Below are 71,329 nucleotides of genomic sequence, written 5' to 3'. Positions count from 1 at the left end.
TCTTTGGGCCAATCTTGGCCCTCTGTACAAAATGTATATAAGCCTATTGGAGTCAGATAATAAAGAGCTTTCCATGTTTCACCAAGCTGCTGCCTGCTGTCCTCTGTCAAGGTCCGCTCCCACGTCACAACGTATTGCCCCTCTAAAGGCGTGGGGTAACACTTGCACATTCTTGTTTTCCAATTAAACAAGTGCGAAATGGATTGGAAGGCGTGGCAAGTGATAAACAAAAATTATCCTGACCAGACTGATTAACCCAAGTGACCCACATGCTTTGCCTTTCATCTATTTTTGGTAGCTCTGTGAGCCCAGCGGCGACAACACATATCCCAATCTGCAGGATCCACCTGATGCATATGAGGTATCCCCACCCCATATTTGCAGGTTGTCTGCAATATGCGAGTAGCCTTTTGTGCCAACAGGCGACACACCTCTCTTTCTATTAAAAATACCAATTCCAGCCTATCTCTTTGACCTAAATATTGAACAAGGTTTACTGCTTCTGGCACAGTACTGCACCCTGTATAATTTTTTATGGCTGTCTGCCAATTATAACAATGCCAATAAAAGGAGCAGCGTGGGCACCATGGCTGTGCAAGCTGCTGTTGAAAGACTCACCATTGTCTGCAACAAGCCCCACAATATATTTTTACCCAAGCACTACAGTTAGGCTTGTCGCAGTGCAGACAGTTAGAACTCTTAATTAATCGTAGTGGGGTGCTTTGTAGTTCATGCAACAACGTTAGTACATCAGTTCTATTTTCTACTACTAGAGGATTAGGCCACACTGGCTGGAGCCGAACTATCACAGGTTGAAGGATCAGGAGCAGGCAATGCTGCTCTCGTTCTGCTGGACTGCTGGGTGCTGTCATTCCCTGCTCGCATCCAGCGGCTGGGAATCCACACAGGACCTGTGGGTGTAAGCACACACATGTGACCTCAACCAATATATTGTACTTCAGCAGGTCCAGTGTTAAGAATGCTGATCCTCCTGTAGAGTCAAAACCATAGTCCCCTCTTTGTGTTTCCAAGCGATGTTCCGGAGCCAAGGTCGAAAATGGTAACAATTGAGCTATCTGGGTGCCAGCTGGAATGAGCACCGGAGGATACAGTGTCTGTGATAAAATACAAATCTCGCCTGTAAAATCAGCATCAATAAGTCCCACAGTAGTATGTCCAATCCTTTTTTTTTTAAAGTAGAAGATCCTCCCAAAAGTAAAGCAGGAACCGACTGTCCCTGATAGGTTACTAGTCTCTTTATTCCAGTGGGAATTGGCACAGTGCGATTGTCCTTAATAGATATATCCACTGTGGCTGCCAAGTCCAGGCCGAGGCTTCCGGAGGTGGCGGGGTGCAGGTCCCTGGCTGCTGCACAGCTGCTATTTGTGTCCCGGCGTGGCGGCTGGATGGCGCGCTGGTCTTGCCGTTTCCCGATTTCCTCTGACAGGCTCCTTCCTCGGTCTCCTCTGCCTCGCTTTGGCTGACTTGCTGTAACAGCAGCTTGGAGTGGAGCAAGAGCAGCAAAAACTTGAGCCTGACTACTCTCTGCCTGTTTCTGAAATGTTTCACCTAGCCTTTTAATAGCCTCAACAATAAATGCCAACCCTGGGCCAGAGCTCGGAGCTGGGGGTCCCTGAGCAGCTTCACGATGGGGAGAAGCCCCACAAGTGCTCAAAATGCAACAAGAGCTTCAGGTGGAGATGCAACCTGGTCTGCCACTGGAGAGTCCACACGGGAGAACGGCCCTATGAGTGTGGGGAGTGTGGGAAGAGCTTCAGACGGAGCTCCACCCTGATCAAACAGCAGATGATCCACACCGAGGAAAGGCCCTATGAGTGTGGGGAGTGTGGGAAGAGCTTTGGCCATAGCTCTTCCTTTATCAGACACCAGAGGATCCACACAGGGGAGAGGCCCTATGAGTGTGACCAATGCAGGAAGAGGTTTCAGACCAGCTCCGATCTCCTCAAGCACCAGCGGGTTCACACGGATGAGAGGCCCTTCCGCTGCCCTGACTGTGGGATGGGCTTCAGGGAGAACGGCGTGTTCCTCAGCACTGGAGCATCCACACCGGGGAGAGGCCCTACGAGTGTCCCCAGTGTGGGAAGAGCTTCAGCCACAGCTCCCACCTGAGCAGACACCAGAGGATCCACATAGGAGAGAGGCCCTATGAGTGTCCCCAGTGTGAGAAGAGCTTCAGTGACAGCTCCACCCTGATCCAACACCAGAAGATCCACACAGGGGAGAGGTCCTACGAGTGTGACCAATACAGGAAGAGGCTTCAGACCAGCTCCAGTCTCCTCAGGCACCATCAGATTCACACGGATGAGAGGCCCTTCTGCTGCCCTGACTGCAGGATGGGCTTCAAGCGAAACTCCCACCTCGTCACCCACCGGCGCATCCACACCAGGGAGAGGCCCTACGAGTGTCCCCAGTGTGGGAAGAGCTTCTCACCGAGCTCTCACTTGACCCAGGACCAATGGAGGCACCACTGAGGGAAGCCCTGCAAGTGCCCCGAGTGCGGGAAGAGCTTCGTGCACTGCTCCAGCTCCATCCCCCGTTGGAGGATCCATGCTGCATGATCCCCAGTGAGCCCCAGTGGGCTCAGCCCTGGGGATCCCTGGTGCCGGTGATCCCTGTTGGGAAGACACCTGGCTGGGGGCTCCATGTCCTCCTGGCTCCCCGTGGGCACCTGGGTTGTCTTTTAATTTCTCTTTGTGTATTCAAAACACCCAAAACTGGGGTAAAAATAAAGATGTTGAACTAAAACATGAGGAGATCTTACAGGGGACATGGGGGATGCTGGGTGCGAGGGAGTTGAGGGTTCCTGGCAGGAACTTGGGCCTTGCTCAGGGCTTTGGGCTCCCCAGGCCAAGCGGCTCCGGCTGCGCTGGGAGACCCTGGTGGAGGTTCTGGGGCAGCTGATCAAGGACCCCCTGGCCTGGAACTGTCCCCATGTCCCCCTCTTATGGTTCCTGGTGTCCCTTGTTTAGGATCCCACCCTACCCTCTGTCACTCCCCTTGCCCCCTGCCTGTTCCTCTGTCACCCCAGTCCCATCCTGATCCCATCCCAGTCCAGATCCCATTCCCCATCTCCTTCCCAGCCCCCAAATCCCAGTGCTGGTAACTGGTGGAGGGGTCTTCCGACTTCCAAGCCATTCCCGGTGCCATAGTTGCCCCGGAGGAGCTCGGCCACCGAGAGAGGTCCCTGGGCCAGCTGTGTCCCCAGGACCACCCCATCCATGGCCTCGATGGCCACAGGGTCGGGGACAGGGGACGGGGAACCCCTCAAGGTGTAATTTTGGGGGTTCTCCATGTCTCCCCACGAGCTGCCAGGTCCCAGCGCAGTGGCGTTGTTGTCACGCCCCTGCACCAACAGGAAGGATGTCCCCAAAGCCTCGGCGATAGTAGCAGCCAAGAAGGTGGGCAGGAGGGTTGAGAGGGGGAAGGGGTCACCCAAAGCTGCCGGATCTCAGTCCCGCCTCAATGCCAGACAGAAGGGGAGCGAGAGCCACTGTGGAGCCACGTCAGGGGCCATCACTGCACCCAGCTCCGGTGTCGACCAGTTGTGCAGGAGCTCAGTCAGGAGCAGGCCCGGGGTGAGAGCCAGGGGACGGTCAGGGGTCCCGGCAGGCTCGCCCAGCACCCTGGGGTACTGCATACCCCCAGGCCCCTCCCCAAGGCCGCAGTGGTGCCTTGAGTCCCCCCAGGGCGGGGACTCGAGGGCGTCCATGATGGTGAGCACTGAGTCCATGTGGTGAGGGGGGATACATAGGGACACAGCTGGGGACACAAATGGGGGCTTAAGGGCTGGGAGGGGGTTGGAGGAGGGGGAGGCCGGCAAAAATGTGCCAAAAGCAAGGGGAAGGCACCCAAAACTTGAGGAAGGGACCCAAAATAGGGGGAAAGGACCCAAAATAAGAGGAAATAATACAAAAGAAGAGAGAAAGCCCCAAAACAGAGGGAAAGGACTCAAAATCAGAGGACAAAGGGTGTTGTGGGGTGTCATAGGATGTCGTGGCACATTGCTGCCTGTATTGGAGTGGGGTGGACGCAGATGCTCAGTGTCAGGAGCAGCCACAGGAACATCCTGAGGGACATCGGGACACATTGAGGGACCCGGGGACACCCTGTGGTACACAGGGATGTACTGCAGGACATGGGCCCAGGACCTCAGGAACTTTGGTGCTTGCCAGGGACAGGGACACATAGGGGACAGGGACTCAGGGATACAGGGATACACAGAGGACAGGGCAGGACAAGTACACACAGAGGGGTGACAGGGAGCCACAGTGGGGGATGGGGACATATAGAGGGGAGGTTACACAATGCCATCCAGATAAACATCAGGGGACAATATTGCCATACCTGTCAGGACATGCTACCAGGACATGTCAGAGCATGAAGCCACCAGGACGTGTCAGGGGCTGCTGCCAGCAGACCATGTGACTCCCTGGGTGACACTGACCCTTGCCCAGTCCCCCAGGGGTGGTTGGGGTCCCCCTGAACATGGTGGCCCTGGGATACCCTGGTGGCTGGCACTTGCTTCTGGGCTGCTTGTCCCCAGCTGAACATGGGTTGTGATGTTCAGCTGGGACACCATGGTGGTGGCAGGAACTGCATTGGACAGCACTTTGTTGTGGTCAAGATGACAGTGCTGGTGGCACTATGATGGCACTGATGCTGTCCCTGTTCATGTCCCCATCCATGTTCCTCACATCCACATCCATTTCCAGAACCGCCATGTCTGTCTCCATGTCTGTGTTCCCATCCATGTCCATATCCCCCTATGCCCCTGCCTATGTCTGTGTCCTCCTATATCCCACCTATGGCCATGTCCCTATCTATTTCCATATTTCCTCATGCCACCATCCATGCCTTAGTTCAATGTCATTATTTTTACCCCAGTTTCAGGGGTTTCAAAGGGATGAACAGAAGAGAAAAGAAAATCAAGGCCAAAACAAAATGATTTACATGTCCCTGCCAGCTGAGTATCCAGGTGCTTGGATACGTGGGAAGAACCTTTTTTGGAGGGGTTTCCACCCCACTGTCTCCAAAATTGCGGGTTTTGTCCCAATCTGTCCCCATTTGGCTGTGGAAGATGCTCATGAGCCAGAAAGAATTTAAATGATTGATTTATGTTGGAGAAGACCTTCCAGGCCATCCAGTGTGGCTTGATGCCCCTAGAAGATGCAAAAAGTGAGATTGTTCTGGGGTCAGAAGTCAACAAATCTGCTCTCCGCAATGGATTTCTGATGTTGGTCTGTGGATGTGTTCAGGTGCTGACGGGGAGCCAGGAGGATGTGGAGCCCTCTGCCAGCTGTCTTCCCAACATGGATCACTGCTGCTCTGCCTACCGGGGGTCACTGGGGATCATCCAGCACGGATCCTTCCATGAGGGATGGAGCTGGAGCAGGACATTTGCAGGTCTTCCCTTAGTGGTGCCTCTGTAAGTGTTGGGTCAAGGCTGAGCTCTGTTTGAACCTCTTCTCACACTTAAAAGACTCATAGGGCCTCTCCCCAGTGTGGATGCCTCGGTGCTTGACAAGGTCAGAGTTTTGCCTGAAGCTCTTCCTGCAGTTGGGGCAGCAGAAAGGCCTCTCTTCCGTGTGAATCTGCTGGTGCACGAGGAGATGGAGCTGGTCTGAAACCTTTTCCTGCATTGGTCACACTCGTAGGGCCTCTCCCCTGTGTGGCTCCTCTGGTGGATGGGCAGTTCAGGGCTTGACCAGAAGCTCTTCCCACACTCCCCACACTTGTAGGGCTATTCTCCTGTGTGGATTCCCATGTGGTGGATGAGGTGGCAGCTCCGGCTGAGGCTCTTCCCACACATCCCACTTGTAGGGCTGTTCCCCTGTGTGGGTCCTCTGGTGGACAGTCAGTTCAGAGCTTGTCCTGAAGCTCTTCCCACACTCCCCACACTCGTAGGGCCATTCCCCTGTGTGGGTCCTCTGATGGGCAATCCGGCTGGAGTTTTGGCTGAAGGTCTTCCCACACTTCCCACACTGGGGACACTCGTAGGGCAGGGACACTCCTTGGTGTGGATCTGCCGGTGGGGGACAAGGGCAGAGTTGTGCTTGAAGCTCTTCCTGCACTCGAGGCAGTGCAGGCCTCTCCTCTGTGTAAGTCCACTGATGCCTGAGAAGAGTGTAGCTGGTCTGAAACCTCTTCCTGCATTCCTCACACTCCTGGGGCCTCTTCCCTGTGTGGCTCCTCTGGTGGCAGATCAGGCTGGAGCTCTGCCTGAAGCTCTTCCCACATTTCGAGCACTTATGGGGCTTCTCCCCATCATGAAGCTGCTCATGGACATCCTGCCCCAAGCTCTGGCTGCATTGCTGGCCCACGGTGGATCTTTCCTCCTCGGATCCCCGTGATCTGTGTTTGCAGCCACTCCCCATACAGGATCTCTGAGGCTTTTCCTCCCTGCTGGATTCCTGCACTGTGGAGCTGCTCAAAAAATGGAGCTGCTTAAAAACCTCTTCCATGAGGTTCTGCCGTGGGGATTTGTCCTCTCTGGTCTCTATCCTCAGCTTGTCATCTGGGGGGAAGGACAAGGAGAAAACGGGGTTTGCCTCCATGCCAGAGGGAAGGGGAAGGAAATCCCTGCAATGTGTCCCTGGCAAGACGGTGTCAGTAGTGGCATTGTCCTGCAGTCCGGGGCCATGCTGGGCTGGAAGATGGAGCAGGAGAGAGGTTAGAAAGGGGCAGTGACTTCCTTCTCAGCTGCCTGGAGCTCCACAGTCATCTTCTTCCTTGCAGCCCTCCTTCTCCTCAATCTAGCCAGCGTTTGGAATGGGAAATCCTGGTTTGAGTGGGAAAAGAAGGGATGAGCACCTTGGGTTTGATGGTCCTGCTGCCAAGTGCAACTGCAGAAGTCAGCGCCCCGAGGAGCACCCAGGACAGAGGACACCGAGAATGGGGGCAGAGGGACATGAGGATAGATCCAGGGCAGGGGATCCTTGATCAGCTGCCCCAGAACCTCTGCCAGAGTCTTCCAGGGCAGTTGGAGCCCCTTGACCTGGGGTGCCCAAAGCCCTGATCAGTCGGAAAGTCCCTACCAGAAACCCTCAACTCCCTCAAACCCAGCATCCTCCACAGCCCCTGGAAGATCTCACCATGTCCCCATCCTTGTCTTAGTTCAACATCTTTATTTTTACCCCAGTTTTGGGTGTTTTGAAAGGACAAAGAAATATGAAAAGAAAAAGGGCACAGGGAGCCAGGAGGATGTGGAGCTCCCCGCCAGATGTCTTCCCAACATGAATCACTGTCACCACAGATCACCGGGGCTCTGCCCACAGGGGGTCACTGGGGATAATCCAGCATGGATCCTCCCATGGGAGATGGAGCTGGAGCAGTGCATGAAGCTCTTCCCACACTCAGGGCACTCGCAGGGCTTCCGTTAGTGGTGCCTCCATTGGTGTCTGGTCAAGGCTGAGCTCTGGGTGAAGCTTTTCCCACACTCAGGACACTCGTAGGGCCTGTGACAGCACAAGGAGCAGGGCTGGCTGTGATGCTCTCTAGTGTGTGGGACATGACAAGGGGCAGGGCTGTCTGTGATTTGTTTGGTGTCTGTGAAATCCCAAGGGCAGTGTCACACTGGGGGCAGCTCTCAATGTCCCCAGCAGGTCTCACTGTCCAGTGCAGCCCGTGCCAGCGGCCACTGTGCACAGGGGGGAGGCTGGGCTGGACGGGGGTTGGGGCAGAAACGCCGCCCCCGGGACTGGGCTCTCCCCCTGCCTCTGGGGCCCAGCCCCTGCTGGGAGTGCCTTGGGCAGGGCACGGGGCTGCTGCTGGCCCAGGGGGACAGGCCTTGTCCCTTGCCAGCTGCCTGGGCCCCTCTGATGCCTGTCCCACATCCCTGTGCCTCCTGTCCCCGCTACTCCCCGCCACCTTCACTTCCCTCCATCAAAGCCCCACTCAACCTCTGCACTGTGATGTCTGGAAAGAATGAAGGAAAGGAAGTGTAGTCAGCATCTCCTGTCTGGATGTCAGACACCCACCAAAGTTGCTTTTTTCGCTCTCCTCCAGAGATGGACAGGAGAGAGAAAATAGAACGAAGGCTTCATGGCTTGAGATAAGGACTGGGACCAATCACTCAGCACATGCCATCATGGGTAAAACAGGTTCAAAATTAGATATATTGAATTTATTGCTATCAAAATCAGGATAGGATAGTGAGAAATAAAATAAAGCTTTAAAAGCACCTTCTGCCCATCCCTCCCTCCTTCCCAGCTCTACCTCCTTCTCCAGTGGGTGCAGGGAGACAAGGAATAGGGGTTCTGGTCAATTCATCATGTGTTGTTTCTCCTGCTGCTCAGGGAGAGGAGTTGTTTCTCTGCTGTGCCTGAAGTCCCTCCTGGAGTCACTTCTCCATGAACTTCTCCAATGTGAGCTCATATCACAGGCAGCTGTTCTTCACAAACTGCTGCAATGTGAGTCACTCTTCCATGGGCTCTGAGATAAATAAAAAGCTAGGCTTGACAATTCATCAAGTAATATAGCCAGTTTATTAATTTGTTTGATAAAGAGAGTGAGCAAATCGTAGTGCTGGGTGCGCGAGGGGTCTCTGCCCCAAGCAATGCATGAATTCAGTTCTCAAATGGTGGTCTCTTATACCATTCTAGGCGCTTCACTTCCCCAAATTTTCAGTTATTTTCTACTTGCCTTTTTTTTTTTTTTTTTCATTATCAGCAGTTGTGGTTTTTGAAGATCTGTTGGGGAGCTGGTCCAAAGTGGACTTCTGATGTCTCTCCAGTCTCCTTTTTAAAATATCTTTTTCCACTAGCATTATTTTTGGTAATGTAGTTTGCTTAAGCAAGCATATACATTTTGTTAGCATACATTTTGCAAGCCTCCTCTTAACTATTTCATAACTTTAAAGTGTAACGTGTTGCAGGCCCCTCTCAGTTATTACAAAACCCCGAAGTCACCTTGTTTCCAAATTATCTTTTTAAAGCCCCGTAGTCCCTTAGTTCCACTTCTCCCTTGTTAAGGGATTGAAAATTCTTCTATACTAAGAAAACAATTTATAACTTATACAAAAGGTAGTTTAAAACTTATACTACAAGGAGGTTTAAGATTTACGTTGCAAATAATTACATCTTTGTTGCTGAAACAAACTATTAGCTAAAAGCCTACTCTTGTGTAGTTGCCTTGTTAAACCCCACTTCCATGCCTGACTTAGCTGATTTTTTTCTTAAAACTCTTCTTTATAATAATCTCATGGTCTCTGTCCACGTTGCCCACAGACACACATACTATTTGATTGACATGAATCACAACCTGATTTCTCACAGCTCACAAATCCTACCAGGACCCTGCTCCAGTCTGGGCTCCTCTCTCCATGAGTTTGCAGGTCCCTGCCAGGTCCCATGCTCAGGTTTCTCATGGGGTCACAGCCTCCGCTCAGGCATCCCCCTGCTGCAGCACGGGCTCCTGCAGGCGCTGCAGGTGCATCTCTGCACTCTGTGCCCTTTATGGGCTGCAGAGGCCCAGCTGTCTCAGCACAGACTGCACCACAGAATGTCAGGGCAATCGGCTCCAGCACCTGGAGCAGCTCCTGCTCCTCCTCCTGCCCTGCCCTGAGTGTGTGCAGGGATGTTCCTCGCACATGTTCTCCCCCTGCTCTTCCATGGTCACAGTTATAACTACACAAGTGATTTTCTCAAATCTGTTATCCCAAAGGCATTTACCAGCATTTCTACCTGGCCCAGGTGCCAGGAGGGGCGTTTGGAGAAAGCACAGGAAGTGGGGAGGCGGCAGGAGTGGGGCCAGAGTCAGCTGCGACTTCTAAATCGCAGTTCCCCTCAGGGGACAGACAGCATCTTGTGTGGGGGCAGGACAAGGGAATAGGACCAGGAGATGGAGGAATGTGGCTTGGGGTAGCATCCAGAGCGGGATGGCCGGTCCCGTCTCAGACGGGGGAAGGAAAAGGGCAGGGGAGATGGCAGACGGATGGTGACTCACCTGTGCCCCAGGGCAGGTTTCATCTCCCATCCAGTTCTCCGGGGTTGTGGGATTTGGGGAGCAGGGGGCGGGTCTGTGTGTGTGTGTGTGTGTGTGTGTGTGTGTGTGTATGTGCAGAATTTAAAAACTGGGAAAGAGAACTTAAGATTCGTTATTGACGTGGTTTGAAAGCAAAATGGGTGAGAGGCTCCAAGTCAGAAATACGATTTAATAAAAAGAAAGGAAAACAGTAAAGCAAAATAAAATAAAATAAAATAAATGCAATAATACAAAGACCACTGACAGAGTCAGAATACAACCTGAGCAGGGTGGTGGAAGCAGTCCAGATGAGGTGGTCTGTGGAGAAGATAGCTGAGGAATGGGTAGAGGATAAGGGACGCAATAGCTCTCAGACTAATATTGTAACTAGAAGCTAGGACAAGGCCAGCATGAGGATGAGGGAGAGAAACTGAGATCATGAGAAAAGAGGAACTGAACATTACAAGGCGATACAACTGTTGCAATATGCTGATATAGCATGAAGTAAACTATTGTGTAGTCACTACCAATCAGGAGCTTGGCCTTTGCAATATGTATGAGCTGATTACTTAGAATATAAATGTAAGCGAGAAAACAAATAAAATTGAGCCTGATTGATCAACATCGGCTGAGTCAGTCTCCCTCTTTCCAACAAAGGGTGACCCTGACGTGATACCGCACCATGGTTGGAGGAGTAGGAGTTCAGGTCCTGCAAGCAGAGGGACGGCGAAAGAAGATCTTCCGCGCCCCGGTGCTCACATCAGTGAGGCCGGCAGAGAAAGGCGAAAGAAGAAATTCTGCTTCCACGCCCCGCGCTCACATCGGTGGGGCCGGCTGATACGTGCTGCCGAGACCTTGGGGAGCTGCACAGCGCTGACTAACATGGAGAGGCAAGCAGCATATGATTTGTTTACTTGTATACTAGAAAAATGGCAAGTCCAGGGTATAGATATTAAAAAAAGAGTTGCCAGGCTTGCTAGCATATGGGTATGCTAAGGGGTGCTTTGTGAACCCCCATACAGTACATGAGCTTTCTGAATGGCGAAAATTTGGGGATAAGATATAGGAGGCAAGTTTAGATGATGATAAAACAGCTAAGAAGGTAGAGAAACAGTGGCGAGCAGTACATAATGCTCTGCTGCAACACCAAGTAGAAAAACGAGCAGCTCAGCAGGCAGTAGCAGCCCAGGGAATGAATCTGACATATTCATCAGAGTCAGACTTTCCCTTGCCTCCTGGATGTACAACAGTACATGTGCCTCCAGAGCAAATGAGTGCCACCAGAGGGGACATGGTGACTGCAGACTCTGTACCATTGGCTCCCCCAATGCCTCCAGTCACTGCGGGTCAGATGACAGATTCATGTCCATTACCATGGACTGGGGAGAGCGATGAAACTATTCTGAAAGTTGAATGAGATTTGACAGAGGTAGTGGCCAGTAATCGGAGAGAGGCATGGAGTGCACTAGCTAGAGAAGGAGTAGAACGAGGGGATACACAAATGATAGAAGCAGGGAGCTTGATAGCATGCTGGTTAATATATAATCCTGCACCGGGAAGAGGTGTCACTGCCAAATTGACTGCACGTGATTGGAAATTACTTTCCCAATGGCCCTGCATTCTTAGCCAATATGCAGTAAACAGTGAGCCTGCTCGGAAATGCTGGATAATATCTGGAGTACATATTTGCTGTTGCCAGCACTTTCTTCTGGCAGGCAGTTTTGGAACATGGAGTGTGGAGAAGGCAGAGGTGACTGTCAGCTTTGTGCAGTCCTACCAAAGGATGCTGCCTGTGAAGCAGCCTGGGAGCAGGCTTGACGTGCCAGCAGCGGCCAATTGAGAGGCCTTTTCTTCCCTGTGGGCGGAGGCCCTGAGCCTTGCCCTTTGCCAGGGCCCGTGAGTGCCTGCCCAGAGGCCTTTTGCACAGGGATGAGAGAAGTGCTGCTGCAAGTCTGTCCTCAAGCTGCTTTTGCTGCAGATGGAGCTGAGGACTACTGATTGCTTGCAGTCTCAGGTGCTGTTTGTGTGCAGGTGGAAGTGCTGAGGGAGGGAGCAGCTCAGCTGGGGACCAAGTGGTCTTCTTCTTCTTGGCGGTTTTTGTTTCTTTCTTTGAATGACTCCTCCCTGGCAGCTCTGGGCGGAGCTGAGGAAGTGTATCTGACACAGGCCTGTGGCACTGTGGGGGTGGCCAAGGTGACCTTCCCTGAGCTGTGTGCAGAGAAATGCCCATCAGTCCCAGCCAGAGAAGTTCAGTGGCCAGTCAGTTCTGTTGACTGGACGCAGCTCAAGGATGCTTCCCTTCGGGTGTCTCCAGAGAGGGAACGCTGGTGCTGGCACGGCTGTGGTGTCACAAAGAGGGGGAACACTGGGGCTGCAATGGCTGTGGTGTCACAAAGAGGGGGAATGTTGTGCTGCCCCCATTGTGATGTCACAAAGAGGGGGAACACAGGAGATGCAATGGCTGTGGTGTCACAAAGAGGGGGAATGTTTTGCTGCCCCCATTGTGATGTCACAAAGAGGGGGAACACAGGGGCTGCAATGGCTGTGGTGTCACTGTGAAAAACGAGGTTCACTTTTTAGTAAATTTTAAGGAATATGTTTAATAAAATAATTAAGACAATTAGGAGATAAGAAAAAACCAAAAACGGCCGGCCGGGTGACTTGGCATTCAGCCAAGTTCACACCCCGCTCTCCCAGGGATACTCGTTAAATACTCTTTTCGTTATATCGATATATGAATATTCATAAAATTCCATAAACTAGTTTCCATATTCCAGGAACTGCTCTGCATGGCCCCTCCTTGGGTCCGCCTTTTTAGAGCATGCGTGTTTCGTGGCTGTGTCCTTTTTATCGCGTCTAGCTTGGGCCTTGGTACGTGCCTTCTGCGGGTGGTAGATGCTGATAGTTGGTGTTATCAGCAGCAGAGTCTTCTTTACATGTTCACTGGATGTTATCCCAACCAAACAGACAGTTTAAGCAGACTTACACCAACTACTCCCATTATATCTAATCTTCTTTTACCAATAGCAGAAATAAACTTATATCCTTATATCCTTACTATGTTATTAATCATATAGCACACATCTTGTGAAAAGCCAATTTTATAATACACACATATAACATCACAAAGAGGGGGAATGTTGTGCTGCCCCCATTGTGATGTCACAAAGAGGAGGAACAAGGGGGCTGCAATGGCTGTGGTGTCACAAACAGGGGGAATGTTGTGCTGCCCCCACTGTGATGTCACAAAGAGGGGGAACACAGGGGCTGCAATGGCTGTGGTGTCAGAGAGAGGAGAACACTGAGGTTGCCATGGCTGTGGTGTCACAGAGGAGGGAAACCGGGGCTGCAATGGCTGTGGTGTCCCAGAGTGGGAATGCAGGGGCTGCCCTGGTCTTTCTTTTAGTAAGTTTGCATCCTTGAAGTGTTTTGTAGGCCGTGTCAGTTTAATTGGGAGGGCTAAGGAAAAAGTGCGGAGGTGTGGAGGACTGAGGTGAAGTTGCAGGGATTTGGAAATGGGGAGGACAAAAAGAAAGAAAGAGAGAAAGAGAGAGAAAGAGAGAAAGAGAGATAGAAAGAAAGGAAGGAAAGAAAAGAAAAGGAAAGAAAAGAAAGAAAGTCCTGGTGTTGTCATTACTAGCACCTGGAGCGTGACTGAAATCTGATGTTTGCTGGCCCCGGCAGTGCCCAGACGTGGCAATTTCCAGGGCCTGGAGTCCTGATCCAGGCAATTGGCAGCACCTGCAATGCCCAGGTGCTACCTTTGCCGGTGCCAGCCAGCTGGGCCAATTTCTGCTGCTGGGGCCCTCGGGAGCCTGGCCGAGCAGGAAAGGTGAGGCTTAGGCAGGAGATCTCCTTGCGGCTGCAGCAAAGGCCGGGTGCTTTACAGCGCTTTCTGGCTGCTAGAGACATGCAGACAGAGCAAGTGTGGCAGAATGTGTTCCAAAGCAGCTGGAGCTACCACGGGCTCCTGACAGGCTTATTTTCACTTGGAGAACACAGAAAACACACCAAGGTGCTGCTGCAAGCAAAGTTACAGAAGTCCCCCAGAGTGTTGCTTTTCTCGGGCAAAAGAGAGCACAGCCCTTTGTTTTTTCTGCACCATACTTAGGAACAAAACACTACCTGGTGTGATACAGCGTGTTCCTAAGGAAGAGGAAGAGGGAAAGTGAAGCAAAGCAACATCATCACCATCTACACAGACCATCGCAGAGGAGAAAGAAGCCAGAAGTGAATCAACAGTGTCTGCATCCACACAGACGGTCACAGAGGAAAAGGGAACCAAAGACAAGGCAATAGTGTCCTCATCTACACAGACCACTACAGAGGAGAAAGAAGCCAAAAATGAATCAACAGTGTCCGTGTCTACACAGACTGTCACAGAGGAAAAGGGAACCAAAGGCAAGACAACAGTGTCCTCATCTACACAGACCACCACAGAGGAGAAAGAAGCCAAAGGTGAGGCAACAGTGTCCACATCTACGCAGACTGTCACAGAGGAGAAAGGAACCAAAGGTGCCGTCAGCGTCTCCACACAAACCGTCACTGAACTGGAACCACCTAAACCAGTAGCAGTTGCCACCACTCAGAAGAAGAAGTCAAGGAGCAAATCAGTCCGCGTAGTGACTGACGAGGATGCAGCAGGACCTTCGCAGCCAGCAGAGGAGACAGAGATAGAGATCATCACTCGCTCTCTATCCCTGGGTGAGTTGCGTGACCTGCGAAGGGAATTCACCCGCCAGACCAACGAGTCCATCCTGACCTGGCTGCTCCGCATCTGGGACGCTGCAGCCAATGACACCATTCTGGATGGAATTGAGGCCAGGCAACTGGGATCGCTGTCCCGGGATGTGGTCATTGACCAGGGGATCGGGAAAACCCAAGAACCTCTCAGCCTCTGGCAGCGACTGCTGACAAGTGTGAAAGACAGATACCTTTGTAAAGAAGACCTCCAAGTGCACCAAGGCAAATGGAGCACAATAGAACAAGGTATCCAACGCCTGAGGGAATTGGCTGTGCTGGAGATTATTTTTTCAAAAAACGAGAGATTTCCTAAAAGCCCCGATGATGTCCAGTGCACATCACAGATGTGGCTGAGACTTGCACGGCTTGGACCAGAGATGCACTCACGTTACCTGGCAACACTGCAATGGAGGGAAGGTGAGGACAAGGTGAGTGTCTTGGCTAATAAATTAAGAATTTACGAGGACACTGTCATCGCCCCAGTTCGCACCCATGTCTCGTCTGTGGAAACAAGACTGGCTGAGCAAGTCCAGTGCTTGATTGAAGAAGGCCATCAGAAATTGAAAGAACTTAAGGAAGAAATTTACCATATCTCACCAGAGCCGATGAGAGTCTCTGCCATTAGGAGCAGGCGTCCCCCAGCCTGGGAGAGAGGATACACACCACGGGGTAACCTCTGGTCTTTTCTTCAAGAGCATGGAGAAGATATGAAGAAGTGGGATGGAAAACCCATCTCCGCTTTAGCAGCCCGGGTACGTGAACTGAAAAGAAGAACACCTACCACAAGAAGCCCATCTAGAATCAAGGTTGCCCCAGTCTCTCAGAACTCCAGACGGTACAGGAATGATGATATGACTGATCCTCTGGAAGGGACCTCAGAAACATACGTACAGGAGGAGAACAATGCATGCCATGACCAGGAATAGGGGTGCCCTGCCTGTAGCCAGGAAGAGGAAAGGGACAATCGGATCTACTGGACTGTGTGGATCCAATGGCCTGGCACATCTGACCCACAAGAATATACGGCATTGGTTGACACTGAGGCCCAATGTACCATGATGCCATCAAGGTATGTAGGAACAGAATCCATCTCTATTTCTGGGGTGACAGGAGGGTCCCAGGAACTGACTGTATTAGAGGCTGAAGTGAGTTTAACTGGAAATGAGTGGCAAAAACACCCCATCGCAACTGGTCCTGAGGCCCCATGCATTCTCGGCATAGACTATCTCAGGAATGGATATTTCAAAGACCCGAAGGGATATCGTTGGGCTTTTGGAATAGCTGCAGTTGAGAAAGAAAACATCAGACAGTTGAATACTTTGCCTGGTCTCACAGATGACCCCTCTGCTGTGGGACTGCTGAGAATCAAAGAACAACAGGTACCAACTGCCACAACAACAGTACACCGCCGCCAATACCGCACTGACAGAGACTCTGTGATTCCCATACATGAGATGATTCGTAAACTGGAGAGCCAAGGGGTGGTCAGTAAGGCTCATTCACCTCTCAACAGCCCAATATGGCCTGTGCATAAGTCCAGTAAAGAATGGAGACTGACGGTGGATTACCGTGCTCTGAATGAAGTCACGCCACCACTGAGCGCTGCCGTGCCAGACATGTTAGAGCTTCAATATGAGCTGGAGTCCAAGGCAGCAAAGTGGTATGCGTCCATTGATATTGCCAATGCCTTCTTCTCCATCCCTTTGGCAGCACAGTGCAGGCCCCAGTTTGCTTTCACCTGGAGGGGCGTGCAGTACACCTGGAACCGACTGCCCCAGGGGTGGAAACACAACCCCACCATCTGCCATGGGCTGATCCAGGCTGCACTGGAGAAGGGTGAGGCTCCAGAACATCTGCAGTACATCAACGACATCATCGTATGGGGGAACGCCCCAGGGGAGGTCTTTGAGAAAGGAGAGAAGATTATCCAAATTCTGTTGAAAGCTGGTTTTGCCATTAAATGAAGTAAGGTTAAGGGACCGGCTCAAGAAATCCAGTTCCTGGGAGTCAAGTGGCAAGATGGACGTCACCAAATCCCCACAGAGATAATAAACAAGATCACTGCCATGTCCCCACCTACCAACAAGAAGGAAACACAAGCTTTCCTTGGTGCCATAGGCTTCTGGAGGATGCACATTCCTGAGTACAGTCAGATCGTGAGCCCTCTCTATCTGGTTACTCGCAAGAAGAACGATTTCCACTGGGGCCCTGAACAGCAACAAGCCTTTGTTCAGATCAAACAAGAGATTGCTCACGCAGTAGCCCTTGGCCCAGTCACGAGGGGACCAGATGTGAAGAATGTGCTTTACTCTGCAGCCGGGAACAACGGTCTGTCCTGGAACCTGTGGCAGAAGGTGCCTGGGGAGACTCGAGGCCGACCATTGGGATTCTGGAGCCGAAGTTACAGAGGCTCCGAAGCCAACTACACTCCCACAGAGAAGGAGATCTTGGCCGCCTATGAAGGAGTCCAAGCTGCCTCAGAAGTGATTGGTACTGAAACACAGCTGCTTCTGGCACCCCGATTACCAGCGCTGGGGTGGATGTTTAAGAGAAAGGTTCCCTCCACACATCACACCACTGACACCACATGGAGCAAATGGATCGCTCTCATCACACAGCGCGCCCGTATTGGAAACCCAAATCGCCCTGGGATTCTGGAAGTTATAACAAACTGGCCAGAAGGTGAGAATTTTGGATTATCGTCTGAAGAAGAAGAAAAGCAAGTAACACGTGCTGAGGAAGCCCCACCATACAATGAGCTACCGGAGACTGAAAGACGATACACTCTCTTCACTGATGGCTCCTGTCGAATTGTAGGCGCTAACCGGAAATGGAAAGCTGCAGTTTGGAGCCCCACACGACAAGTTGCACAGGCTACCGAGGGACAAGGTGGGTCGAGTCAGGTTGCAGAGCTTAAAGCTGTCCAGCTGGCTTTGGATATTGCTGAATGAGAGAAATGGCCAAGGCTCTATCTCTACACTGACTCGTGGATGGTAGCTAATGCTCTGTGGGGATGGCTGAATCGCTAGAAAAAGGCCAACTGGCAGCGCAGAGGAAAACCCATCTGGGCCGCTGACATTTGGCAGGACATCGCTGCCCGAGTAGAGAGACTGACCGTGAAGGTTCAACATGTGGACGCACACGTACCCAAGAGCCGGGCTAATGAGGAGCATCGCAACAATGAGCAGGTGGACAAAGCTGCCAAGGTGAAAGTATCACAGGTGGATCTGGACTGGCAGCACAAGGGAGAACTGTTCCTAGCTCGTTGGGTCCATGATGCCTCTGGTCATCAAGGAAGAGATGCGACATACCGATGGGCCCGTGACCGAGGGGTGGACCTTACTATGGACAGCATCTCCCAGGTCATCCACAACTGTGAGACCTGCGCTGCAATCAAACAGGCCAAGCGAGTGAAGCCTCTGTGGTATGGTGGACGATGGCTGAAGTACAGGTATGGGGAAGCCCGGCAAATTGACTACATCACCCTTCCCCAAACCCGCCAAGGAAAGCGCTACGTGCTGACCATGGTGGAAGCCACCACTGGATGGCTGGAAACTTACCCTGTGCCTCATGCCACTGCCCGGAACACCATCCTGGGCCTGGAAAAACAAGTCCTGTGGAGACACGGCACCCCTGAGAGAATTGAGTCGGACAATGGGACCCATTTCAAAAACAGCCTTATAAACACCTGGGCTAGAGAACATGGTATTGAATGGATATATCACATTCCTTATCACGCACCAGCTGCCGGAAAAGTTGAACGGTGCAATGGACTACTAAAGACTGCCCTGAAGGCACTTGGCAGGGGGACCTTCAAGAATTGGGAAATGAACTTAGCCAAAGCTACCTGGATGGTCAACACCTGAGGGTCTATTAATCAAGGTGGTCCTGCCCAGTCTGAACCCTTGCACACAGTGGATGGAGATAAAGTCCCTGCAGTACATATGAAAGGCATTTTAGGGAAGACTGTTTGGATTAATCCCGCCTCAGGAAAAGGCAGACCCATGCGTGGAATTGTCTTTGCTCAAGGACCTGGTCACACCTGGTGGGTAATGCAGAAAGATGGGCAAACCCATTGTGTACCACAGGGAGACCTAATTTTAAGTGAGAACAGTGTGTAACATTTTATTCTCTATGTGTATGCATATCTTTGTAAGAATGTATTGATTTGGATATGATGTAGATGGTAATAGAATAAGGGGTGGATTATGTCCTGGGTTGCAGTGTAGGATGTACACAAAGTATTTATTCTATCACCATCTTCATGAACTGTTGAAACCAGGTGGGCCAGTGTTTTCCCAAGCCCCCTGCCTTTTCTGCTAATGTCCTATTAACGCCTTTGGGGTGTTTTCTCCTAATGACTTTTGGGGTGTCTCCTGCTAATGGCCCATGAGTCACAGGTCACTCCCTCCAGGGGTTATCTCTGTTAATGGGCCATCAAGGACCCATTTCACACTTCTCATGCTATTGTGAGATGCTCTGGCCAAGGGGAGGAGCCAAGCATTCCCACCTGGATATAAGCTGGGATTTGGGACAGTGCAATGGGCACTTACCCACTGGATTCCCAGAGGAGCAGAGATCCCAGACCTTTCTACAGGATCACTGCTTCAGGAAGAGCACCTCACCTGGACTGCTTCCACCATCCTGCTCAGGTTGTATTCTGACTCTGTCAGTGATCCTTTGTGTTATTGTATTTATTTTATTTTACTTTTACCTTTTTACCTTTCTTCTTTTTAAAGTATATCTCTGACTTGGAGCCTCACATTCATTTTGCTTTCAAACCACAACAGTCCCCATGACCCCTCTGGTGTCCCCATGTCCCCTTTAGTGTCCCGTGTCCCTTATTGTGTCCCCATGTCCCCTGTGATGTCCCCTGCAGTGTCCCCATGTCCCCTGTGATGTCCCCATGTCCCCTGTGATGTCCCCATGACCCCTCTGGTGTCCCCATGTCCCTTGCAGTGTCCCCATGTCCCCTGTGATGTCCCCATGTCCCTTTTAGTGTCCCATGTCCCTTGTGATGTCCCCATGCCCCTTATCATGTCCCCATGATTCCTCTGGTGTCCCCATGATGCCTGTGATGTCACCATGTCACCTGCAGTGTCCCCATGACCCCTGTGATGTCACCATGACCCCTCTGGTGTCCCCATGTCCCCTCTGGTGTTCCATGTCCCTTATTGTGTCCCCATGTCCCCTGCAGTGTCCCCACGTCCCCTGCGATGTCCCATGTCCCCTCTGGTGTCCCCATGTCCCCTGCAGTGTCCCCACGTCCCCTGTGGTGTCCCCATGTCCCTTATCGTGTCCCCATGTCCCCTGCAGTGTCCTCACATCCCCTGTGATGTCCCCATGTCCCCTGCAGTGTCCCCACGTCCCCTGTGATGTCCCCATGTCCCTTTTGCTGTCCCATGTCCCCTGCGATGTCCCCCCAGCCCAGGACACTCCAAACCAGGTGCTCAGAAATGACTTTTTTAACCAAAAAAGAAAGAACAAAAAACAGAGGGAGGGGACAAAAAGTGACCGGAGAGTGGTGACACCCCAGGGTCGGGTGACACCTGGAGAGGGGTGGGTGACACTCAAGGGTTGGTGACACCCAGGGTGGGTTGGGTGACACCTGGGGTGGATTGGTGACCCCAAAGCAGGTCGGGTGACACCAAGGGGGCCTGGTGACACCCCGGTGACGAGGGGACTCAGCTGGGGCAGCCGAAGAGCGTCATGGCCTCGGCGAACTCGGCGAAGTCCTGGCAGCGCGGCTGCAGCGCGGCGTCCTGGCACGCGCCCGCCGAGGGCCACGGCTCCAGCCACGTGTCCTTCCCCAGCAGGTACGAGAACCTGGGGACAACACAGGGACAGCAGTGGGGACACTGGGGACAGGTGTGGGGACACGGGGACAGGAGTGGGGACAGCAGAGGGGACATGGGGACAGCAGTGGGGATATGGGGACAGACATGGGGACAGCAGTGGGGACATGGGGACAGCAGTGGGGATATGGGGACAGACATGGGGACAGCAGAGGGGACATGGGGACAGACATGGGGACAGCAGTGGGGACATGGGGATAGGTGTGGAGACAGACATGAGGGCATAGGGACAGGCATGGGGACACGGGGACAGGCATGGGGATAGCAGTAGGGACACGGGGACAGACATGGGGACAGCAGCGGGAACAGCCAAGGGATATGGGGACAGGCATGGGGACATAGAGACAGGCATGGGGACATGGGGACAGGCATGGGGACACCGGGACAGCAATGGGGACAGGTGTGGGGACAGCAGCAGGGACATGAGGACAGGCATAAGGACATGGGGACAGGCATGGGGACAGGCATGGGGACAGCAGTGGGGACATGGGGACAGCAGCGGGAACAGCCAGGGGATATGGAGACAGGCATGGGGACATAGAGACAGGCATGGGGACATGGGGACAGGCATGGGGACATGGGGACAGGAGTGGGGACAGGCATGGGGACAGCAGTGGGGACATGGGGACATGGGGACAGGCATGGGGACACAGGGACAGGCATTGGGACATGGGGACAGGTGTGGGGACAGTCATGGGGACAGTCATGGGGACAGCCATGGGGACATGGGGACAGCAGCAGGGACAGGGGGACAGCCATGGGGACAGGCATGAGGACAGAAGCAGGGACAGGGGGACAGCCATGGGAGGAATGAGGATAATGGGGGCAGTGGGGACAATGGGAATATAGGGGATGATGGGACATGGGGACAGATGTGGGGACATGGCAACAGGCATGAGGACATGGGGACAGCCACGGCAACACGGGGACAGGCAGGGGGACGTGGGGACAGGCATGGGGACATGGAGACAGGCGTGGGGACAGCAGCAGGGACATGGGGACAGGCGTGGGGACATACATGGGGACATGGGGACAGATGTAGGGACATGGGGATAGACATGGGGACAGGTGTGGGGACATGGGGACAGGCATGGGGACATACATGGGGACACGAGGACAGGCATGGGGATATGGGAACACCCATGGGGATAGGTGTGGGGACATGGGGACAGTGGTGGGGACATGGGGACAATGGGGATAATGGGGACAATGAGGGGAGTGGGGACAATGGGGACAATCAGGATTATGGGGACAATGGGGACAATGGGGACAATCAGGATTATGGGGACAATGGGGACAGTGGGGACAGTGGGGACAATGGAGATATGGGGACAGTGGAGACTGTGTCCCCCCCACGTCCCTCCCGTGCTCCCTCTGTGTCCCCCCAGTGTCCCTCCCATGGGCCCCTGTGTCCCCCCCGTGTCCCCATTGTCCCCCCATGTCCTCAATGTCCCCCTGTGTCCCCAGTGTCCCCCTGTGTCTCTCTGTGTCCCTCCCATGTCTCCCTTAATCATGTTCCCATGTCCCCTTTAGTGTCCCATGTCCCTGCTGTTGTCCCCATGTCCCCTGTGGTGTCCCCATGTCCCTTGTGATGTCTCCATGTCCCCCTGTGCCCCTCTCATGTCCCCCCATGTCCCCAATGTCCCTCTCATGTCACCTCCAATGTCCCCCCAGTGTCCCCCCATGTCCCCAGTGTCCCCAATGTCCCCCCAGTGTCCCCCTGTATCCCAAGCGTCCCAAGTGTCCCAAGTGTCCCCGGTGTCCCTGGTGTCCACAGTGTCCACCACAATGTCCCCAAGTGTCCCCCCATGTCCCCCCAGTGTCCCTGGTGTGTCTCCCCCTGTCCCTTTGTGTCCCTCCCATGTCCCCCCATGCCCCCCTGTGTACCCAGTGTCCCCCCTTGCCCCCCAGTGTCCTCAGTGTCCCCAGTGTCCCTGGTGTCCCCTCCATCCCCTGGTCTCCACCAATGTCCCCCCATGCCCCTCCCATGTCTCCCGTGTCCCTCCCCGCCATGTGCCCCCAATGTCCCCTGTGTCCTCCGATGTCTCCCAGTGTCCCCAGTCCTCCCAGTGTCCCCATTGTCCCCTGTCCCCACAATATCCCCAGTGTCCCCCAGTGTCCCCATTGTCCCCTGTCCCCACAATATCCCCAGTGTCCCCCAGTGACCCCATTGTCCCCTGTCCCCCCATGTCCCCAATGTCCCTGGTGTCCCCTGTCCCCATGGTGTCCCCGCGGTGTCCCCACGGTGTCACTGGTGTCCCCTGTCCCCGGTGTCCCCGCGGTGTCCGTACTGCCTGCCGGTGACCCAGAGGTCGCTGGCCTGTCCCCAGACCAGGTAGTCGTGTCCCTGTCTCAGCCTCAGGCTGTCCTTGCACTGCCGGTGGCTCACGAACGTCCTGTTGCTGCCCGCGGGGTCCTCGTCCGTGCCTGTGTCACCAACGTGTCACCAATGTGTCACCAACGTGTCACCAATGTGTCACTGAGTCACCGTGTCACCCAGCAGGTCACCGTGTCACCGTGCCACCTTGTCACCATTTCACCGTATCACCCATGTCACCCACCATGTCACCATGACACCACATCACCCACCGTGTCACCATGTCACCAACATGCCACCATGTCACCTGTGTCACTGTGTCACCATGTCACCATGTCACCATGTCACCGTGTCACTGTGTCACCGTGTTAGTGTCACTGTGTCACCACTGTCTCACTGTGACACCATGTCACCATGTCACCGCATCACTCACAGTGTCACTGTGTCACCGTGTCATTGTGTAACCCACCATGTCACTGTGTCACCCATGTCACCCACCATGTCACTGTGTCACCGGTGTCACTGTGTCACTCACCGTGTCACTGTGTCACCTCCACCCCCCAGACAGGGCAGCCGTGGTGGCACCGGGTGTGGGTGGCTTTGGGAGTCCCCAAGGCATTGGGGTGACACCAACCCCAAAAGGGTGACATTGACTGACCCAGGTGACATTGACCCCACCAGATGACACTGACCCCCCCCTTGGTGACACCAACGCCAAAAGGGTGACATTGACCGACCCAGGTGACACTGACCCCAAAAGGGTGACATTGACCGACCCAGGTGACACTGACCCGAAAAGGGTGACATTGACTGATGTGGGTGACATTGACCCCAATTGGGTGGCACCAATCCCAAAAAGATGACACTGACCCCAGCTGGGTGACAGTGATACCAGTTGGGTGACACTGACCAACCTGGGTGACACCAACCCCAACTGGGTGACATTGACCCCAGCTGGGTGACACTAATCCCAACTGGGTGACACTGACCCCAGCTGGGTGACACTGACCCCAAAAGGGTGACACTGACCCCAAAAGGGTGACACTGACCCAGGTGACACCGACCCCACCTGGCTGTTCCCAGCCAGCCCACCTGAGTGTCCCCAGATGCGGGTGACCCCCACCTTGTCCCTCCCCAAGGTGGCATTGTCTGTCCTGTGGTCACCATGTCCCCTCATGGTGACCTTGTCTGCCAATGGTGACCTTGTCCCCCCCAAGGTGGCCTTGTCCCCCCCCGGTGGCCCTGTCCCCACCATGGTGACCATATCCACCCATGATGACCACGTTCTTCTGTGGTGGCCTTGTCCCCACCCCAGTGGCCCTGTCCCCACCCGTGGTGACCTTGTCCCCAGCCCTTGGTGGCCCTGTCCCCACCCCGGTGGCCCTGTCCCCCCCCCGGTGGCCCTGTCCCCAGCCCTGGTGGCCCTGTCCCCCCCCGGTGGCCCTGTCCCCACCCCCAGTGGCCCTGTCCCCAACCGTGGTGACCTTGTCCCCACCCCTGGTGGCCCTGTCCCCAGTCCTGGTGGCCCTGTCCCCACCATAAGGAACCATGTCCCCACCATGGTGGCCCTGTCCCCAGCCCTGGTGGCCCTGTCCCCTCCCCAGTGGCCCTGTCCCCACCCCAGTGGCCCTGTCCCCACCCGTGGTGACCTTGTCCCCATCCTTGGTGGCCCTGTCCCCAGGCCATGGTGGCCCTGTCCCCAGCCCTGGTGGCCCTGTCCCCCCCCGGTGGCCCTGTCCCCAGCCCTGGTGGCCCTGTCCCCAGCCCTAGTGGCCCTGTCCCCACCCCTGGTGGCCCTGTCCCCAGCCTTGGTGGCCCTGTCCCCACCCCTGGTGGCCCTGTCTCCCCCCGGTGGCGCTGTCCTCACTCTGGTGGCCCTGTCCCCATCTCTGGTGGCCTTGTCCCCACCCCTGATAGCCCTGTCCCCAGGCCATGGTGGCCCTGTCCCCACCCCTGGTGGCCCTGTCCCCCCCCAGTGGCCCTGTCCCCACCCCCGGTGGCCCTGTCCCCAGGCCATGGTAGCCTTGTCCCCACCGCTGGTGGCCCTGTCCCCCCCTGGTGGCCCTGTCCCCAGCCCTAATGGCCCTGTCCCCACCATAAGGAACCATGTCCCCACCATGGTGGCCCTGTCCCCACCATAAGGAACCATGTCCCCACCATGGTGGCCCTGTCCCCAGCCCTGGTGGCCCTGTCCCCTCCCCAGTGGCCCTGTCCCCACCCCAGTGGCCCTGTCCTCACCCGTGGTGACCTTGTCCCCACCCCTGGTGTCCCTGTCCCTCCCCGGTGGCCCTGTCCCCCCCCGGCAGTGTCCCTGTCCCCAGCCCCTGGTGTCCCTGTCCCCAGCCCCAGTGGCCGTACCCATCTTGATGACGGACAGGACGTTCATGATGTAATTGTCGTGGGACGGCGTCTCCTTGTGGCCCACCAGCCTCACCTTGTACACTGCCGGGGACACGGGGACAGCGCTGTCACCACCCCTGCCACGGTGGCCCTGCCGTGTCCCCTCTGTGTCCCCTGTCCCCGCTGTGTCCCCTGTCCCTGCCCTGTTCATGTCCCCAATGTCCTTAACCCCACCCACCATGACACCGTATCACTCCATGTCCCCAACGTCCCCATTGTCCCCATTGTCCCCAATGCCCCTCCCAAAGTCCCCATTGATGTCCTCAATGTCCCCAATGTCCCCACTGTCCCCATTGTCCCCATTGTCCCCGCTGTCCCCAATGTCCCCACTGCCCCCATTGTCCCCATTGTCCCCAATGTCCCCACTGCCCCCATTGTCCCCGATGTCCCCATTGTCCCCACTGCCCCCATTGTCCCCAATGTCCCCACTGTACCCATTGTCCCCACTGTCCCTGCTGTCCCCAATGCCCCCATTGTCCCCACTGCCCCTATTGTTTCCACTGCCCCCAATGTCCCCACTGCCCCCATTGTCCCCACTGTCCCCACCACCCCCAATGTCCCTATTGTCCCCACTGTCCCTGCTGTCCCTATCCCCAATGCCTCTGATGTCCCCAATGTCCCGGTTGCCCGCAATGTCCCCACTGTCCCCAGTGACCCTATTGCCCCCATTTTCTCCATTGTCCCCGTTGTCCCCAATCCCCATTGTCCTCAACACCCTTGATGTCCCAATGCCCCCCTTGCCCCTATTGTCCCCAATGTCCCCACTGCCCCCATTGTCCCCATTTTCCCCACTGTCCCCAGTGCCCCCATTGTCCCCACTGCCCCCATTTGTCCCCATTGTCCCCACTGCCCCCAATGTCCCTATTGTCTCCATTGTCCCCACTGTCCCCAATGTCCCCACTGCCCCCATTGTCCCACTGTCCCTGCTGCCCCCATTGTCCCCATTGTCCCTGCTGCCCCCATTGTCCCCATTGTCCCCACTGTCCCCATTGTCCCCACTGCCCCCACTGCCCCCATTGTCTCCACTGTCCCTGCTGCCCCTATTGTCCCTGCTGTCCCCATTGTCCCCATTGCCCCCATTGTCCCCATTGCCCCCATTGTCCCCATTGTCCCCACTCTCCCCACTGTCCCCGTGTCCCACCGTAGTCCACGCCGGGCTCGCAGGCTTTGTCGATGCGCTGGTTGACGGTGATGGCGTCGGGCTTGTCCTGCTGCTTGGAGCAGCTCTCTGTGGGGACACGGGGACATTGTGGGGACATTGTGGGGGCATCACAAGGACATCACGGCGACACAGCCATGACAGGGTCATCTGTGTCAGGGACGTGTCCCCATCACAGCTGTGACATGTGACATATCATCAATGGCGTGTCCCCAACAGGGTCATGATGTGTCCCCACCACAGCAGGGACATGTCCCCATTGTGGTCATACAGCCTGTCAGGGACACGTCCCCACCATGACAGGGACATGTCCCCATTGTGGTCATACAGCCTGTCAGGGACACGTCCCCGCTGCAATGGGAACATGTTCCCTCCTGGCCATGACATGTCCCCGTCATGGCAGGGACGTGTCCCATCATGGCCATGATGTCCCCAACACATCAAGGTGTCCCATCATGACCGTGGCATGTCCCCATCATGGTGACACGTGACAGCTCATCACTGATATGTCCCACCATGGCAAGGACATGTCCCCAACATGTCCCCAACATGCCCCACCCAGCCAGGGCTGTGTGCCCAACCCATGTCCCCCGTCCCCATATGTGTCCCCACGTGCGTCCCCATGTGTGTCCCCATGTCCCCGTGTCTCTGTGTGTGTCCCCATGTGTGTCCCCATGTCCCCGTGTCTCTGTGTGTGTCCCCGTGTGTGTCCCCATGTGTGTCCCTCTGTCCCCATGTGTGTCCCCATGTGTGTCCCCTGTGTGTCCTCATTTCTGTCCTCATGTGTGTCCCCGTGTCCCCTGTGTGTGTCCCTGTGTCCCCATATGTGTCCCCATGTCCCTGTGTCCCCGTGCGTGTCCCTATGCCCCCATGCATGTCCCCATGTGTGTCCCCATGTCCCTATGTGTGTTCCCATGTGTGTCCCCGTGTTCCCATGTGTGTCCCTGTGTCCCCATGTGGGTCTCCGTGTGTGTCCCCCCATGTCCCCGTGTGTGTCCCCGTGTCCCTGGTGTCCCCATGTGTGTCCCCATGTCCCCGTGTGTGTCCCCTTTTGTGTCCCCGTGTGTGTTCCCATGTGTGTCCCCGTGTCTCTGTGTGCGTCCCCATATCCCCATGTGTCCCTGTGTCCCCATGTGTGTCCCTGTGTGTGTCCCCATGTGTGTCCCTGTGTCCCCATGTGTGTCCCTGTGTGTGTCCCCATGTGTGTCCCTGTGTCCCCATGTGTGTCCCTGTGTGTGTCCCCATGCGTGTCCCCATGTGTGTCCCTGTGTGTGTCCCCATGTGTGTCCCCATGTCCCCATGCGTGTCCCCATATGTGTCCCTGTTGTCACCTTCGGCGCAGCGACAAACTTCCCCCTGGCAGATCTTGCTCAGTTTCCCGCCCTCCTTGTCCGGGTGGTAGAACCGGGTACAGCGATCGTCTGCGGGGACACGGGGACAGCAGGGGACACGGGGACAGGTGATACAGGTGATACAGGTGACAGGTGACACAGGTGACAGGTAACTGATAACACAGGTGACACAGGTGACAGATAACACAGGTGACAGGTGACACAAAAGTGACAGCTGACAGGCGACACAGGTGACACACAGGTGACACAGGTGACGGTGACACAGAGGTGACACACAGGTGACACAAGTGACAGATAACACAGATAACACAGGTCATACAGGTGACACACAGCTGTCACACAGGTGTCACAGAGGTGACACAGGTACCACACAGGTGACACAGAGGTGACAGGTGACACAGGTGTCACACTGGTATCACACAGGTAACACAGGTGACAGGTAACAGATAACACAGGTGTCACACAGATGACACAGCTGACACACAGGTCACACAGGTGACACACAGGTGACCCAAGTGTCACACAGGTGACACTCAGGTGACACAGGTATCACACAGGTGACACACAGGTGACACACAGGTGACACACAGGTGACAGGTGTGACACACCGATGCTGTAGTAGCTGTAGACGCTGACGGCCGCGGGCTGGATCAGCCCCACCTGGAACCGCTGGTGAGCCTTGAAGGTGAAACACTCCTGGGCCTTGTGGGACACCTGGGGACACCAACAGGGACACGGCGACACGGGGACAGGGGACAGGGATATGGGACAGGGGACATGGGGGTGGCACTCAGACAGGCTGTGTGTCACCTCCCTAAGCCACCCACTCCTGTCCCCAGCCATGTCCCCGTGCTGTCCCCACCCATCACCTGGAGCCATCGCTGTCCCTGTCACCACCCCTGTCCCCAGCCATGTCCCCAAGGCCAGCTGTGTCCCTGTCACAGCCCTGTCCCCCTCCTGTCACTGCCCATGTCCCCAGCTCCGCCCTGATCCCTGTCCCTGTCCCCATCCCTGTCCTCACATCCCTGTCCCCCAAAACCTTGTCATTGTCCCATCTTGTCCCCATCCCCATCCTCTCACTGTCCCATTTTGTCCCTGTCCCTGTGTCCCTCCTGTCCCCAGTGTCCCCACCTTCATCACTGTGCCTGTCCCCCTCCTGTCCCTGCCCATGTCCCCAACTCCATCTTGGTCCCTGTGACATCATGTCCCCATCCTGTCCCTGTCCTGTCCCTGTCCCATCTGGTCCCTGTCCCTGTCCTGTCCTATCCCTGCCCCACCTTGTCACTGTCCCATCATGTCCCTGTCACTCTCCCTGTCCTGTCCCATCTTGTCCCCATCCTGTCCCTGTCCTGTCCTATGCCTGCCCCACCTTGTCATTGTCCCATCATGTCCCTGTCACTCTCCCTGTCCTATCCCTGTCCCCATTCTGTCCCTGTCCCATTCTGTCCCTGTCCCACCCCGTCACTGTCCCATCATGTCCCTGTCCCCCTCCCTGTCCCGTCCCACCCCATGCCCCCAGTGTCCCCAGTGTCCCCAGTGTCCCCACCTTGTCCAGGTAAATGACGACGTTGCTCCGCTCTTTGTCCTGGTCCAGCTCGAACTTGGAGATGTACCTGTCCACACCCTCGGACAGCTGGGGACACAGGGGACAGCGTGACACGGGGACAGGGGACAGCATGACATGGGGACAGGGGGACATTGAGACAGTGTGACACAGAGATAGTGTGACATGGGGAGAGGGGGACATGCCGGGACACGTGGGGACACTGAGAATGTGGGACACGCAGGGACACAGGAGGACACACGGTGACACAGGGAACGTGGGACACACGGGGACATGCAGGGACATGTGGGGACACAAGGACACAGTGACACTGGGCCCGTGGGGACACATGCGGACATGGAATGGCATTGGGACATGGGGTCATGTGGGGACATGGTGACACCAGGCCCATGGGGACATGTGGGGACATGCAGGGACATGGAATGGCATCAGGACATGGGGACACGTGGGGACAGGGTGACACAGGGACCACAGGACACTGGGACATGGGGACACGGGACACGTGGGGACAATGGGGATGTGGGGACACAAGGACACAATGTGGGGACGCAGTGACAGATGGTGACACAAAGACATGGAGTCCCCTGTCTCACCCTGGGTGTCCCCATGTCCCCCTCCCAGTGTCCAAATGTCCCCTCTGGGTGTCCCCATGTCCCTCCACCCTGGGTGTCCCCATGTCCCTGCGGTGTCCCCATGTCCCCGTGGTGTCCCCATGTCCCCTCACTGACCCTCCTGAGGTCCTGCACGTCCGGCGAGAACCCCGTGAGCATGGACACGTCCAGGATGGACATGGTGGCGTCCACGGTGTCCAGGTACCTGTGGGGACACTGATGAGGTCACCACCCCTGTCCCCAACCCCCCAGGTGTCCCCAGCCCCCCGGGTGTCCCCATCCTATCCCTGGTGCCCCTGTCCCCAATGTCCCCATTTTCCTCCCTGTCCCCAGTGTCCCTCCCTCCCATTCCCCACCCTGTCTCTGCTGTCCCCAATGTCCCCATCCTATCCCTGATGTCCCTGTCCCCAACATCCTCTCCCTGTCCCTGCTGTCCCCAGTGTCCCCAATGTCCCCATCCTATCCCTGATGTCCCCAATGTCCCCAACATCCCCTCCCTGTCCCTGCTGTCCCCAGTCTCTCCAATGTCCCCAGTGTCCCCATTGTCCCCAGTGTCCCCACCTGGTGCAGATGTTGATCTTGACAGACCTGAAGACGTCCTCCTCTTCCTTACCTGGGTGGGGACAATGAGGGGCCATCAAAGGTGACATGGGGACACACAGGGGACACGGGGAGGGGCTGGGGGGTGACACAGTGAGGACAGGGAGGGGACAGCTGGGGACTCACCCGTGTCCACCTCCTCCACGTCCACGCTCAGCTCGAAGTTGTCACACTTGTCGTCCTTGTCGGGGACCTTGGCGTGGTACACGGTCACCACTGTCATTGTCCCCTTGCCCACGCCCTCCGCCTTCACCGTGAAGTCCTCGTTCATCTTGGTCTGAGGGGACATTGGGGACAGTGGGGACATCGGGAGGGGACAGGAGACATCCCCAGGAGGGACAGGGAGAGGGGCAGGGGGACATGGAGGGGACACGGAAGGGACAGGGACAGGCAGGACACAGAGGGGGTGGCAGCTTGTAGGGATAGAGGGGACAGGGAGGTTGGGGACACGGAGGGGACATGGAGGCTGGGGACACAGAGGGGACACAGAGATCAGGAGGACAGGGAGGTGACAGGGACAGCGCAGGTTACAGCAAGGGAGGGGACAAGGTCAGCCTGGGACGTGCCAGGCCTTGAGGGGACACAGAGGGGACAGGACATGGAGGGGACAGGACACAGAGGGGACATGGAGGAGACAAGGTCAGGCTGGGACATGGAGGTGACAAGGACACCCCAGGGAGGGGACAAGGTCACCCTGGGACATTCCAGGCCTTGGGAGAACACGGAGGGGACATAGAAGGGACAAGGACAATGGTGATGGGATGAGATTATCCCAGGACACGAGTACACTCAGAGGTGACAGTGCCAGGTGGCAGGTGCCAGGGTGAAAAGGTGACAAGGGACAAGGTCAACCTGGGACATCCCAAGCCTTGAGAGGGGACAGGACATGGAAGGGACAAGGACAAGGGTGACCATGGCGTTGGGACAGGACACAAGGAGACCCAGAGGTGACAGTGACAGGTGACAGGAACTGTGCCAGGTGACAGTGCCAGGTAACAGGTGCCAGGGACAGGGACAGGTGACAGATGACAGTGCCAGGTGACAGGGACAGGGAGAGGTGCCAGGGATAGGGAACGGTGCCAGGGACAGGGACAGGTGACAATGCCAGGTGGCAGGGACAGATGCCAGGGACAGGGACAGGTGACAAGGACAGTGCCAGGCACAGGTGCCAGGGACAGGGACAGGGACAGGTGACAGTGCCAGGTGCCAGAGACAGGGACAGGTGCCAGGTGACAGGTGACAGATGACAGTGCCAGGTGACAGGGAAAGGGACAGATGCCAGGGACAGGGACAGGTGACAAGGAGAGTACCAGGGACAGGTGACAGATGACAGTGCCAGGTGCCAGGGACAGGGACAAGGACAGGTGACAAGGACAGTGCCAGGTGCCAGGTGCCAGGTGCCAGGGACAGGGACAGGTGCCAGGTGCCAGGTGCCAGGGACAGGGACAGGTGACAGTGCCAGGTGCCAGGGACAGGTGACAAGGACAGTGCCAGGTGTAGGTGCCAGGGAAAGGGACAGGTGACAAGGAGAGTGCCAGGTGACAGTGCCAGGGACAGGTGACAGTGCCAGGTAACAGGTGCCAGGGACAGGGACAGGGATGGGTGACAAGGACAGTGCCAGGAACAGGGACAGATGCCAGGGACAGGGAGAGGTGCCAGGTCACAGTGCCAGGTGCCAGGAAAGGGACAGGGACAGGGACAGATGACAGTGCCAGGTGCCAGGGACAGGGAGAGGTGCCAAGGACAGTGCCAGGTGCCAGGACAGGGACAGTGCCAGGTGCCAGGACAGGTGACAGGGACAGGTGCCAGGGACAGCGCCAGGTGGCAGTACCTCGGCGGAGCGCGCTACCAGCGCGTTGCCATTCTCGATGCGGTATTTGACGGGGTTGGCGCGGCCCGGGAGCAGCACAGACACGTCCAGCTCCAGCTGCTGCTGCCCCTGCGCCTCCACCTGGTACTGGGCCAGCGCTTGGAACACCAGGATGGTGGCCTGAGGGGACAGCAGTGTCACCAGGGCTTGGGGACACAGCTCTGGTACTGCACCAGGGCTTGGAACACCAGGATGGTGGCCTGAGGGGACAGCAGTGTCACCAGGGCTTGGGGACACAGCTCTGGTACTGCACCAGGGCTTGGAACACCAGGATGGTGGCCTGAGGGGACAGCAGTGTCACCAGGGCTTGGGGACACTGTGTGGAGAGCTCACAAGGTTTTCTGAATGTCCTGAGGGGACACTGGTGTCACCAGGGCTTGGGGACACTGGGTGTAGAGCCCACAAGTGCTCCTGGGTGGCCGGAGGTGACATCAGTGTCACCAGAGCTTGGGGACACAGCTCTGGTACTGGGCCAGCGCTTGGAACACTGGGATGGTGGCCTGAGGGGACAGCAGTGTCACCAGGGCTTGGGGACACTGGGTAGAGAGGCCACAAGTGCTCCTGGGTGTCCCCGGTGGCCTGAGGTGACACTGGTGTCACCAGGGCTTGGGGACACTGGGTGGAGACCCCACAAGTGCTCCTGTGTGGCCTGAGGTGACACCAGTGTCATCAGGGCTTGGGGACACTGTGTGGAGAACCCACAAGGTTTTCTGAATTCCCTGAGGTGACATTGGTGTCACCACAGCTTGGGGACACTGGGTAGAGAACCCACAAGTGCTCCTGGGTGGCCTGAGGTGACACTGGTGTCACCAGAGCTTGGGGACACTGGATGGAGAGGCCACAAAGGCTTCTGGATGGCCCTGGTGGCCCGAGGTGACACCGTTGTCACCACATCTTGGCGACATCACCTGCAGCACCCCCAAACCCTTCCAAGCACCCTTTGATCTCCTGTGCCACCAACGACCTCCCCAAAGCCACCATCCCCATCCCCGTCACCCCTGTGGCCACCGGGTGCCCCCGAGCTGTCCCTGAGCTGTCCCCAGGGTGTCCCCAGGGTGTCCCCTGGGTGTCCCACCTGGGTGGAGCCGTAGCCCCCTCCGTAGTAGTTCTGCTGGGCCAGCCACCGGACCACGGGCCCCGCCAGCTCCGACTTCTTCATCTGCACCAGCGCCAGCAGCGCGTACGACGTGCCCTCGATGTTGTAGGTGCGGGCGTTGTGCTCCTCCCAGCTGGCCCCGCCTGTGGGGACACCAGGGGACATCCTCAGACACCCGGGAGCCACCACAGCCACCTCGGCCTGGCCCTGAGTTATGGCCCCGGGGGAGGTGTGATCTCGGGAGGGTCCAAAAACGCTTCTGGAGAACCCAAAACTGCCCCCAATGACCCCAAATTCCAACCCTTTCCACCCCAAGGTGAAGTGTCACCTCTGAGAACCTCAGGAGAACCCAAAATTGCCTCCCTTGACCCCAAATTCCAAACCTGGGTGAGGATTCAGTTCTGCGGAACCTCAGGAGAGCCCAAAACCAGCTTTGGAGAACCTCACAAAGACCCAAAAACCACTTTTCCTGACCTCAATTCTGACTCCTCTTGAGGTGTCACCATTGGAGAACCTCACAAAGACCCAAAACCATCTCCTTTCACTCCAAATTTTAACCCTGTTAAGGTGTCACCTTTGGAGAACATAATGAAGACCCAAACCCACCTCCTTTCACCCCAACTTTGACCCCTGCTGAGGTGTCACCTTTGGAGAACCTCATGAAGACCCCAAACCACCTCCTTACAGTCCAAATTTTAACCCTGTTGAGGTGTCACCTTTGGAGAACCTCAAGATGACCCAAACCCACCTCCTTTCACTCCATTTTTGACCCCTGTTGAGATGTCACCTTTGGAAAACCTCACGGAGACCCCAAAACCACTTTTCCTGACCCCAACTTTGACCCCTGTTGAGTGTGTCAACAGGTATGTCACCTTTGGAGAATCTCAAGAAGACCCAAAACCACCTCCTTTCACCCCAACTTTGACCCCCGTTGAGGTGTCAGCATCAGAGAATCTCAGGAAGACACAAACCCACTTTTCCTGACCCAAATTTTGACTCCTCTTGAGGTGTCACCTTTGGAGAACCTCAAGAAGACCCAAACCCATCTCCTTTCACCCCAATTTCTACTCCAGATTTGGTGTCACCTTTGAAGACCCTCACAAAGACCCCAAAACCACTTTTCCTGACCCAAATTTTGACCCCTCTTGAGGCTATAGAGAACCTCATAAAGACCCAAAACTACCTCCTTTCACCCCAACTTTGACCCCTGTTGAGGCACCACCTTCGGAGAACCTCACAAAGACCCTAAACCACTTTTCCTGACCCCAAATTTAACTCCTCTTGAAGTATCACATTTGGAGAACCTCATGGTGACCCCCAAACCACTTTTCCTGATCCCAACTTTGACCCCTGCTGAGGTGTGTCACCTTTGGACTTCTTCATGAGGAACTTCTCGCTCTTGAGCTTCCCGGCCAGGGCCAGTGCGTAGGACGCCAGGGCCACCGTGTAGGGCCGGGCCAGCTGCTCGTAGCGCCGGGCCAGGAACCCGGCGGCTTTGTTGATGCTCTCCTGCAAGTTCTGGGAACCAAAGACGGGAAATTTGGGATCTTGGGTGGGTTCCGTAAGGGTCCGGCCGCCCCCGTCCCCACGCGGGGTCACTCACGTTGACGTGGTCCTTGCAGATGTCCCGCGCCTCCTCCAGGGCGATGAGGACGAAGGCGGTGAGGGACACCTCGGGCTCGGCGCCATGGTAACCGCCCTGCAGGGAAAAACGGGGGAAAAACGTCGGGATCGGGATTTTCCTGGCGGGGTCTGATTGGGGATCCCCTGGCAGATTGTTACAAACATCCGTCCTTGACTTGTCTGAGGGACACCCAAGGGACACCCAAAGGACACCCAAAGGACACCCAACGGACACCCAAAAAACACCCAAGGGACATCCAAGGAATATTTGACCTTCACCTGATTTTCACACAAGGAACACCCAAGAGACACTCAAGGGACGCTGAAGGGACACCCAAGGGCACCCAAAGAACACCTAAGAGACACCCAAGGGACACCCAAGGGACACTCAAACTTCACCCAAGAGACACCCAAAAAATACCCAAGGGACACCCAACAGACACCCAAAGGATACCCAAAGGACACCCAAAAAACACCCAAGGGACACCCAAAGGATATCAGACCTTCACTTGACCTTCACACAAGGAACACCCAAGGGACACCCAAGGGACACCCAAAAAACACCCAAGGGACATCCAAGGAATATTTGACCTTCATCTGATCTTCACGCAAGGAACACCCAATGGGCACTCAAGGCACACTCAAGGGACACCCAAAGAACACCCAAGGGACACCCAAGGAACACCCAAGGGATGTCCATAAAATATCCAAGGGACACCCAACAGACACCCAAAGGACACCCAATGGACAACCAAGGGACACCCAAAGGACACTCAAAAAACACCCAAGGGACATCCAAGGAATATTTGACCTTCACCCGACCTTTACGCAAAGAACACCCAAGGGACACCAAAGAGACTCTCAAAGAACACCCAAGGGACACTCAAGGGACACTCAAAGGACACTCAAACTTCACCCAAGGTACACCCAAAGGACACCCAAGGTATACCCAAAGGACACCCAAGGGACGCCCCAATGGACACGCAAGGGACACCCAATGGATACCCAAAAAACACCCAAGGGACACCCAAGAAACATCCAAGGGACACTCAAGGGACACCCAAAGAACACCCAATGGACACCCAACAGACATCCAAGGAATGTTTGACCTTCACCTGACCTTCACCCAAGCAATGCTCAAGGAAATTACTGAGGTTCACTCGACCTTCACCCCAGGAAAGTCCAAGGAACACCCAAAAACCACCCAAGGAACACCCAAAACCACCCAAGGAACACCTCAAACCCACCCAAATGTCAAACAAGGAACACTCAAAGAATTCCTGAGGTTCATCTGATCTTCACCCAAGGAATACCCAAGGAACACCTAAAAACCACCCAAGGAACACCCAAAGCCACCCGAGGAATACCCAAAACCCACCTAAACTTCAACCACGGGACACTCAAAAAATTTGTGAGGTTCACCTGAACTTCGCCCAAGGAACACCAAAGGAACACCCAAAAACCACCCAAGGAACATCTAAAACCACTCAAAGAACACCCAAAACCCACCCAAACTTCAACCAAAGAACATTTAAAGCATTCCTGAGGTTCACCTGACCTTCACCCAAAGAACATCCAAGGAACACCCAAAACCCACCCAAACTTCAACCAAGGAACACTCAAAGAATTCCTGAGGTTCATCTGATCTTCACCCAAGGAACGCCCAAGGAACACCCAAAACCGCTCAAAGAACACCCAAACCCCACCCACACTTCAACCGAGGAACATTTAAAGCATTCCTGAAGGTCACCTGACCTTCACCCAAAGAACATCCGAGGAAGGTCCAAGGAACACCCAAAGTTCACCAGACCTTCACCCCAAACCCCCACCCTCCACCCACCCTCCACCCAAGGTCCCCCAATGTTCATCCACCATCGGTGACCGTGCCGAGGTGTCCCCCTACCACCATCTCCTTATGGATGACGGCCGCGTCCTCCTGGAAGACGCCGTCCGGCTTCTGCTTGTTGAGGATGAGCCACTTGACGGGCCCGCAGATCTCGCCGTGCTCGATGTCCGTCAGCTTCCTGGCCATGGCGAACACCTTCACCACGTAGGCGGTCAGCCTGCGGACGGGGACACCTGAGTGTCGTGTCACCTGGCCCGGGGTGGTGGCCGTGGCCGTGGCCGTGGCCGTGGCCGGGGCGGTGGGACCCTCACCAGGTGCTGGAGGGGCGGTCCATGAAGGCGGCGTAGGAGCTGTCGCGCTTGCGGAAGGCCAACTGCTGGGTGTAACCTGTGAGATGGTCAGTGGTCAATGGGAGGGGCGGTCAGTGATGGCTTCGGGCCACCAATGTCTTCCAGGTGTGGCCGGGGATGACCTCAGGTCACCAATGGCCTCCAGGTGTGGCCGGGGATGACCTCAGGTCACCAGTGTCCTCCAACCATTGGTCAACATGAGGAGTGGCCAGCGGTGGCCTCAGGCCACCAATGTCCTCCAGCCGTTGGACAATGGGTAGGGTGGTTGGGGTTGGCTTCAGGTCACCAGTGTCCTCCAACTGCTGGACAACCCATGGTGTGGCTGGGGATGACCTCAGGCCACCAATGGCCTCCAACCATTGGCCAACACAAAGGGTGGTCAGTCGTGTCTTAAGGCCATCAATGCCCTCCAACCTTTGGGCAATACAAAGAGCCCCCACTCAAGCTGAGGAACCCTCAGGCCACCAACCCGCTGTGGAGCCCATCCCAGTGCAAACCAGTAACTCTGGAAACCCCAAACCAGCATCACCCAAACCAGGTCTCCTTTGGAGACCACCTCGGATGGCAGGGACGTTTTGTGACCTGAGAGAGGACACCAAGGAACATTCCCACCACTTTGGGGACATTCCCACTGCTTTTGGGGACATTCCCACCACTTTTGGGGCCATTCCTGCTCCTTTTGGGGACATTCCCACCTCTGTTGGGGCCATTCCCACCACTTTTTGGACCTTTTGGGGCCATTACCATTTTTGGGGTCATTCTCACCACTTTTGTGCCATTCCCACCACTTTTGGGTCCATCCCCACCATTTTTTTAACCCTTTGGGGCTGTTCTCACCTTTCTTGATGATCTCGATGGCCCCGGCCCGGCGGTCGATGCCGAAGTTCTCCCACTGCTGGGTGTGGTCCAGGTAGTGGACGGCGATGACCGTGGGGGTCAGGCCGATCATGTTCTGCTCCCCACAGCCCGACGGGGTCACGATCAGGTGCTTCAGCTTGTCCCCGTCGATGGCCTTCTCCACGATGATGGACACCGGGTTACCTGGGGCAGAAAGGGACGTGTCACATCCTGGGATGTCCCACCCTGATGTCCCACCCAGTTTGTCCCTCCTGGGTTGTCCCACTCAGATGTCACACCCTGATGTCCCACCCAATTGTCCCACCCAAGATGTCCCACCCAGGATTTCCCATCCAGGATGTCCCAACCAGGTTGTCCCACCCGGGACGTCCCACCCAGGATGTCTCACCCCGATGTCCCACCCAGGATGTCCCACTCAGGATGTCCCACCCCAATGTCACACCCTGATCTCACACTCAGGTTTGTCCCATCCAGGTTGTCCCACCCAGGTTTGTCCCACCTGGGTTGTCCCACCCAGGATTTCCCACCCAGGTTGTCCTATCCAGGTTTGTCCTATCCAAGTTTGTCCCACCCAGGTTTGTTCCACCCAGGATGTCCCACCCAGGATGTCCCACCTGTATGTCTCACCCCAATGTCCCACCTTGATCTCTCACCCAGGTTTGTCCCACCTGGGTTTATCCCACCCAGGTTTGTCCCACCCCGATGTCCCACCCAGGTTTGTCCCACACAGATTTGTCCCACCCTGATGTCTCACTCAGGTTTGTCCCACCCCGATGTCCCACCCCAATGTCCCACCCCAATGTCCCACCCAGGATGTCCCCAGGTGTCCCCAGGTGTCCCCTCCCACTCACCCTGGATGCTGACTTTGGTCTCGGACTCGGTGTCGGGGACGATGTCCGAGAGGTCCGCGGCCTTCACCCGCTCCTCCTGCACCCCATCTGTGGGGTGGGGTGGGTGTGGGTGACCCCAAGTCCTCCCCGTGTCCCCCCTGAAGGGCTCAGCCCCGGGGTGACCCAGCCCCACCCCACATCGGGGTGTCCCCTGTCCCTCCAGACCTTCCGGGACACACCGGGATGTCCCTTCACCCTTGGGGTGCCCCATTTCCATTGGTGGGGTGTCCCTTGTCCTCAAAGTTGTCCCAAACCTAACCTTGGGGGTATCTCCTTGATCCCTTAAGATGTCCCAGACCCACAGTGGCACTTCCCTGGCCCCAAAGATGTCACCAGACCCACAGTGGGACCTCCCTGGTCACCAGAGATGTCCCCAAACACACAGTGACACCTCTTCTGTCCCCAAGGATGTCACCAGACCCACAGAGGGACCTCCCTGGTCACCAGAGATGTCCCAGACCCACAGTGAGACCTCTGCTGTCCCCAAAGATGTCCCAAACCCACACTGGGACTTCCCTGGTCCCCAAAGATGTCCCAAAGCTGCCATGGGACCTCCCAGGTCCCCAGAGATGTCCCAAACCCAAAGTGAGACCTCTCTTGTCCCCAGAGATGTCCCAAACCCACCCTGGGACCTCTCCTGTCCCCAGAGATGTCCCAAACCCACCCTGGGACGTCTCCTGTCCCCAAAGATGTCCCAAACCCACAGTGGGACCTCTCCTGTCCCCAGAGATGTCCCAAACCTGCCATGGGACCTCTCCTGTCCCCAGAGATGTCACTCACTGACTCCCTTGTTCTGCGGGTCCAGCTCCACGATCTTCACCGTCTTCTCCAGCCTCATCCCCTCGGGCTGTGGGGCAGAGTCCCCCTGAGGGCGGGGCTGGGCTCCTCCCGCCCCAACCCCTCCCAGTATAAACCAGTCACACCCCAGTGACACACTGGGACACTCGGCCATCCTGACTTGTCCACCAGTGCCACCAGGTCCCTTTCTGCCTGGCCACTGTCCAGCCTGCTGTCCATCAGTGTCACCACCCATCCTGATGTCCATCAGTGCCACCAGGTCCCTTTCTGCCTGGCCATTGTCCAGCCTGATGTCCACCAGTGCCACCAGGTCCCTTTCTTTCCAGTCTGATGTCCATCAATGTCACCAAGTCCCTTTCTGCCTGGCTTGTGTCCAGCCTGCTGTCCATCAGTGTCACCAGGTCCCCTTCTGTCCAGCCTGCTGTCCATCAGTGCTACCAGGTTCCTTTCTGCCTGGGCACTGTCCATCCTGCTGTCCACCAGTGCCACCAGGTCCCTTTCTGCCTGACTCATGTCCAGCGCCTAATGTCAACCAGTGCCACCAGGCCTCTTTCTGCCTGGCCACTGTCCAGCCTGCTGTCCATCAATGCCACCAAGTTGCTTTCTGTCCAGCCTGATGTCCATCGGTGTCACCACCCATCCTGCTGTCCATCAGTGTCACCAGGCCCCCTTCTGTCCATCCTGATGTCCATCAGTGTCACCACTCAGCCTGCTGTCTATCAGTGCCACTAAGTCCCTGTCTGCCTGACTCATGTCCAGCCTAATGGCCATCAGTGCCACCAGGTCCCTTTCTGTCCATCCTGCTGTCCACCAGTGCCACCAGGTCCCACCCTGCTGTCCATCAGTGCCACCATGTCCCCTTCCATCACTCACCACCACGCGGAGCTTCTTCTTGACGCCGTCTCCCACATACTGGTTGCGGACGGCGGCCTTGACCTCGATGTCCAGCAGCCCGAGCTTGAGGGGGACGACGACGAAGGAGACGCTGCGCGAGGAGTCGGCCTTCATCTTCAGCACCTGCTGGTAGCGCTGCTTGGCCGTGGACGGGCTGCACAGGTCGGGGTTGTGCACCAGCTCCACGCGCACCTGGGCGGGGACAGGTGAGGTGGAATCACACCTGGGGTCCGGAACGTCCCCAAAAATCTGTCCCCAAAAATCTGTCCCCGACTGACCGTGATGTCGTGCAGCCAGTAGTTGTAGAGAATGGCACGGATCTCCACCTGCTCGTTCCTCACCACTGAGTAGGGCAGGCGCAGGTCGATGAAGAAATCCTTCCTCACCGTGATCTCGTAGGGGTCGGCCACGCACAGCCCTGGGGACACACCACAGGGGGGGTTTGGGGTTGGGGGGACGCCTCAAGTGTCCCCAAAGGTGGTCCCAAGGCCTTCGGATGTGCCCGGAAAATCCAGGGAGGCCTCAGGAGGTTTAGGGGATCTGTCAAGATCCAAGGAGTCTTCCCAAGGTTTAGGGGATCCATCAAGTCCCCCAAAGTCCTCCCAAGGTTTAGGGGATCCATCAAGACCTCCCAAGGTTTAGGGGATCCATCAAGTCCCCCAAAGTCCTCCCAAGGTTTAGGGGATCCATCAAGACCCAAAGAGTCTTCCCAAGCTTTAGGAGATCCACCAAGACCCAAAGAGTCTTCCCAAGGTTTAGGGGATCCATCAAGAACTGTGGCATCCTCACAAAATTTAGGGGATCCCTCAAGACCCCAGAGTCCTCCCAAGGTTCAGGGGATCTGTCAAGAACTGTTGGATCCTCCCAAAGTTTAGGGGATTCATCAGGATCCCAGAGTCCTCCCAAGGTTTAGGGGATCCCTCAAGACCCCAGAGTCCTCCCAAGGTTTGGGGGACCCATCAAGAACTGTGGGATCCTCCTAAGATTTAGAGGATCCATCAAGACCCAAAGAGTCCTCCCAAGGTTCAGGGGATTTGTCAAGAACTGTGGGATCCTCTCAAAATTTAGGGGATCCATCAAGATCCTGGAGTCCTCCCAAGGTTTAGAGGATCCATGAAGACCTGTGGGATCCTCCCAAAATTTAGAGGATCCATCAAGACCCCCAAGGTCCTCCTGAGGTTTGGGAGACCCTTGAATCCCAAAGTTTAGGAGATTCCCTCAAGTTCCATGGACTCCTCCCAAGGTTTAGGGGATCCAACAAGATCCATGGAACCCTCCCAAGGTTTGGAAGATCCCTTTGAATCGCAAGAAGTCCCACAAAGGTTTAGGGGATCCATCAAACCCCACAGAGTTCTCCCAAGTTTAGGAGATCCCTCAAATCCCAAAACGGCCACCCAGCTTTGGGGCATCTCCCCCTCAGATTTTTTGGGGACCTCTCAAATCCCAGCAAACCCCTCCAGGCTTTAGGGGACCCTTCAGGTCTCAGGGACCCCCCAGAAGGTTTGGGGACATTCTGCTGCCCCCAGGACCCCCCCAGTTCTCCCTGACCCCGTACCTTTGGAGGGGGACAGGCTGACGGCCAGAACCTCCCAGGTGGTGATGGAGTCCTTCAGGTACACGGGCAACGTCTTGGATGAGACCCTGGAGGGGACAGGAGTGACCAACGAGTGACCAATGAGTGACCAACGAGTGACCAGGGGGTCACGGCCCACCCCAGGCCAGGCTCAGGGGGTGTCACCACGAGACTTCTCTGGTTTCCAGAGAGGTCCCAACCTGCAGTGGGACTTTCCTGGTCCCCAAAGATGTCCCAGACCCACAGTGGGATTCTCCTGGTCCTCAAAGATGTCCCAGACCCAAAATGGGACCTCCCTGGTCCCCAGAGATGTCCCAGACCCACAGTGGGAGTTCCCTGGTCGCAAAAGATGTCTCAGACCCACAGCTGGACTTTCCTGGTGCCCAATGATGCCCCAGACCCACAACCCCCCCAAGCAGGACCAGGAGTTTGGAGATGACCCTGAGTGGACTGAGAAGTCCTGAGGGTGGACTGGGAGGTCAGTGGTGACCTTCGTCTGGATCTGGGGTGACCAGAGATGTCCAGGCTGGACGGGGACAGGGTGACCATGGCCATGGGGTGACAGGGGGGTGGGACAGAAGGTCCCCAGGCTCACCCCAGCCTGGCCTGGTCCCCAAAGATACCCCAGACCCACAGTGGGACCTCCCTGGTCCCCAGAGATGTCCAGGCTGGACGGGGACAGGGTGACCATGGCCAGGCCAGGCCGTGGGGTGACAGGGGTGGCACAGGAGGTCCCCAGGCTCACCCCAGCTCGTTGGGAGGCTCGTTCAGCTGCTCCACCTGCCACATCCAGCTCTCGGGGAAGAGGCTCCTGGAGACGATGTCGGAGTCGGGCGAGAAGAGATCGTCCTCCTCCTGGCCTGGGGGTGGTGGTGGCATCGGCCCTCGCGATCGGGGACTCAGGGCGAGCCCTGAGCGGAGCCGGTATCACCCCGGCGCCACCAGTGTCGCCCCGGTGTCACACACTGTCACCCAGTGTCACCCCAGTGTCACCCTAGTGTCAACCAGTGTCACCCCAGTGTCACCCAGTGTCAACCAGTGTCATTCCAATGTCATCCATGTCACCCCAGTGTCACCCAGTGTCACCCCAGTGTCACTCGTGTCACCCCGGTGTCAACCAGTGCCGCCCAGTGTCACCTCAGTGTCACCCAGTGCCACCCCTTGTCTTTCCCAAGGCCACCCAACTGCCAATGTCCATTTCCCAATGTCCATCCAGGGGTTGCCTAAGGAATGTCCGAGGGTCACCTGACCTTGACCCAAGAAATGCCTGAAGCCCACCCAAGACCCTCCCGACCTTCACCCAAGCTCCACCTGAGGAACACCTGAGGTTCACCTGAGCTTCCCCCAGGGAAAGTCCAAGGAAAGTCCAAGGAACACCCAAAGAACACCCAAGGAATGCCCAAAGTTCTCCTGACCTTCACCAATGAACACCCAAGGAACATCCGACCTTCACCCGAGCTTTGCTCAAGAAAAATGCCTCAACTTCACCCAAGATTCCTCAAAACTTGCCCAAAACCCACCCCAGACTGTCCCAACCTTCACCCAAGCTCCACCTGAGGAACACCCCAGGAGTACCTGAGGTTCACCTGAGCTTCCCCCAAGGAAAGTCCAAGAAACAATCAAGGAACACTCGAGAAACAGCCAAGGGACACCCAAGGTTCACCTGACCTTCACCAAGGAACATCTGACCTTCACCCAAACTTTGCTCAATAAAAACACCTCAACTTCACCCAAGCTTCATCAAAACCTACTCCAGACCCTCTCAACCTTCACCGAAACTCCACCTGAGGTTCACCAAGGAACACCCGAAGTTCTCCTGATCTTCACCAATGAACACCCAAGGAACATCCGACCTTCACCCGAGCTTTGCTCAAGAAAAACTCCTCAACTTCACCCAAGATTCCTCAAAACTCGCCCAAAACCCACCCCAGACTGTCCCAACCTTCACCCAAGCTTCACCTGAGGAACACCCCAGGAGTACCTGAGGTTCACCTGAGCTTCACCCAAGGAACACCCAAGGGACACCCAAGGGACGCCCAAGGTTCACCTGACCTTCACCAAGGAACACCTGACCTTCACCCAAACTTTGCTCAATAAAAACACCTCAACTTCACCCGAGGTTGCTCAAAACTCACCCCAGACCCTCCCAAGCTCCACCTGAGGAACACCCGAGGAGTGCCTGAGGTTCACCTGACCTTATCCCAGGGAAAGTCCAAGGAAAGTCCAAGGAACATCCAAAGAACACCAAGGAGCACCCAAGGAGCACCCAAGGTTCACCTGACCTTCCCCAAGAAACATCTGACCTTCACCCAAACTCTGCTCAGTAAAAACGTCTCAACTTCACTTGAGGCTCACCAAAACCCACCCCAGACCCTCCCAACCTTCACCCAAACTCCACCTGACGTTCACCAAGGAACACCCAAAGTTCTCCTGACCTTCACCAATGAACACCCAAGGAACATCCAACCTTCACCTGAGCTTTGCTCAAGAAAAACGCTTCAACTTCACCCAAGGCTCACCAAGGAACACCCAAAACACACCCAAGACACTCCCAAGCTCCACCTGAGGAACACCCAGGGAGTGCCTGAGGTTCACCTGAGCTTCACCCAAGGAAAGTCCAAGGAACACCAAAGAAACACCAAAGGAACACCCAAGGCTCACCAAAGAACACCCGACCTTCACCCCAGGTTTGCTCAAGAAAAATGCCTCAACTTCATCTGAGGTTCACCAAAACCCACCCAAAATCCACCTGAGACCCTTCAACCTTCACCCAAGCTCCACCTGCGGAACACCTGAAGAGCATCTGAGGTTCACCTGACCTTCATCAAGGAATGTCCAAGGAACACCCAAGGTTTACCTGAGGCTCACCAAGGTTCACCTAAGGAACATCCAACCTCCACCCAAGTTTCCCTCAAGGAAAACACCTCGACTTCACCTGAGCTTCACCAAAACCCACCCCAGACCCCCCCAAGCTCCACCTGAGGAACATCCAAGGAACACCTGAGGTTCACCTGACCTTATCCCAGGGAAAGTCCAAGGAAAGCCCAAGGAACACCCAAAGAACACCAAGGAGCGCCCAAGGGACGCCCAAGGTTCACCTGACCTTCACCAAGAAACACCTGACCTTCACCCAAACTCTGCTCAATAAAAATGCCTCATCTTCACCCAAGCTTCATCAAAACCTACTCCAGACCCTCCCAACCTTCACCCAAACTCCACCTGAGGTTCACCAAGGAACACCCAAAGTTCTCCTGATCACCAATCAACACCCAAGGAACATCCAACCTTCACCCCAGGTTTGCTTGAGAAAAATGCCTCAACTTCACCCAAGGCTCACCAAGGAACATCCAAAACACACCCAAGACCCTCCCAAGCTCCACCTGAGGAACACCCAAGGAGTGCCTGAGGTTCACCTGAGCTTCACCCAAGGAAAGTCCAAGCAAAGTCCAAGGAAAACCCAAGGAACACCCAAAGAACACCTGAGGTTCACCTGACCTTATCCCAGGGAAAGTCCAAGGAAAACCCAAGGAACACCCAAAGAACACCAAGGAGTGCCCAAAGGACGCCCAAGGTTCACCTGACCTTCACCAAGGAACATCCAACCTTCACCCAAACTTTGCTCAATAAAAACACCTCGACTTCACCTGAGCTTCACCAAAACCTACCCCAGACCCTCCCAACCTTCACCCAAACTCCACCTGAGGTTCCCCCGACACCCCCAAACCCTCCCCCACCCCACCATGACCCAACACTTGCTTCTGGCCAGGCCGGTGCTGGGGGACACGTTCTGGTCGCGCTTGGCCTTGATGTAGCGGCAGCAGTCGAGGAAGGCGTGGACGCAGGCGTCGCCCTCCTGGATGTACTCGCTCCTCCGCTCGCAGCTGTGCCCCATCGGGTTCTCCTTCATCCCGTCCTCGCAGCACCTCCGCTCCAGCTTGTCCGAGTACTCGGCCGCTGCCGGGCGGCGGGACACGTGTGGGACACTCTGGTGGCACTTGGGAGTGGGAACCTCAGGGGGATGTGGGACACACTGGTGGCCCTTGGGGGTGTGGGACACTCTGGTGGCCCTCAGGGTCACGGGACACTCTGGTGGCTCTTGGGACATGGGACAATCTGGTGGCACTTAGGGATGTGGGACACTCTGGTGGCTCTCAGGGTCACGGGACACTCTGGTGGCTCTTGGGACATGGGACAGTCTGGTGGCTCTTGGGGGTCTGGGACACTCTGGTGGCCCTCAGGGATGTGGGACACTCTGATGGCTCTTGGGGGTGAGGGACACTCTGGTAGCTCTCGTGGTCATGGGACACTGGTATTGACTGGGACACATGACACTCTGGTGGCCTTTGGGACATGGGACACCAGTGGCTCTCATGGTCATGGGACACTGCTATTGACAGGGACATGGGTCACTCTGGTGGCCCTCAGGGTCATGGGACACTGGTATTGACTGGGACATGGGACACTGGTGGCCTTTGGGACATGGGACACTGGTGGCTCTCAGGAATGAGGACATTGGGGGTGTGAGACACTGGTGGCTCTCAGGGTCATGGGACACTCTGGTGGCTCTTGGGAGTATGGGTCACTCTGGTGGCCCTCAGGGTCATGGGACACTGGTATTGACTGGGACACGGGACACTGGTGGCCTTTGGGACACGGGACACTGGTATTGACAGGGACACAGGACACTCTGGTGGCCCTCAGGGACATGGGACACTCTGGTGGCTCTTGGGGGTGTGGGACACTCTGGTAACTCATTGGGATATGGGAAACTCTGGAGGTCTTTGGGACACAGGACACTCTGGTAGCCCTCAGGGACATGGGACACTGGTATTGACAGGGACACAGGACACTGGTGGCCCTCAGGGACATGGGACACTGGTATTGACAGGGACATGGGACACTCTGTTGGCTCTTAGGAATGGGGACCTTGGGGGTGTGGGACACTCTGGTGGCCTTTGGGACATGGGACACTGGTGGCCCTTAGGGTCATGGGACACTGGTATTGATGGGGACATGGGACACTCTGTTGGCTGTCAGGAATGGGGACCTTGGGGGTGTGGGACACTCTGGTGGCCCTCAGGGACAAGTGAAACCGGTACTGACTGGGACACGAAAAACTCTGGTGGGCCTCAGGGACATGGGACATTTTGGTGGCCCTTAGGGACATGGGACACTGGTGGCCTTTGGGACATGGGACACTGGTGTCCCACAGGGACATGGGACATCTTGGCACCCTCAGGGACAAGGAACACCCTGGTGACCTCGGGGACAAGGGACACCCTGGCGACCCCAGGGGCACAGGACACCACCCCTGGGGACAAGGGACACCCCGGGGCTCCTGGGGACAAGGGACATGGCAGTGCCACCTACCCTTGGTGCCCTTGTACTCGGCGAGGGCCAGCGAGCGGCGCTTGCGTTTGGCCGGCTGGGGACACAGGAGCTCTGGGGACAGAGGGGACACCGGTCAGGACCCCACCAGGTGCCACATCCCAAAATTCACGGTCACCGCCCCATCCCTGAGGTGTCACCTCTCCCATCTTTGAGGTGTCACCTGCCCCATCCCTGAGGTGCCACATCCCTGAGGTGTCACCTCCGCTGTCCCTGAGGTGTCACCCTGGCCCACGCCTGAAATGTCACATCCCTGATGTGTCACCATCCCCCTAAATGTCACCTCCCTCACCTCCCTGTCCCTCATGTGTCACCATCCCCATCCCCCTAAATGTCACCTCCCTCATCCCTGAGGTGTCACCTCCCCATCCCTCCTATGTCACGCTGTCACATTCTTGAAATGTCACATCCCTGAGGTGTCACCATCTCCATTCCCCCTAAATGTCACCTCTTCCATCCCTGAGGTGTCACCTCCCTGTCCCCAAGGTGTCACATCTCTGAGATGTCACCTTCCCCATCCTTGAGATGTCACCTCCCCCATCCCTGAGGTGTCACCTCCCCCACCCCTGAGGTGTCACACTGTCACACACTCAGAATGTCACATCCTGGAGGTGTCACCATCACCGTCCTCCAGGTGTCATCACATCCCTACAGAGTCACCTTCTCCCATCCCTAAATGTCACCTCCCTTGTTCCTGAGGTGCCACATGCTTGAAGTGACACCTCCTCCATCCCCAAGATGTCACCTTCTCCATCCCCAAGGTGCCACCTCCTCCATCCCTGAGATGTCACCTCCTCCACCATCTGTCACCCATCCCATCCCTGAGGTGCCACCCCCGTGTCCCCAAGGTGCCACCACAGGTGTCCCCGCCGGCCCTACCTGAGCGCTGGGGGGTGGTCAGCTGGACGTTGGTGGCCAGGCTCAGGCCGGCGTCCGTGAAGACCCCGATGTTGTCCCGGCCACTGCCCGGCGTGCAGCCAATGTCACTTCTCTCTACCGTGTCCCAAACCTGCGCCCACAGGGGACAGCTGTGATGGCCACTGCCACCACCCAGGGGTGATGGGGACAGCTGTGACGGCCACTGCCACCACCCAGGGACATCAGGACAGCTGTGATGGCCACTGCCACCACCCAGGGACAGCAGGACAGCCGTGACAGCCACTGCCACCACCCAGGGATGGTGGGGACAGGGACAGCTGGGATGGCCACTGCCACCATCCAAGGACAGCAGGACAGCTGTGACAGCCACTGCCACCACCCAGGGACAGCAGGACAGCTGTGATGCCACTGTCATCAGCCAGGCACAGCAGGAACGGGGACACTTGTGACAGCCACTGTCACCACCCATGGATGGCAGGGATGGGGACACCCCTGACTGCCACCACCACCAGGGGACAACTGGGATGGGGACAACCATGATGGTCACCACCAGGGGACAGCAGAGACAGGGACAATTGTGGCAGCCACTACCAGAGAACAGCAGGGACAGGGACAACCATGATGGCCACCACCCAAGGATGCCGGACACAGTGGTGATGGCCATCACCACCCCTTGGGGACACTGGGGACAGGGCCACCCACCCGTGTCTGGGTGAGCTTGTTCTTCTTGCTGAGGACAAAGACGCCCTTGTCCACGGACACCAACCAGGGAGAGCAGGGACAGGGACAGCAGGGACAGGGACAACTGTGACAGCCACCACCCAGGGACAGCGGGGACAGGGACAACCATTATGGTCACCATCAGGGGACAGTGAGGACAAGGACAAATGTGACACCACCATCAGAGGCCACCAGGGACAGGGACAGCTGTTGATGGCCACCACCCAAGGATGCGGGAGACGGCTCTGACAGCCACGGCCACCCCTTGGAGACATCAGGGACAGGAACAACCATGATGGCCACCACCAGGGGACAGCAGGGACAGCCATGATGGTCACCACCAGGGGACAACTGGAATTGGGGACAACCATGATGGCCACCACCCAAGGATGCTGGGGACGGCCATGATGGCCACGGCCACCCCTTGGGGACAGCAGGGACAGGGACAACCATGATGGTCACCACCAGGGGACAGTGGGGACAGGGACAACCATGATGGTCACCACCCAAGGATGCCGGACACAGCCGTGATGGCCATCACCACCCCTTGGGGACACTGGGGACAGGGCCACCCACCCGTGTCTGGGTGAGCTTGTTCTTCTTGCTGAGGACAAAGACGCCCTTGTCCACGGACACCAGCCAGGGAGAGCAGGGACAGGGACAGCAGGGACAGGGACAACTGTGCCAGCCACCACCCAGGGACAGCGGGGACAGGGACAACCATTATGGTCACCATCAGGGGACAGTGAGGACAAGGACAAATGTGACACCACCATCAGAGGCCACCAGGGACAGGGACAGCTGTTGATGGCCACCACCCAAGGATGCGGGAGACGGCTCTGACAGCCACGGCCACCCCTTGGAGACATCAGGGACAGGGACAGCCATGATGGCCACCACCAGGGGACAGCAGGGACAGCCATGATGGTCACCACCAGGGGACAACTGGGATTGGGGACAACCATGATGGCCACCACCCAAGGATGCTGGGGACGGCCATGATGGCCACGGCCACCCCTTGGGGACAGCAGGGACAGGGACAACCATGATGGTCACCACCAGGGGACAGTGGGGACAGGGACAACCATGATGGCCACCACCCAAGGATGCCGGACACAGTGGTGATGGCCATCACCCCCCCTTGGGGACACTGGGGACAGGGCCACCCACCCGTGTCTGGGTGAGCTTGTTCTTCTTGCTGAGGACAAAGACGCCCTTGTCCACGGACACCAGACAGGGAGAGCAGGGACAGGGACAGCAGGGACAGGGACAACTGTGACAGCCACCACCCAGGGACAGTGGGGACAGGGACAACCATTATGGTCACCATCAGGGGACAGTGAGGACAAGGACAAATGTGACACCACCATCAGAGGCCACCAGGGACAGGGACAGCTGTTGATGGCCACCACCCAAGGATGCGGGAGACGGCTGTGACAGCCACGGCCACCCCTTGGAGACATCAGGGACAGGAACAACCATGATGGTCACCACCAGGGGACAGCAGGGACAGCCATGATGGTCACCACCAGGGGACAACTGGGATTGGGGACAACCATGATGGCCACCACCCAAGGATGCTGGGGACGGCCATGATGGCCACGGCCACCCCTTGGGGACAGCAGGGACAGGGACAACCATGATGGTCACCACCAGGGGACAGTGGGGACAGGGACAACCATGATGGTCACCACCCAAGGATGCCGGACACAGCCGTGATGGCCATCACCACCCCTTGGGGACACTGGGGACAGGGCCACCCACCCGTGTCTGGGTGAGCTTGTTCTTCTTGCTGAGGACGAAGACGCCCTTGTCCACGGCCACCAGCCCCACGTGGGCCTTGTGGTCGCCCTCGATGCGCAGCCTCATCGGTGTCCCCGGCTCCTGGACACTGTTGTCACGTTCTGTCGCCCCCTTCACCACCAGCTGGACACACACATGGAGAAGGTGACGTCCCGAGGGTGTCCCCAAATGCCACCTTTGTCCCCCTCAGCCACCACTGCAGGGGACACCGAGTCTGGAGCTCCAGGGGCAGTTGGTGGCCATGGGCTTCGTGTCTGGGCCACCACTGGGTCACCAGGGCCACCACTGGGTCACCAGGGCCACCAGGGCCACCACTGGGTCACCAGGGCCACCATGGGGTCACCACAGGGTCACCACTGGGTCACCAGGGCCACCAGGGCCACCCAGGGGATGTCCAAGCTCCTCAGGGAGTGTCCAAAGCCACCCAGGTGACACCAAATCCCCACCAGGGGCCACCCAGGTCCCTCAATGTCACTTCAAGTCCTTCCAAAGGTCCCCAAGGACCTCGAGGTCCCCCCAAACCCTTCCAAAGGTCCCACAGATCCCTCAAAGACCCCACAAACCCCTCGAGGACCCCCAGAGCCCTCAAGGGCCCCTCAAGACTTTCCAAAAGTTCCCCAAGCCCTTCAAGGGTCCCTCAAGAGTCCCCCAAACCCTTCCAAAAGTCCTTCAAGCCCCTCAAGAGTCCCCCAAGCTCATTCAAAACCCCCAGGGCCCTCAAGGACCTCCCAAACCCCTCAAGGATCTCTCAGGTCCCTCAAGGTCTCCCCAACCCTTCCAGAAGTCCCTAAAGAGCCCCCCAGGACCCTCAAGGACCTTCCAAACCCTTCCAAAAGTCCCTCAAGTGGCCCCCAGGTCCCTCAGGGCCATCTGAGCCCCTCAAGGACCTCCCAGACCCCTCAAGGACCCTCAAGATCCCTCAAGAACCTCCTGGACCCTTCAAGGACCACCCAAACCCATCAAGGACCTCCCAAACCCATCAAGGACCTCCCAAGCCCCTCAAGGACCTCCCAGATCCCTCAAGGGTCACCTCAAGGACCACTCCAGCCACCACCAAGGCCCACCCGATGTCACCAAGCCCCCCCAGGGCCATGTGGGGACACTCACGGTGCCCATGCAGGTGTCCTTGACGTCCACCCAGACGGAGTCGGCCACGATCTCGCCGGGCAGCACGAAGTAATAGGCCACGATGCGGAAGGAGGGGATGAGCTCAGGGGTCACCGGCAGGGTCATGGTCACCAGGCTCTGGCCGGCCTCGTGCCGCTGCCGGCCGGCGCGGAGGATGCGGCCCTTGCTCATGATCTGCGAGAAAACACGGGCTTGGTGAACAACTGGACATTGAGGTGGTCAAGCCTGGTGGGCACCTGGACCTAAATGTGGTCAAGCTTGGTGGACACATAAATGTCCAGGCGGTCGAGCTTGGTGGGCACCTGGACTTAAATATGGCCAAGCTTGGTCACCACCTGGACCAAAATGTGGTTGACCTTGGTGGCCACCTGGACATTGAGGTGGTCAAGCTTGATGGACACCTGGACCTCCAGGTGATTGAGCTTGGTGGCCACCTGGATGTTCAGGTGGTCAAGTTTGGTGGCCACCTGAAGGTCCAGCTGGTCAAGCTTGGTGGCCACCTGAAAGTCCAGGTGGTCAAGCTTGGTGGACTCCTGGATATCCAGGTGGTCAAGCTTGGTGGCCATCTGGACCTAAATGTGGTCAAGCTTGGTGGCCACCTGGACATTGAGGTGGTCAAGCTTGGTGGCCACCTAAATATCCAGGCGGTCAAGCTTGGTGGCCACCTGGACCTAAATGTGGTAAAGCTTGGTGGACACCTGGACCTCCAGGTGGTCAAGCTTGGTGGCAACCTGGATGTCTAGATGCTCAAGCTTGGTAACCACCTGGACCTAAATGTGGTCAAGCTTGGTGGCCACCTAAACATCCAGGTGGCCACGTGGGCTTCCAGGTGGTCAAGCTTGGTGGCCACCTGACCATCCAGGTGACCAAGTTTGGTGACCACCTGGACCTCCAGCTGGCCGAGCCAGATGCCCGGCAGTCACCCACAGGTACTCACCAGGTAGGTGAAGAAGGGGACGGAGTTGTGGACTTTGTTGTCGCTGGTCTTGAGGTGGAACTTGACGGCCAGGTTGTCCCCGGGCTGCAGCTCGGTGGCGGACACATCCAGGTGCAGGAAGTTCCCGGAGCCGGCCTGGCTGCGGTAGGCCTGGGCCGTCATCTGCCGCGAGGCCTGGCGCTCCGCCGGCAGCCCCGGCTGGGCCGTGCGCACCTGGGACGGGGACACGGGGACACGGGGACACGGGTCAGCGGGGAGGGATTGGCATGGGCGGGGTCAGCGCAGGGGGCTTGGACACCACAGAGGTTCCATGGAGGGCTTGGCCATCGTGGGGATGGGTTGGTCGTCATAGGGATGGGTTGGCCATTGTGGGGATGGGTTGGCCATTGTGGGGATGGGTTGGTAAACGTGGGGATGGGTTGGTCATTGTGGAGATGGGTTGGTCATCATGGGGATGGGTTGGTCGTCATGGGGATGGGTTGGTCATCATGGGGATGGGTCATCGTGCGATGGGTTGGCCATCGTGGGGATGGGTTGGCCATCATGGGGATGGGTTGGTCATCATGGGGATGGGTTGGTCGTCATGGGGATGGGTTGGCCATCGTGGGGATGGGTTGATCATTGTGAGGATGGGTCATTGTGGGAATGGGTTGGCCATTGTGGGGATGTGTTGGTCGTCATGGGGATGGCTTGGTCGTCATGGGGATGGGTTGGTCATCATGGGGATGGGTTGGTCATCGTGTGATGGGTTGGTCATCGTGGGGATGGGTTGGTTGTCATAGGGATGGGTTGGTCATCATGGGGATGGGTTGGCCATCGTGGGGATGGGTTGGTCATCATGGGGATGGGTTGGCCATCATGGGGATGGGTTAGTGATCATGGGGATGGGTTGGTCATCGTGTGATGGGTTGGTCATCATGGGGATGGGTTGGTCGTCATGGGGATGGGTTGGTCATTGTGGGGGTGGGTTGATCATTGTGGGGACGTGTTGGCCATCACAGGGATGTGTTGGTCATCATAGGGATGGGTTGGCCATCACAGGGATGTGTTGGTCATCATGGGGATGGGTTGGCCATCGTGTGATGGGTTGGTCATCATGGGGATGGGTTGGTCATCATGGGGATGGGTTGGTCGTCATGGGGATGGGTTGGTCACCATGTGGATTTTGGCCACTATGGAGGTCTTGGCCATCATGGAAGCGTGTTAGTCATCATGGAGATTTTGGCCACTGTGGAGGTCTTGGCCACCATGGAGGTGTCTTGGCCACCACAGAGGTCTTGGTCATCATGGAGGTGTGTTGGCCACCACAGAGGTCTTGGCCACCTTAGAGATCCTGGCCACCCTGAAGGTCTTGGCCACCACAGAGGTCTTGTCCATCATGGTCTCCCTGCCCCTTCCTGGTGCCCTGGTCCTTGGTGACCATCTCTGTGGCCAAACTGACCACCTTGGATGTCTTGGCCAGTCAACCACATTGGGTCCCTTGACCTTGACCCTTGGCCTTCCTCAATGTCTTGGTCACTTCTGTCTCCCTGGCTTTGGCCATCCCAGTTCCTGGTCACTGGTGACCCTGGCCACATGGACAACTGACCACTGCGGACACGTCCACCAGTCTCTTTGGCCCCTGGTCCTTGGTCACTCTCATGTCTTCGTCAACCCAATGGAGTTGGCCACAATGGTCAGCCTGACCTCATCCTTGACCAACAGTGACCAGGACGGCCCCGGTCCTTGGCCACTCTGGACATCTTGACCACCACGGCCACCTCAGCCCTGGGGTCACCTTGGTCACCCTGAATTTTTGGTCAATGATGAGTGACCAGGATGACCCCTGGGGCCACCACAGATGTCCAGCCCATCGTGGTCCCCAGTCCTGCTGTCCTTAGTGGTCACAACCATGGGTCACTCCGGACATCTCAGCCACCTCAACCCCCAGGTGACATCCCCACGCCCTCGGCCACTCCGGCCGTGGTGTCACCCCACGATGTCACCCTGTGGTGTCACCCGATGTCCCCACTCACAGTGATGGGGACGCTGTCCTGGTTGGCCGGCATGTTGAGGGCCAGCCTGGCCGTGCCGTCGCGCTGGGTGGACACCTGGCCCTGGAAGCCATCGGCCTGGACGGTGACACGCGGTGCTGGCGACTGGTCGGGGTTGGTGACATAAACCTGGAGGGGACACCGGGAACGCGGGGACGTTACGTGGGGACGTGGAGTGAGGGAAGGGACACTGGGGAGGGATGGTGACAGTGGGAAGGGACAATGGGAAGGGACAGTGACACTGGGAAGGGGTGGTGGCACTGGGAAGTGACACTGGGAAGGGACACTGGGAAGGGACAGTGACACTGGGAAGGGGTGGTGGCACTGGGAAGGGACACTGGGAAGGGACACTGGGAAGGGACACTGGGAAGGGACAGTGACACTGGGAAGGGGTGGTGGCGCTGGGAAGGGACACTGGGAAGGGACACTGGGAAAGAGCACTGGAAAAGGGTGGTGGCACTGGGAAGTGGTGGTGGCAGTGGAAAGGGACACTGGGAATTGGCATTGGCTCTGGGAAGGGACAATGATACTGGGAAGAGGCAGTGGCACTGGGAAGGGACAATGATACTGGGAAAGGGTGGTGGCACTGGGAAGGGACACTGGGAGGGGACAGTGACACTGGGATGGGGCAGTGGCACTGGGAAGGGACATTGGCACTGGGAAGGAGTGGTGGCACTGGGAAGGGACACTGCCACCAGGAAGGGCCATCCCAGTGACACAGGGACACCCCACTGTCCCCAGCCCCTCTCAGGTGACACGGGGACATCACCCAGGGACCAACTTCTCCTCCACCCCTGAGCCCTGTCCCCCCCCCCAGGCCAGGACACCCCGTGGGCCCTGGACCACCACCCTGGGCCACCACGTCTGTCCCCACGGTGTCACCAACCTTGAGGTCGAAGGTCATCCCTGGCTTGAAGTACTTGGGGGTGTGGGTGAAGTGGATGGTGTAGGGGGAGGTCACGATCGGGATGCCACCACGCAGGGCCTCCACCATGTCACTGCCTGTGGGGACATCGCAGTGTCACCTGGGGTCCCTGTCCCCCACCCTGGTGTCCCCCCAACCTCACTGTCCCCTCTATGTCCCCTCTGCCACCACGCTGTGCCTCCACCATGCCACTGCCTGTGGGGACATCACAGTGTCACCTGGGGTCCCTGTCCCCTCCCATGTCCTCCTCCCACCGCACTGTGCCTCCACCATGTCACTGCCTGTGGGGACATCGCAGTGTCACCTGGGGTCCCTGTCCCCTCCCATGTCCTCCCCCCACCACGCAGGGCCTCCACCATGTCACTGTCTGTGGGGACATCACAGTGTCACCTGCTGTCCCTGTCCCCCTGAGACCCTCAGTGTCCTTGTTCCCTCATGTCCCCCTTCTGTCCTTGTCCCCCATGTCCCCCCAATGTCCCTGGCCCCCTGCTGTCACTGTCCCACTGTGTCCTCTCACTGTCCCTGTCCCCTGTGTCCTCCTGCTGTCCATGTCCCCCCATGCCCCCCCGTGTCCCCCCATGCCCCCTCGTGTCCCCCCATGTCCCCACACAGACCTGACTCGGTGATGACAGTGACACTGACGTAGAGGGAGTGTCCCACCAGCTCCTGGGGGTTGGGGAAGCGCTCGCGCAGGTGAGCCATGGACAGCACGGCCTTGGCGTCACCGTCCTGCACCTGGGGACAGATTGGGGACAGGGTTAGGACAGGGTTAGGGACAGCACGGCCTCGGTGTCACTGTCCTGCACCTGGGGACAGCATTGGGGACAGGGTTAGGGACAGCATGGCCTTGGTGTCACTGTCCTGCACCTGGGGACAGCATTGGGGACAGGGTTAGGGACAGCATGGCCTTGGTGTCACTGTCCTGAACCTGGGGACAGTCAGGGGACAAGGGACAGGGCTAGGGACAGGGTTAGGGACAGGGTTAGGACAGGGTTGGGGACAGCATGGCCTCAGTGTCCTCGGTCACCTCGATCACCTTCCTGCTCCTGGGGACATGGGGACATGGGACAGCATTGAGGACAGGGTTAGGATAGGGTTAGAGACAGCAGGCGGACAGCACGGCCTCGGTGTCATCATCCTGCACCTGGGGACAGTCAGGGGACATGGGACAGGGTTAGGGACAGGGTTGGGGACAGCATGGCCTCGGTGTCACCTTCCTGAACCTGGGGACACTGGGACATGGGGAAAGGGTTAAGACAGGGTTAGGACAGCACAACCTGAGCATCACCGTCCTGAACTTGGGGACGTGGGGACACGGGGACAGGGATGGGGACAGGGGATGGAGATGGGGACAGACAGTGGGGACAGGGACAAGAACAAGGGAATGGGGACAGGAGTGGGGACAGGGCTCATGACAGGGACAGGGACAATGCCAGTGGTGGGGACAGGGACAGGGACAGGGACAGGGACAGGGACAGGGACAGGGACAGGGTTGAGGAGAGGGACAGTTCCAGGGTTGGGGACAAGGACAGTGCCAGTAGTGGGGACAGGGACAGGGTTGGAGAGAGGGACAGTGCGGGGTTGGGGACAGGGATGGGGACAGCGACAGGGAACAGGGACACGGAGAGGGACAGTGCTGGGGTTGGGACAGGATTGGGGACAGTGTTGGGGACAGTGCCAGGGTTGGGAACAGGGTTGGGGACAGTGCTAGGGCTGGGGACAGGGTTGGGGACAGTGTCACTCACAGTCACGCGCCGCAGGGACTGGGGGATGCTCTTCTTCTCATCGTCCACCATGACCCCGAAGAGAACAAAGGCCGTGCCCTGCACGAACTTCCCGTACAGGTACCTGGGGACGGCCACCAGAGTGTCACTGTGTCCCTGTGTATGCCACCATGTGTGTAACTGTGTCACTGTGTGTGTCACTGTGTGTGTCACCGTGTCACTGTGTGTGTCACCATGTCACCATGTATGTCACCATATGTGTCACTGTGTCACCGTGTGTGTCACCGTGTGTGTCACTGTGTCACTGTGTTTGTCACCGTGTCACCGTGTGTGCCACTGTGTGTGTCACTGTGTGTGTCACTGTCACCATGTGTGTCACTGTGTCACCATGTATGTCATCGTGTGTGTCACCGTGTCACCGTGTATGTCACCGTGTGTGTCGCTGTGTGTTTCACTGTGTCACTGTGTGTGTCACTGTGTGTGTCACAGTGTCACAGTGTCACCATGTCACTGTGTCACCGTGTCACCATGTATGTCACCGTGTGTGTCACCGTGTGTGTCACCGTGTACGTCACCGTGTGTGTCACTGTGTCACAGTGTTACTGTGTGTGTCACCATGTCACCATGTCACTGTGTCACTGTGTGTGTCACCATGTGTGTCACCGTGTTACCATGTATGTCACCGTGTGTATCACCATGTGTGTCACCGTGTACGTCACCGTGTGTGTCACTGTGTCACAGTGTCACTGTGTGTGTCACCGTGTCACCATGTCACTGTGTCACTGTGTGTGTCACCATGTGTGTCACCGTGTCACTGTGTCACCATGTGTGTCACCGTGTCACCGTGCGTGTCACCGTGTGTGTCACTGTGTCACCGTGTGTGTCACCTGCACATCCCCATTACAGCCATTCCTGTCCCCACCTGGGGACAGCCACCAAAGTGTCACCGTGTCACTGTGTGTGTCACCGTGTCACTGTGTGTGTCACCGTGTCACCGTGTCACCATGTATGTCACCATGTGTGTCACCATGTGTGTCACTGTGTCACAGTGTCACTGTGTGTGTCACTGTGTGTGTCACCATGTCACAGTGTCACCATGTCACTGTGTCACCGTGTTACCATGTATGTCACCGTGTGTGTCACCGTGTACGTCACCGTGTGTGTCACTGTGTCACAGTGTTACTGTGTGTGTCACCGTGTCACCATGTCACTGTGTCACTGTGTGTGTCACCATGTGTGTCACCGTGTCACTGTGTCACCGTGTGTGTCACCGTGTGTGTCACTGTGTCACTGTGTGTGTCACCGTGTCACCGTGTCACCATGTATGTCACCATGTGTGTCACCATGTGTGTCACCATGTATGTCACCGTGTGTTTCACTGTGTCACTGTGTGTGTCATCGTGTCACTGTGTCACTGTGTCACTGTGTGTGTCACCATGTCACTATGTATGTCATCATGTTTGTCACCGTGTCACTGTGTGTGTCACCATGTCACCATGTGTGTCACTGTGTCACCATGTGTGTCACCATGTCACCATGTGTGTCACTGTGTGTGTCACTGTGTCACTGTGTGTGTCACCGTGTCACCGTGTCACTGTGTCACTGTGTGTATCCCCTGCCCATCCCCATTACAGCCATTCCTGTCCCCACCTGGGGACGGCCACCAAAGTCACCGTGTCACTGTGTGTGTCACCGTGTCACCGTGTCACCATGTATGTCACCATGTGTGTCACCATGTGTGTCACCGTGTGTGTCACCGTGTGTGTCACTGTGTCACAGTGTCACTGTGTGTGTCACTGTGTGTCTCACCGTGTCACAGTGTCACCATGTCACTGTGTCACCATGTTACCATGTATGTCACTGTGTGTCTCACCGTGTCACAGTGTCACCATGTCACTGTGTCACCATGTTACCATGTATGTCACTGTGTGTGTCACCACATGTGTCACCGTGTATTTCGTGTGTGTCACTGTGTCACAGTGTCACTGTGTGTGTCACCGTGTCACCGTGTGTGTCTCCATCTCACCATGTATGTCACCGTGTGTGTCACTGTGTGTGTCACCGTGTGTGTCACCGTGTCACCATGTATGTGACCGTGTGTGTCACTATGTGTCACTGTGTATGTCACTGTGTATGTCACCGTGTGTTTCACTGTGTCACTGTGTGTGTCATCGTGTCACTGTGTCACCGTGTCACCATGTGTGTCACCATGTCACCATGTATGTCATCGTGTTTGTCACCGTGTCACTGTGTGTGTCACCATGTCACCATGTGTGTCACTGTGTCACCGTGTGTGTCACCGTGTCACCGTGTCACTGTGTCACTGTGTCACTGTGTGTGTCACCATGTGTGTCACTGTGTCACTGTATCACCGTGTGTGTCCCCTGCCCATCCCCATTACAGCCATTCCTGTCCCCACCTGGGGACGGCCACCAAAGTGTCACTGTGTGCGTCACCATGTGTGTCACCGTTTGTGTCACTGTGTCACCGTGTCATCGCATCACCGTGCCACCGTGTCACCGTGTCGCTGTATCACCGTGTGTGTCACCGTGTCATTGTCATTGTGTCACTGTGTCACCGTGTCACTGTGTCATTGTGTCACTACGTTACTATGTCACTCTGTGTGTCACCGTGTCATTGTGTCACTGCCTCGTTGTGTCACTGTATCACTGTGTGTGTCACCGTGTCACTGTGTCACCATGTCTCCGTGTCCCCTTGTCCCCAACACATCCCCATCCCTGCCACCCCTGTCATCACACCGTGCTGTCACCCCATTGTCCCATGTCCCCATCCTGTCCCTCCAAATGTCCCTGTCATCCCATCCCTGATGCCACCACCACTGATGTCACCGTGTCCCCATCCTGCAACCCCTGTCCCTGTCATCCTTGTCACCACCACCACTGATGTCACCGTGTCCCCATCCTGCCACCCCTGTCTCTGTCATCCCATCCCTGCCGCCACCACCACCAATGTCCCCATGTCACCCTGTGTCCCCCTCCAACCTGTCCCTGTGCCACCCCAGGGGACAGCAGCAGAGCCGAGCTGTCCCCTGTCCCCCAGGCAGCTGTCCCCTGTCCCCAGAGGGGACATTTGGTGTCACCTGGCCAGGATGGACACATGGAAATCCTCCTTGCGGTCGATGTACAGGAACTTCTCGTCGGGTTCCAGGGACACCTCAAAGCTGGGCAGCACTGCGGGGGGGACAAAGGTGACATCGGTGACATCATCAGTGACATCATCGGTGACATCATCCGTAACATCAGTGACATCATGCCCCCATGGCCCCATCCTGCCACCTCTGTCATCCCATTCCTGTCACTGCCACCACTGATGTCACTGTGTCCCCATCCTGCCACCTCTGTCATCCCATTCATGTCACTGCCACCACCAATGTCACCCCTGTCCCTTCACTGCCACCCCTGTTCCTGTCATCCCATCCCTGTCACCACCACCAATGTCACTGTGTCCCCATCCTGCCACCCCTGTCTCCATCATCTCACCCCCGTCAGTGTCACTGTCACTGCCACCGCCAATGTCACCATGTCCCCATCCTGCCACTCCTGTCCCTGTCATCCCATCCCATCCCTGCCACCACTGATGTCACCCATGTCCCCATCCTGCCACCCCTGTCCCTGTCATCCCATCCCTGTCACCGCCAATGTCACCATGTCCCCATATCCCCACCTGGTGACAGTGGTGACACCAGTGCCACCCCTGGGGACAGTCCGGTGTCCCCACCCTGCACTCACCGTACTCCTTGACCTCGAACTGGGTGCTGAACACCTGATCCGGAGAATCCTCGAACTTGGCCGAAATCGTCCACATGCCCAGGCTGGGAGAGGGGACAGCGAGGGGACAGTGAGGGGACAGCGCCCGCGGGGAGTGTCCCCAGGGCCACGTCGGGGGACGGTGACACCCACCTGATCACCTCGGGCAGGTTGTGGTTCAGGGACAGGATCCCGTTCTTGCTCGGGGACGACACCGGGACTTGTTTGACGATGACATTGTCGGGCGTCTGAGGGGACACGTGGGGACGGTGTCACCTCCCTGTGTCACCCACCCCACGCATGTCACCTCCCTGTGTCACCTCCCTGTATCACCCACCGTGTCACTCACCCCGCCCGTGTCACCTCCCTGTGTCACCCACTGTGTCGCCCACTCTGGCGTGTGTCACCTCCCCGTGTCACTTCCCTGTGTCACCCACTGTGTCACCCACCCTGCCTGTGTCACCTCCCTGTGTCACCCACCGTGTCACCCACCCCGCATGTGTCACCTCCCTGTGTCACCTCCCTGTGTCACCCACCTTGACCTCCACGATGACTGTCTTGGCCAGCGGCTGCATGAGGTGGTCCACGGTGAAGAGGCGGCAGAGCACTGGGAGGGGACACAAGGGACACGGTGAGGGGACAAGGACAGTGTGGGGACACAGGGGACTGAGAGGGGACAAAGACAGAGTGTGGACACGGGGGACAAGGTGAGGGGACACGGGGACAAGGTGAGAGGGGACAGTGAGGGGACACCCAGCACTGGGAGGGGACACAAGGGACACGGTGAGAGGGGACAAGGACAGTGTAGGGACACAAGGGACAGGGTGAGAGGGGACAATGAGAGGACACAGGGGACTGGGGGGGGACACAAGGGACAAGGTGAGCACAGGAATAGGGACACCCAACACTGGGAGGGGACACAAGGGACACAGTGAGAGGGGACAAGGACAGTGTGGGGACACAGGGGACTGAGAGGGGACACGAGGGACAAAGTGAGGGGACATGGGGACAAGGTGAGAGGAGACACTGGGGACTGAGAGGGGACACAAAAGGACAAGGTGAGAGGGGACACAGGGGACAAGGTGAGAGGGACACAGGACAAGGTGAGAGGGGACAAGGACAGTGTGGGGACACAGGGGACTGAGAGGGGACACAAGGGACAAAGTGAGGGGACATGGGGACAAGGTGAGAGGAGACACTGGGGACTGAGAGGGGACACAAAAGGACAAGGTGAGAGGGGACACAGGGGACAAGGTGAGAGGGACACAGGACAAGGTGAGAGGGGACAAGGACAGAGTGGGGACACAGGGGACTGAGAGGGGACACAGGGGACAAGGTGAGAGGGACACAGGACAAGGTGAGAGGGGACAAGGACTGTTAGGGGACACAAGGGACACAGTGAGAGGGGACACAAGGACAGTGTAGGGACACAAGGGGTGAAAGGGGACAAGGACAGTGAGGGGACACAGGGGACTGAGAGGGGACACGGGGGACAGGGTGGGGACACAAGGGACAAGGTGAGAGAGGACACAAGGGACAGGGTGAGAGGGAACACAAGGGACACAGTGAGAGGGGACAAGGACAGAGTGGGGACACAGGGGACACGGTGAGAGGGGACACGGGGGGACCCCCAGCACTGGGAGGGGACACAAGGGAGGGGACACTGGGGACTCAGGGGACAAGGTGAGCGCAGGAATGGGGACATCCAGCACTGGGAGGGGACACGGGGGACAGTGTCCCCACAACCTCAATGCTCCCAAAATGTCCCCAACCCCTCGGTGTCCCCATCCCCTCAGTGCCCCCATCCCCTGGATGTCCCTGCAGTGTCCCCATCCCTGCAGTGTCCCCAAAATGCCAAAATGTCCCCATCCCCTCGATGTCCCCACAATGTCCCCCTCCCTGCGATGTCCCCACAACATCCCCATCCCCGCAGTGTCCCCATCTCCTCGATGTCCCTGGAGTGTCCCCATCCCCTCAATGTCCCCAGCTGTCCCCAGGTGTCCCCACTCCTTTGATGTCCCCACAGTGTCCCCACAATGTCCCCAACCCCTCAATGCCTCACAATATCCCCATCCTCGTGGTGTCCCCATCCCCGTGGTGTCCCCACAGTGTCCCCATCCCCTCAATGTCCCTGCAGTGTCCCCATCCCCTCAATGTCCCCACAATGTCCCCATCCCTGCAGTGTCCCCACGTGTCCCCATCCCTGTGATGTCCCCATAATGTCCCCAACCACATGGTGTCCCCACATGTCCCCATCCCTCAATGTCCCCGTGGTGTCCCCTCGGTGTCCCCTCACCGGTGGTCCCGGGGGTGTAGATGGGTTTGTCGGTCTGCACGAAGATGTGGCCGCTCTGCAGGGACACCAGCAGCACCTTCTCCAGTTTCACCGGGCCCGCCTGCGCTGTCACCGTCACAAACTGCTTCCCCTGCGCTGGGGGCAGAGACTTGGCCGACACCTGCGGGGACAGGGGACACTGGGGACACTGGGGACACCTGCGGGGACAGGGGACATTGGGGACATCCACAGGGACAGGGGACATTGGGGACACTGGGGACACCTGCGGGGACAGGGGGACACAATGACATCTGTGGGGACAGGGGGACATTGGGGACACCTGCAAGGACACTAGGGACATCTGCAGGGACATTGGGGACACCTGCAAGGACATTGGAGACATCTGTGGGGACAGGGGGGACATTGGGGACACCTGTGGGGACAGGGGACTGCGGGGACACCTGCGGGGACACTGGGGACATCTGGGGGGACAGAGGGACATTGGGGACACTTGTGGGGACAGGGGGCATTAGGGACATCCATGGGGACATTGGGGATATTGGGGACACCTGCAGGGACAGGGGGGGCATTGGGGACATCTTGGGGGCATTGGGGACATCTGCAAGGATAGGGGACATTGGGACAGGGGACACAATGACATCTGCAGGGACATTGGGGAGAGCCACAGGGACATTGGGGACACTGGGGACATCCATGGGGACAGGGGACACTGGGGACATTGGGGACACCTGCAGAGACATTGGGGACATCTTTGGGGACACTGGGAACATCCACAGGGGACATTGGGGACATCCATGGGGATAGGGACACAATGACATCTGCAGGGACATTGGGGGACATTGGAGACATCTACAGGGGACACTGGGGACATCCACGGAGGCAGGGGACATTGGGGACCATCCCCAGGACACCAGGAGTGACCATTCCTAGGACTGACCATCCCCAGGAGTGACCACCCCTCTGTCCACCCCCCTCTGGACATTCCCCACCCCAGTTCAGGGTCCAGCCCCAGTGTCCCCTCCCGGGCAGTGACCGCTGGGACAATGACCCGGGGCAGTGCCCGGCGGTGGGGACACTGACCAGGGGGTGGAGACACTGACAAGGGGATGGGGACAGTGACCAGGGGGTGGGGACAATGACCAGGGGGTGGGGACACTGACAAGGGGATGGGGACACTGACCAGGGGGTGGGGACAGTGACCAGGGGGTGGGGACACTGACAAGGGGATGGGGACACTGACCAGGGGGTGGGGACACTGACAAGGGGGTGGGGACAGTGACCAGGGGGTGGAGACACTGACAAGGGGATGGGGACACTGACCAGCAGGGGGAGGTGACACTGACCAGGGGGTGGGGACAGTGACCAGGGAATGGTGACACTGACCAGCAGAGGGTGGTGACAGTGACCAGCAGGGGGAGGTGACAGTGACCAGGGGAGGTGACAATGACCAGCAGGGGGTGATGACACTGACTGGGCGGGTGGTGGCAGTGACCAGGGGGTGGTGACAGTAACCTTTAGAGGGTGGTGTCAATGACCAGCAGAGGGTGGTGACACTGACCAGGAGGTGGGGACACTGACCAGGGGGTGGGGACAGTGAGCAGGGGGTGGTGACAGTGACCAGGAGAGGGTGGTGACACTGACTGGAGGGTGGTGACAGTGACTTGGGGTTGTGACAGTGACCAGCAGGGGGTGGTGACAATGACCAAGGGTGGTGGCAGTGACCAGGGGGTGGTGACACTGACCAGGAGGTGGGGACAGTGACCAGGGGAGTGATGGCACTGACCAGCAGGGGGTGGGGACAGTAACCAGGGGGTGGGGACAGTAACCAGGGGGTGGGGACACTGACCAGCAGGGGGTGGTGACACTGACCAGCAGGGGGTGGTGACACTGACCAGGGCGGGCAGTGACAGTAACCAGGGAATGGTGACACTGACCAGGGGGGTGATGGCACTGACCAGCAGGGGGTGGTGACAATGACCAGGGGTGGTGACACTGACCAGGGGGATGGTGACAATGACCATCAGGGGGAGGTGACAATGACCAGCACGGGGAGGTGACACCGTACCTTGATGGTGGCCGTGGCCATCATGCCCTGGGCCGGGCTCAGCTGCACCTGGGTCTGGAACAGCACCTGCCGCTTGTGGGGGAAATCCTGGACCAGCAGCGAGACCCCGGTGGCCTCAGTCAGCCCGGGGCCCTCCAGGACAACCTGCTCGTCCATCTCCAGCCTCAGGACAGCCGGGGTCACCATCGTCACCCTGGGGGCACAGAGAGGGTGTCATGGGGCCCAAAACCCCAAATGTGCCCCCACAGTGTCCCCTGCTCGTCCATCTCCAGCCTCAGGACAGCCGGGGTCACCATCGTCACCCTGGGGGCACAGAGAGGGTGTCACAGGGCCCTGGGGACGTCACAGCACCCAGAAACCCCAAAATCTGTCCCCACACTGCCCTAAGGACCCCAAATGTGTCCCCACAGTGTCCAGGGAGCTCACAGCATCCAGAAAACCCAAAATCTGTCCCCATAGAACCTTGGGAACCCTATCAGTCCCAGAAACCCCAAAATTCTGTCCCCACAGTGCCCTGGAGACCCCACAGGACCCAGAAACCCCAAAATCTGTCCCCACAGTGTCCTGGGGACCTCACACTGCCCTGGAGACCCCAAAATCTGTCCCCAAATCACCTCGGGGACCCCACAGCACCCAGAAACCCCAAAATCTCTCCCCAAATCAGTTTGGGAACCTCACAGCACCCAGAAACCCCAAATCTGTCCCCACAATGCCCAGAAACCCCAAATCTGTCCCCACAATGCCCAGAAACCTCAAATCTGTCTCCACAGAGCCTTGGGGACCCTATAGGACCCAGAAACCCCAAAAATCTGTCCCCAAATCAGTTTGGGAACCTCACAATATCCAGAAACTCCAAAATCTGTCCCCACAACACCCAGAAACCACAAATCTGTCTCTACAGAGCCCTGAGGACCTCACAGCACCCTGAAACCCCAAAATTCTGTCCTCACAACACCCAGAAACCCCAAAATCTCTCCCCAAATCAGTTTGGGAACCTCACAAAACCCAGAAACCCCAAAATCCGTCCCCACAACACCCAGAAACCTCAAATCTGTCTCCACAGAGCCCTGGGGACCCTACAGGACCCAGAAACCCCAAAATTCTGTCCCCAAATCCCCCCGTATCCCCCATTACATCCCAGTGTCCCCCATTACATTTGGGGTTGGGGGGTTCTGGTGGGTTTTTGGGGGTTTTGGGGGGGTCCCAGATATGGGGGATCCAGACTGGGGTGGGGGGGGGAGGGATCCCAAGGTTTGGGGGGTCCCGAAAAAGGGGGTTCCATGGGGGTCCCATGGGTGTGTGGGGGTCCCATGGGTGAATGGGGGTCCCAAAAAGGAGGTTCCATGGAGTTCCCATATGGGTGGGGGTCCCAAAAAGGAGATTCCATGGGGGTCCCATGGGGGGTGGGGTCCCACAGGTGGGGGTGAGTGGGGGTCCCACAGGCGAGGGGGGGTCTCCTGTATGGGGTGGGGGGTCCCCTGGATGGGTGGGGGTCCCCTGGATGGGGTGGAGGTCCCAAGGATTGGGGGCTGCCCTGGATGGGTGGGGGTCCCCTGTATGGGGTTGGAGTCCCAAAGGTGGGTGGGGGGTCCCCTGTCTGGGGTGGGGGTCCCCTAAATGGGGTAGGGGATCCCCTGGATGGGTGGGGGTCCCCTGTCTGGGGTGGGGGTCCCATGGATGGGGTGGGGGTCCCATGGATTGGGGGGTCCTCTGTATGGGGTGAGGGTCCCAAGGAATGGGTGGGGGTCTCCTGTCTGGGGTGGGGGTCTCCTGTCTGGGGTGGGGGTCCCATGGATTGGGGGGTCCCCTGTCTGGGTGGTTGGGGGTCCCTGTCTGTCTGGGTGGGCGGGGGTCCCGGTCGCTCACAGCTGTCCGCGGGCGGGGGTCCCGAGCAGCGCCCCGAGGCCGAAGAGGAGGAGGAGGAGGAGGGTCGGGGGTCGCAGCGCGGGCGGAGCCCCCATGGCCGCGGGGAGGGGACGGCGACAGCGACAGCGGCAGCGACACTGCCCGGGGGGCGGGGGGGGGGTCCCTTTATGGGCGCCCCGGTGGTTAATGGGTAACCCGGGCCCACCCATGGGTGGGGGTGGGGGGGGGGGAGGGGGGCTCCGGACACTCCGCACACTCCGGACACTCCGGACACTCCGGCCACGGGGTGGGGGGGTGGTGACACCGCGGGGACCCCCCGAGCCGGGGTGGGGGTGACACTGTCTGGATGGGCGGGGGGGGTCCCGCACCTTTGGGCGCCCCCGGGTGGGGGTGGGGAGGGGTGGGGGAGGGGCGGCGCGCTCGTTCCTCATTTCGGGGAAGGCGCTGGCGAGGGGCCACCGCGGGGCTTGCGACATCGCGGGGACACCGCGGGGGGGCCGGTTTGGGGGTGGGGAGGGTCCTCCTGCAGAGCCCCCAGTAGGGGACGGACACCTGGTGACCCCTGGTGACCCTTGACAGGACCTGGGTCACCTCCAGGACCCCTGACAGGACCTGGGTCACCTGGGTCCCCTTGGTGACCCCTGACAGGACCTGGGCACCTGGGTCCCCTTGGTGACCCCTGACAGGACCTGGGTCACCTCCAGGACCTTTGGTGGGACCTGGACACTTTTGGGGCCCACCTGGACCTGGGACCGTCCTGAGACCCCTGATGGGTCCTGGGTGACCTCCAGGACCTTTGGTAGGACCTGGATCTGGACACCTGGATCCCCCTGGTGACCCCTGACAGGGCCTGGGTCACCTCCAGGACCCCTGGTAGGAGCTGGACACCTGGGTCACCTCCTGGACCTGGGGACCTGGGACCGTCCTGAGACCCCTGACAGGACCTGGGTCACCTCCTGGACCTTTGGTGGGACTTGGACATTTGGGGCCCACCTGGGAACCTGGACACCTGGGTCCAGCCTGAGAACCCTGACAGGACCTGAGTGACCTCCAGGACCCCTGACAGGACCTGGACACCTGGGTTCCCTTGGTGACCCCTGACAGGACCTGGGTCACCTCCAGGACCCCTGACAGGACCTGGGTCACCTCCAGGACCCCTGACAGGACCTGGACACCTGGTGACCCCTTGGTGACCCCTGATGGGTCCTGGGTGACCTCCAAGACCTTTGGTAGGACCTGGACACCTGGGTCCCTTTGGTGATCCCTGACAGGACCTGGGTGACCTCCTGGGCCCCTGGTAGGAGCTGGACCCTTTTGGGGCCCACCTGGACCTGGACACCTGGGTGGTCCTCCCTGTGACCCCAAACATGTCCGGGTCACCTCCAGGACCCCTGGTAAGACCCCAACACCTGGAGCTGGGTCAAGCTCAAACCCTTGGTAGGACCCCAACCCAGGGTCCATCCTGGGACCCCCCAACAGGTCCTGGACACCTGGAGCCCTCCTGGACCCCCTGGGACACCTGGACCCCTCCTGGGCCACCATGTCTGGCCACCTGGACCCCTCCTGGAACATCATGCCCAGTCACCTGGATCCCTAATGGGACCCCCTGGGCCACCATGTCCAGCCATTTGGACCCCTCCTTGACCCCCTGGGCCACCTGGACCCCTTCTGAGACCCCCTGACCACCATGTCCAGAGGCCACCTGGACCCCTCCTGGACCTTCTGGGCCACCTTGACCCCTTGTGAGACCTCCTGGGCCACCATGTCCAGAAGCCACCTGAACCCCTCCTGGATCACCATGTCCAGAGGCCACCTTGACCCCTCCTGTGACCTCGTCCTGGCTGCAGTCCCCATGTCCCCACCCCCATGTCCCACATTGTCCCCTTGTCTCCATCGCCCCCGCGGTGGCAGCTCCTCCCTGGGGCTGTGACAGTGACAGGAAGGTCCCCGGAAGCCACTCAGGAGCCACCCGGGCCCAGTTCCCGTTGTCCCCCGCGGCACCCCTGGGGCGCAGGCGCCGCTCCTCCATTGTCCCCTGGGCCACCTCTGTCCTTCCGCCACCTCCCCAGGCCAGGCCACCGGCGCTGACCGCCCCGGGCTGTCCCCCCAGGCCACCAGACCGTGGGTGCAGCAGGAGGAGGAGCCCCTCGGTGACACCCGGAGGTGGCACAGGGACGGGGACTCACATCTGTCACTTGTCACCGGCGGTGGCCCCGCGGGGCCCCAGAGCCTCCGGTTCCTCCCCTTCCTGGGGGGAAGGGACCCCCCGCGCCAGGAGCTGCCCCAGGAGGGGTCACAGGAGCTGAGGTTTGTCCTGGGGGTGTCCAGGGGTCAGCCGGGGGTCAGCCAAGGTCAGCCAGGGGTCAGCTGGGGGTCAGCCAGGGGTCATCACCGGACGTGGCCCTGCTGAGGTCACACAAGGCAGAGCCTCACCTGGTGCTGCTCTGGACAGGGGAGGTGACACCGGGAGCTCACCTGCACTGGGATCTGATTTCCACTGGGATCTGGCCTCCACCGGGATCTCATCTCCATTGGGATCTCATCTCCACTGAGATCTCATCCAGGATCTCATCTCCACCGGGATCTCAGCTCCACCAGGATCTCATTTCCACTGGGATCTCATCCAGGATCTCATCTCCACTGGGATCTCATTTCCACTGAGATTTCACCTGCACTGCGATCTGACCTCCATTGGGATCTCACCCTCACTGGGATCTCATTCAGGATCTCACCTCCACCAGAATCTGACCGCCACCGGGATCTCACCTCCACCGGGATCTCATCTCCACTGGGATCCCATTTCCACTAGAGTTTCACCTCCACCAGGAACTGACCTCCAGATCAGGATCTCACCTCCACTGGGATCTCATCTCCATCAACTGCCAGCTCTTCCATTGACTCCTCCCCAGAAATTCATCCTGCCAGGACCCAGCTCCATTGAAATTCATCCTGCCAGGACTCACTTCCACCAGCTCCTCCACATTTTATCCCACCAGGACCCAACTCTATCGAAGTTCATCCCACCAGGACCCAATTCCATAGAAATTCATCCTGCCAGGACCCAACTCCATAGAAATTCACCCTGCCAGGACCCAACTCCATTAAAATTCATCCCACCAGGACCCACCTCCACCGAAGTCCGTCCCGCCAGGTGTCCCCATCGGGTGTCCCCGTGTCCCCATGGAGGTGTGGCGCCAGTGTGCCCACTGGCTGGTGGCCGCGCGTGTCCTGCCGGCGGGTCACCGGGCCAGCAGCCCCGGGGGACAGGTGTGGGACCTGGCGCAGGCGCTGCGGGACGGGGTCCTGCTGTGCCACCTGCTCAACGCCCTCCTGCCCCGTGCCGTCCCCTCCCGCGACATCTGTCCCCGGCCACAGATGTCACAGGTGAGAGCCCGGGGGGACACAGGGGAGGTTGGTA

At 57.7% G+C, this 71,329-nt stretch overlaps 2 protein-coding genes across 2 annotated transcripts in view; one reads left to right on the top strand and one right to left on the bottom strand.

Moving 5' to 3' along the window:
- Positions 1-20,309: 20,309 nt before the first annotated feature.
- On the bottom strand, positions 20,310-67,974 carry C3 (complement C3). The gene is made up of 40 exons (XM_083881925.1): positions 67,912-67,974; positions 66,046-66,238; positions 63,981-64,140; positions 62,221-62,291; positions 61,838-61,932; positions 61,667-61,749; positions 61,018-61,108; positions 57,939-58,041; positions 56,808-56,928; positions 56,155-56,270; positions 55,251-55,397; positions 53,236-53,448; positions 52,278-52,472; positions 51,132-51,293; positions 48,648-48,777; positions 47,751-47,822; positions 46,137-46,334; positions 43,126-43,240; positions 42,363-42,448; positions 41,086-41,225; positions 40,787-40,999; positions 39,896-39,962; positions 39,077-39,163; positions 38,205-38,408; positions 37,329-37,404; positions 37,075-37,234; positions 35,152-35,247; positions 34,916-35,066; positions 33,528-33,691; positions 32,414-32,572; positions 30,709-30,859; positions 30,544-30,595; positions 30,100-30,187; positions 29,354-29,440; positions 28,416-28,521; positions 27,787-27,876; positions 26,438-26,524; positions 25,255-25,338; positions 22,871-23,006; positions 20,310-20,550 (listed from the first exon to the last, which is right to left on the bottom strand). Exons 2-40 carry the CDS (start codon positions 66,229-66,231, stop codon positions 20,409-20,411), a joined length of 4,884 nt encoding a protein of 1,627 aa, XP_083738051.1. The 5' UTR covers positions 66,232-66,238; positions 67,912-67,974; the 3' UTR covers positions 20,310-20,408.
- A 3,117-nt stretch (positions 67,975-71,091) lies between these two features.
- The window catches only part of VAV1 (vav guanine nucleotide exchange factor 1), a gene marked incomplete at its 5' end in the record, with an annotated part of 41,862 nt that continues 41,624 nt past the window's right edge, over positions 71,092-71,329 (top strand). The window contains one exon of the mRNA XM_083881850.1: positions 71,092-71,295. Coding sequence (XP_083737976.1) covers positions 71,092-71,295 — 204 coding nt within the window. The remainder of the gene's footprint in view (positions 71,296-71,329) is intronic.

This window comes from Zosterops lateralis, assembly GCF_965231275.1.
Source record: "Zosterops lateralis genome assembly, chromosome: 36".
NCBI lineage: Eukaryota > Metazoa > Chordata > Aves > Passeriformes > Zosteropidae > Zosterops > Zosterops lateralis.
The sequence above is the reverse complement of the archived record's forward strand: the minus strand, read 5'-3'. Positions and strand labels throughout refer to the sequence as shown.

What these genes read in the sequence shown, in the direction of transcription:
- C3 (XM_083881925.1), bottom strand. Translation starts at nt 66,231, where the DNA reads ATGGTGACCCCGGCTGTCCTGAGGCTGGAGATGGACGAGCAGGTTGTC. An exon ending in GACCACCCCCCAGCGCTCAG is followed by an intron (nt 47,823 to 48,647) that starts GTAGGGCCGGCG and finishes CTCTGTCCCCAG; the next exon opens with AGCTCCTGTGTCCCCAGCCG. An exon ending in AAGATCAACATCTGCACCAG is followed by an intron (nt 30,188 to 30,543) that starts GTGGGGACACTG and finishes GTGTCCCCACAG; the next exon opens with GTACCTGGACACCGTGGACG.